Source organism: Medicago sativa, chromosome 5 (genome assembly GCF_051527215.1).
Source record: "Medicago sativa cultivar Bolivia chromosome 5, Bolivia_mono, whole genome shotgun sequence".
Taxonomy (NCBI): Eukaryota; Viridiplantae; Streptophyta; class Magnoliopsida; order Fabales; family Fabaceae; genus Medicago; species Medicago sativa.
In genome coordinates this window covers 26,985,045-27,057,133 of record NC_140753.1, presented here as the reverse complement: position 1 = coordinate 27,057,133, position 72,089 = coordinate 26,985,045, and the positions used below count along the sequence as shown (strand labels likewise).

Genomic DNA, 72,089 nt, shown 5'->3' with positions numbered 1-72,089 from the left:
CTAGTGGAGTCAATACAAAACATTTTTTTTTATATTAGCAGACAAGTATGCCGAAATAAAAATATATATGTAGTGGTGTTAGTGTCCTATGTTTTTTTTATATTAGCAGTGTTGAGTTATTTTTTTAATTTGTATCGTGTCCAGTGTCTGTTCAAGTCCCTGCTTCATTAGCTAAAAACTGTTCAAAACTTTTTTTTTTTTGGATGTGTTGGAATATCAGCCGTTCATTTTCTCATCAACAATTGTTATTACTTTACTCTATTACATGAATTGTCAACTTTTGAAGAGCTAAATCCATTTCAAATGAACTTTTAATGCACATTTGTTGATTGAGAGTTTGTTTATGCTAAGCTTTGAATTTGGTTCTGCATAGTTCATGGTTATTAATATTGTTACTATTTTGAGAATGGGAAAGATCACTATTTTCTTAAATCTAGCCTCTTTCTGCTTTTTGTGCAGAGACATCGCAATGGGAACTTGTATACCTGCTGGAAGGGGTACATTGCATTACAAAGTGACAGACTACAAGAGATTGAGTGCTGGAGGGAGGTCATTCACATAACAGAATCGTTCACGCTGCTGATATGACAGGAAAAGAGATTGAGCGCGCTCTATTGAAGGCAGTTATCAACAATCCTAATATTGATGGCATAAAGTGCTTTGACATCTCAGAAAAATTTGATGAATGTTTTTAATGTTTCAATGCATTTGGTAACTGAAACATGCTGCTGGTGTTGCAGGATGGATCTGATACAACCTGTGTTACTTTCCCCTATCCCTGCTAGTGCAATTGATTGTGTTACTTTTATTGTTGAGCACTGACTAATGAACAATTTAGTCATGTTATTGTGTTAGAACATTGAGCACTTGTATGAATCTAGTTTATATAATTTTGTTTCAGGCAATGGCCATTTGTTTACTCTTGAGTTACTATTTATTTTTATTTGATTTAGTATGTATTATTGAATATAAATTGTGGCAATTCTGTAAAATAAAAAAAAATTATAACCACGTCCGAAAAGCATGGAAATTTTGTAAAGCAAATTAAATCCGTCCGAAATTCGTTGGAAATTTTTTAAATTAAATCCGTCCGAAATCCGTAGGAAATTTAATTAAATTCCGTCCCAAATCCGTTTGAAGTTTAGTCCAACGTGTTTGTGTGAAAACCGTCCGAAATCCGTCTGAAATATATTTCGGACGGAATTTGGGACGAAAATACAATTTGCGACGCGGTTGTTTCGGACAGCGCCCTATCCGTCCGAATTCCGTCCGAAAACGGATTTTCGTCCGAAATCCGTGGCAAGTTTCCGTAAATTCCGTCCCAAAACCGTCTGAAATTCCGTCCGAAAACGACCTTTTTTTAGTAGTGTTCCGTGTTGGGTAAAACCTGCACTTTTAGCCCAAACCCAAGTAGAAACTCTCACAATAAATACTAGCCTTCCTCATTTAGAAATTCTCATTTAGAACTATGGCAGTTCAATAGGAAGGCTACAGAGTTTCTATCTTCTCCATGATTTTCCAAGGTATGTTTTTATCTTTAGTAATTTGTTTTTAGTTACGATGTCTGACTAAATCTTTTTAGGTTAGAGTTCTAAGATGAACCTTTGTTTATTTTTGTTGGATGTTTATTTAATATAATATGTCGTTTATTTTATTTATTCTTTTGTTCGCTATTAAGTTCCTGATTTAGTGATTTATTTCAAAGGAGCGTTACCCTAGATTAGGTACTTAAGTTGTGACAGGGTCTAACATTGTTATTACTATCTTGCTGCTTATATCTTGATATTTATAGCATTATACTAGTAGCTATATGTCTAAGAACTAAGTGATTATTAACTAGCGAAAGATACCGAAAGATAGTTGACCCTAGTAGTAAGTACTTAGGAGGTGACATTACTAAGACTGAGTAGTAACTATGCTGAACCTAGGATGTAACTGGTTAGTAATTAGGGAAACAAGCGTCTCCGGGGAATAAACTTTTATCAAACCATTCTCTTGAAACCTTTAGTAAGGTAGACGTAGATTAGGGTTGCTCGTTTGCAGAACTACTAACAGCGTAGAGAGAGTGTGCTATGAGTGTCCTAAGATTCATAGATGGACAGACCTAATGGAACCTTGGCCTTCATTGCCTTGGGAAAAACTGGAAAGCCAATTTAAGTTTATGTTTCACTTACCTTTGAAGTAGCAAGACCCCGTACGTAAGGATCACCGTGCGATCACCAAGTGCAGTTAGCCATCGGAGGGATGAACCAATTAGGTTAGAAATGTCCCAACGACCTCATCACTTGTATAGTCTACCTAAGATAAATAAACGCGACATTACTGTTATTTAATATCCAACAATATAAACAGAGGGGGATTCGAAGAATCCTAACCGATACTTACTTTTTGGCGAGTTGTTGCAACCAAAACAGGTAAACTTGCTTTGTTGCAAACAAATAAAAATTGCAACTTTTAACCCTTATCTTTTATATCGTCAAAACTAACAAAAATAAGTAACACGAGTTGTTTGGACGAAACGACAATCTTTGTGGATACGATACTCTAATTTTCACTTTATTACATGGTAAATGATTTGGTACACTTGCCATATCTGACCATCAAGTTTTTTGCGCCGCTGCCGGGGATTGTTGATATTTTCGATTAAACAATTTAAATTACTTATTTTTATTTATCTTTATTTTTCTGTCATTTATTTTTCTGCATTTTATTTTTCTGTTTTCAAAAAAAAATAAAAAAATTTAAAAATACCAAAAATATTTAGTCCTAGTTGAGTCATATTTTTTAGAATCTAGTTTATCATTTAGTTTATTTATTTTAATCGTTACTAACACATTTTATTTTTTCTGTTTTGCATTTAGTTATTATTTCCATTTAGTCATTACTAACCATTTTTCTTTTCTTTTTGTTTTTCCCATTTAGGAACTAACCCCATTCGTTTATTTTTATTTTTAGAGTATTAGTTTAGGTTTTTAATTATTTCGCATTGCATTTTAAGGAGTCGTAGTAAAAATAACGGTTGTTATAATATCTATATTAGATCGAGTTTAGTTAGCATAAGGTTAATTAATAATTAGAGTCAGTCATTTGATTTTGCATTAGGATTAGCATCTAATAATAGTCATAGAATCGTATGTTTAATTAGTAATAATATTAGGTATTAACTATAGTAGTAATTTAGATCGAGTCTGCATTTAGGAAATAATAGAGTCAAGTAATCACATAAGAATTAACCCCAAACCTAATTTAAATTTAAAATCAAGCACAAAATTATTCTTGTTAGGAATTTTTCTCGAACTTGCAATTGCTGTGTGAAATAGGTAATCATGGAATCAACCAAAAGCAAATAATCAATGGCAACTAAAGAGGAGACTGAAGAACAAAATTTGGAGCAGTTGATAACATTGTTAAAGAAGGTTAAGGTGACTAGTTCTTTTGTGGAGAAGCTGGAGAAAGAGTCGGGGTACATATTCAAACGACAAGAGTTGCTGAAATCAAAACAAGCTGGAAAGGAAGAACATATTCATTCGGTAGAAGTGGATAAAGAGAGGCCTCAGACGGAAGACAAGCAAAAGGACGAGGACGTGCCACCGGACTACAATGCTTTGCACTACATTCTCAAGCAGTGCAGAGTAATCATGCCGATCAAGAAAATGGCCGAACAAAGTCCATGATGCATCAAGTTTCTTCACGAACTATTGAAGACTAATGCTGATCTATCCGAGGAAGAACTCAATTCACTAACTATCTTTTATAAGGTCAAGCTTCAAGATCATGTACCCCTTACGACCATTCATAGTAGACATAAATGAATATCTTCTTAGCACAAGAATATCATATGGAGTACTACTTCTAATAGGAACAAATTTCTTTTTTGAAATATTACACTTAATTGTAAAAATGTTACCACGTTCATGTTTTAACATGTTTTGCACCGCTGATTTTTGGAGTCGTCTATTTAAAAGGTAACTCAACCCCATATATGATAAAACAAATGTCTCACTCTTAATTCATGGATTAGTTTCATATCAAACTCAAATTACTCAAGTTGTAAGGATATATCATGCATACCAAAAGTCAAAGAACTTGATTGCGATGTGTTACAAGATACAAAATAGTATAGCCATTTATTTTAAGATGGTTGAAAATAAGAAAGAAGTCATAAAACGAGAGAAGACTAGGAAAAATGATTCCATCCCATATACATACACAAAAAAAATAAAACAACAAAAAGAAAGAAAAATCAAGTGTTTAAATTTTTCACAAAAACACCCTTATTATTCCCACTCATTATATTTGTTGCTTAAAGCTTGCCCTCCTCTCCCTTATCCTCTATCATTCATTTCCATTCTCTCTCTACCTATCAATCTCTCTCTCTCTCTCTCTCTCTCTCTGTGCTGCATAGAGAACAACTCAGCTCCAAGAGCTCCCATCTGAAAGGAATTCCATGCTCCACAAAAACACACAATCTCAGAAAAAGATAGACCCACTTGCCCACTAACCGATAGAATTTGTGTGTCACCTCACCTCATCTCTATCACTTCCCCACACACACAACATAGCAAAAAAAGAAAAACATTTCGTCACAGTGAGAAAAAAAAAACGTTTTTTATACAATAAAAATAAACCCCACCATTTTATTATAGAGAGAGAGAGAGAGAGAGAGAGAGAGAGAGATTAGTTATATGAAATAGCACGATCATGGAATTTGAAGGTGCTCATCATCAAAATAATGGAATCCGAAGCAGACCCAATTTCCCTCTTCAGCTTTTAGAGAAAAAAGACGACAACATCCTAGATGTCTCCGAAGAACAACCTTGTTCAACCACCGGAAATGATGGCTGTACTGCTATCATCTCATCAGACCAGCAGAAAAAGCCTCCGCCGAAGCGTGCTTCGACGAAAGACCGGCACACGAAGGTTGACGGACGAGGCCGCCGGATCCGCATGCCGGCGGCCTGTGCTGCCAGAGTGTTCCAGCTCACGCGTGAGCTGGGACATAAATCAGATGGCGAGACTATTGAGTGGCTGCTTCAACAGGCAGAGCCAGCCGTCATCGCTGCGACCGGAACAGGAACAATTCCGGCCAACTTCACTTCACTTAATATATCTCTTAGAAGCTCAGGCTCAACCATGTCTGCGCCGTCTCACTATTTTCGAGGTAACTACTTTAACCCTAGCTCGTTCTCCTCCGCGACGGCTCAGCTTAGAAACCGGGCTGAATGGGACAGAACTATGAACATGAACATGAACATGAACGTTGTAGCTGATGATTCTAGAAGGAGTAGTAACTCTACCATGTTGGAAAATCCTTCTTCTTTATCAGCAATGTTGAATTTCAACAACGTACAAAATGCTATTCTACAAGCAAAACAAGAGCTTCGGGAAGAAAACACCGCCACCGCCTCCGGTGGCGGAGGATTTGAATTGTTAGGTTCAGATTCAGATGGAAGCATAGGGAGAAAAAGAAGGTCAGAGCAAGAATTATTATCACAAAATATGGGAAGTTATTTGTTACAATCAAATGTAGGGTCACTTCCTTCAAGCCATGCTTCGAATACGGCAGCGTTTTGGATGGTAACTGGTAATGGGAACCAAGGTGTTAATGTGAATGGTGGTAATGGAAATGATCCAATTTGGGCAATTCCTTCTGCTGGAAACAATGGTTTATATAGAGGAGCTATGTCATCTCCTAATGGATTTCATTTCATGAATTTTGCTGCATCTCCAATGAATCTTATGCCTGGAAGTCAACTAGGTTCAGGAATCGTCGGCAGTGGAGGAGGAGGAGGTGGTATTTTAGCCGAAAGCAATCTGAGTATGCTTTCGGCTATGAATGCCTATAGGCAGATTTCGACAAACGGTATGTCAGATTCATCTGGACAGCATCACGGCGGAGGTGGAGGAGGAGGAGATGATGGACATGACTCAAGCAGTCAACATTCCTAAGGATTGATCAAGTAATTAAAAGTGTATGATCTGATGCTAGCTTCTTAATTTTTCTTTTGATTATTATAATTACTAGAGTACTATATTAGCTTTGGTAATGGTTACTTAAGTTGCAAAAATATATATTATATATACATATATAAAATATATTATATATGTTATTTGTTATGCTATGTCCATTTGCAAAACACAAGTTTGATAACTTTAGTATATCGAGTTCAATTTTCGATTTTGGAGTTTTTATGGTGTACGTGGTGTGTAATTTTCATAAGATCATGTTAGGGTTTGAGAAGAAGTTTATACCAGCTTATACATTCACATGGATATTTTAATATATCAATTGCTATGCTGTTTTTAAAGCTAGTTTAAATTTAGTTTTTTTTATTAATCTGATCGTGGTTTTATGATTTCAAGTTTTGTTGGCACATCATATGTAATCATTTAGTGCACACTTTAACTTTGCTATGGATCAGTAATTGATTGATTTTTCAATTTAATTAATGGAGTAAGTAACAAAGTTAATCTTTGTTTATATAAACAAATATAAACAATTTAATCAAGTGTTTATTGGGTCAGCATTTTTCATATAATTGTTAGTATATAAGTTATCTATATAACAAAAATAAAATGACAGTCTTCATACATGTGATAAACGGTTTCATAAACTCTCTTAAACATTGTCACTAGTGTTTATGTTCATAGACAAACTCTTAATTATAACTCAAATGAAACATGTTATTATGAGAAAAAGCTAGGGGTAGGTTTAACAAATTCTGATTATAACAGTCAATTATTGCTGAAGACAAAAATTAATATGGTACGAATTACATATATTTTTACTGCAATGAGTTGAAAGGAGAAGATGCTGTGGCTTTCTGGTGAGTACTGCAAAACTGTCACATGCACGATGCATCTCTTATTGCTGCAGTTATGAATTATGTACATGTACTATACTATATAGCTAGCTAGGGACCAATATCTATATATCTACACAATAATATAGATGCTTTATTTATATGAAATTAAGAGCCCACTATCCTGAAAAATCATCAAGTAGGTAGGTATTAAACTCAGGTGAGTGACCAATGAATCAATTGCCTAAAATTGATATAAAATCTTTTTGATGAATAAAGAGCTTCATTCTTTCTCTTGCTATTATAAGCTATTATGATCTAGAGTACATTGAAGGAATTTTTAGTAGTGATTTTAATTCTACCTAGTCTATGAACTTAATATATATCACACATTTGTATACCCTTTTGCATCTATTATTATGAAATGTTGTTTTCAAAAAAATTTAAAAAAAAGCTAGCTATGCCAAAATAGGTTTTTTTTTTTTTTATATATCACAAATTTTTCATGACTCTCATTTTCAGCCCCACCTTTTTGTTTTCATATATAAGAATTAATTCAGACATTAATTTAAATATCTAGACCTATAGCTTTCCTTTGGCAAGTTTTTCTTTAATGATATTTTCACATAAAACATTTCCTTTATAGATAATAAAATATAAATCCACCATAGAAAACCTCTTTAACTTATTTTATTTTTCTTTTCCAATTGAATAAAGTATAAAAATATTATACAATTTTGTGTGTGTATAAATATTTATTTTCCTTTTATCATCTTAGGCTTAAATATATAAATGCTCATGTCGGACTAATGGACTCACTTGATGTATACTTTTATCATTACAACTTGACTTTATTTTGCTTTTTTTTTTCCTTTCAATAAATTAATACCACCTTAGAATAATTTGGAGTGACACTTTACCATTATCTTGGAGTCACATCCCTTTGATTAAAATGTTGATAATTCATGGGAAAAAAGTCATGGTGAATTGCTATACAAATTTTACTGGCTATTTTTTTTGTTGAGTAATTATTGCACAAAAATAATAGATTATTTAAAATCATAACTAAAAAACAAATGCATGCATATCATCAGTCAATTTATGCTGAAAGTAAAATAATTATCGAACCTAATTAAGTACCTTTTCCACTAAACATGACTCAATTAGATGGAGTGATTTGTGCTATAAAAAAAAGGCGTTTGGTTTGTTTCTTACTAGTAACTCTATATATGTGTCCTTGTTGAAATTTATGTCATATCATGATAGTGAAATGAGATTGTGTCTCCTTCTCCAAAACTTACATGTAAGACTATACATTTACTTTAATGGAGCTTCTACAACACATTGACAAATTGAAAAGTTTCGGTACCTTTGTTTTCTCAGCTAATAAATTGAAAAGTAATGACCTTTGGAGCTATAATTTTTTTTACATGAATGAATATTATATATACACATACGAGTCAAGATCCGCTGACATCAATCATTCAAACTAATTAATCTGACGGTTAATATTTCACTTGCATAGAGACCCTTTCTCCTCTTTCACAAATTCTTTGGATCAGCGACATCCCTTTTCAGAATCACTACCATGTTTATGAGTATTAGGTTATCATGTACCTTTTGAGTCGACTGGTAAACATTAAAGTGATTTTTCTTTTCTTTTCTTTTTTTGAGTAAATTTAAAGTGATTCTTCTGTGTCGACTATGAACCATACTTTTGCACAAAATATAAAATGGTAATCGTAAATTATATTAAATGATATTTATTCATTATAATTTTCTAAATACAGTAGAATTTTAGTAAACTCTAAATCCTTTAAAAGTTATTTCACTGAGAATTTTAGTAAATGATATTAAATGATATTTATTCCATATAGTTTTCTAAATAGCATTTAATGGCTTTTATCAAATAATAACTCATCTATTAGAAATTAGTTCAATGACCAACTGTATTGAAATGGAAACATGTCAATTTTGCATATGTACAAAGAAATCTTTTTTACTTTATTTATTTATTTTGGTACAATTAGAAATCTTTCTTACTTTAATGCTTCTCATCGATTCTGCTTATGCTTTAGGTAGGGCGGCTCTGTCGAAAGCAAATTTTCGTATTTATTATCACATCCAACATGTATTGAATTTATTATAATAAATGAAATACAGTAAGTTTGTTCTCGTAAAAAAAAAATTAATAATTATATTAGGTATCACAATGTTTTGTAAAACAAAAGTTTATCACAATGAAATTTTTACTAACGTATTGTTGGGGTACAAAGTTAATGATCGTTATTATGGACAAAGATTTATGTGCACGTCCATGCATTTGTAATCAGTGCATGGCGTAGAATTTAGGGTAGGTAAGAAGCTAGGTAGGGTAAGATAGGGTACCTTGTTAAGTAAACGATGAGTTTCCACCAAAAAAGAAAAAGATGAGTACGAAAAAAGGTAATTAAGCAATGAGTGCTTATGCTCAACTGCTAGTCCGCGTTAGATTATACAATTCATATCAACTACTACAAGAAATGCTCAAATTTTGTCAGATTTGTAAATCAACGATAATAAACAATCATCTCTTAATTTCATACACATTCAACATCTCATTTTCTCTTCATTTCGATCTTTTTTTAATCAAGTAGTCTAAAGACTACAAAAGGTAAATAGGTTAGTGTCCGAAATATGAATCCTGACCCTTACATACATTATACGATATCTCTATCTGCTAAGCTCATGGGAATTCTTCATTTCTTTCTATAACATCACCAAATTACAACATACTAAATCACATCATTCTCTTTATTTCAAAGTGTATACAAGCACGTGAAATATACACACAACATTTCCTTTTTAAGTTTGTTTTGGTACAACTCTTTAATTTAATTTAATTTAATTTGTTGTATTGATATAATATAATATAGAGAGCCGAACGATATTTATTAGATATATCCATTAAGTAGGCCAGCTATATGGAATAGCCAGCTAGAAAAAGAAAGGAAATTGCTAACATCCAACGTAATTGTTAAAGAGTCCCACAACAGTTGCGAGATGACATGAATAAGTGTTTATAAGTAAGGGCAATTCTCGCCTTAATAGTCGGTTTTATGGGGGTTGTGTTAAGCTCAATCACGATTTCTAAGATGGTATTAGAGCCTCCTCAAGGATCCGTTGGGCCACCTGCTATCAGGCCCACCATTTATATCCACACTCCAGATGTCCCGTCCTAGACGTGAAGAGGGTGTGTTAAAGAGTCCCACATTAATTGAGAGATGGCCTGAATAAGTGTTTATAAGTTAGGGCAATCATCACCTCACAAGCCGGTTTTGTGGGGTTGTGTCAGACTCAACCACAATTTCTAAGAGTAACCATAAAATAGTGTGCATAGAATTTAATGGAGCGAAGTTTACAACGGTTGAAGAAATAAAACTTAAAAGTTTTTGAACATTTCAAGGAAAGATTCAAGGCCACAAATATCAACAGGCCCCAAATGTAACACTTTGAATTTAAAAAAATTAGAGAAGAAGACAGCCTAAGGCTGATTGCTGAATTTTCAAAGGAGATAAAAAGAGCGGTGTGGGAATGTGTTAGTTTGAAGAGTCCAAGTACAGACGGAATAAACTTCAGAGGTGATAAAAGGTTATTTCCATTGTTTTCTTACTGAATTTTATGCTAGTGGTAGACTGGTTTGTGTTGCTAATAGTGTGTTCATAGTTTTATTCCCAAAGTGTGATAACTGGATTAGATTAATTGAATATCGGTTGATTTCTCTAATTGGTTGCATGTATAAAGTTCTTTTCAAAATTCTTGCAAACAGACTGAAAGCGATAATCCAAAAGGTAATATCAGCCCCGCAATGTGCTTTTTTGGAAGGTAGGCAGATGGTGGATGGCATCTTAATAGCAAATGAACTTGTGGATGAGGCAAAAAGAATGAAAAGAGAAACAATGTTATTTAAAGTTGATTTTAAAAAGGCGTTCGACTCAATCGATTGGACATATCTCGATAACATGATGGAGAGAATGGGGTTTCATAAGAAATGGAGAGAGTCGAAATTGCAATGCTTACGCACCTGTTAGCTGATGATGGAGCATCATATGACATTTTTGACTATGTTTTTAGTACTTTTCTTTGCATTTGAAGACAAATAGGATGAGAGTTAGAGGAGTTGTCAATGGTTTGAGAAACATATTGTATTGTTTTCACTCGAGTCGTAATTCACTTATATCCTAAATCATGCAACTCTATAAGTGTTTTGTAGTGAGAAATCATATAAATCGACAAACCAAGATATCACGTGAAGGATCAAGGATATGAAAATTGGAGTCAATGGTTCTTAGAAGGTCGTTGAAGGCAATACAAAGTGAATAAAATTCATTTCAAGTTCCTACGAGTTTCCAGACGGAAGAACGATTTCAAACGCGATGAAAATGCAAGATTTCGTGCCACAGGGGCAGTCTCGTGCGCCATTTGTGCACGGTCGTGGATAGAAATTGCATGTAACTTGTTTTTCAAGTCAAAACGGTGGAAAATGCTCAATTTTCTTCTCTTAAATCATAAGAAATTATTTGCTATCAATAGAGATCATTGCACTTATTATTATTTATTCAGAAAGCTAGCGGTGCAAGGCAAGGGTCAAACATCAGAGTTTCAAGGTATAATCTCCATCCTCATCTTGTTCTCTCTAGGGTAAGTTTTTTTTATTGTTTTGTTATGTTGTATGTTGTCATGAGCAACTAAACCTCTTGATTAGGATTTTAGGATAAACCCTTTCTTATTTGTTGGATTCAATTAATAAAGTTTTCATTGAGTTATGTTTTTCTTGTGTCTAATTTTAATTAGGCCTTGCCTGTTCTTAATGCCTTTTCAAAAGAGAGATCTGTATCGTAATCTTGTAAATTGATCCATAGATGAAAAGTAGGATTGACAACCCAAAATTTACTATCCGTTCATGGTTGTTCTAATTACTTATTTCATAATTATGTTAATGAAATTCAAGTTTGAAACCTAACGTTTTCTACTCTCTTCTTTGGGGAACTATAAGGAAAAATAATACAAATAACTTAAAAAACGAATGCAAACAAATATAAAGGAAAACACATGATTTTTTTGAAAGAATTTCAAATTCTTCAACTAAATGTTAAAATGTTGTGAGGAATGTTGATAGTTTGAAGTAATATTTATAGTAAAAAAATTCAACGCATGGTGAAAACTGAAAATCAATACAGATCCAAAATTTGCTCCTAAAAACATATGCAATAAATCAACTTTAATTGTGTATCAAATCAAATAAAAGTTATAATTTCTTTATGACGAAAAATGAAAGTTGTAATAAGACCGTTAAAATGTGATCAATGAATATTAAATTTGTTTCCATGATAAAAGTTAAAGAAAATGTACATAATAGTTTTTTAAAGGATATCCTTAAATCATACAATTGTCTCTAGCAGCAATATCAGAAGCATTTCACAGAAAATGTATAATTATAGTTGGAAAAAAAAAATTAGTTATGTAAAATTGAAATTTTGAATTTTCTGTTATGTATTTTTTCGTAAATTAAAACAATTCAAAACATATTATAATTTTTTTTTTTTTTTTGCTAAGCAAGGAGAGTGGACATGCATCAAGAGTAAACACCGACATATTATAATTTATTTTCAGTTATATGATTTTTAATATGAATATTTTAAATACACGTGCAAATATTAGCTACATAATTTTTTTCAAATACCCGTGATATGTTTGAATTTTAGCTATGTTTATTTTGTGTAATGAATAAGGTAAAATTAAAAACAAAAATTAAAGAAGCAAATCAATAGAGATTTTCTTGCAACATATGGACATGATTACATTTCGGTGTGTATATGAAATAAAACATTAAATTCACATTTCAACATAAGGTTGCCACGTGTACTATCAAAATAAAATAAGGGAAATGTTTATAATAGAGATATAGATTTCAAAACCACCATAATTGATCAAATTAATAATCAATTGAAAATTATTTCCGATTATCTCACACTGTCAAAATAGCAAACAAAATCTTATATCTATATATAATGTCTAAGCTTTCTTTTATCTATATATATAATGTAAGTTAAAATCCTCTCCATTCATGTCTTTCTCCATTTGTTCCATTTGGAGAGATAAATACACATAAAAAGTATAAAAAAAATATTAATAATGATATAATGCAAGATGATGTGTTATTAGTATATAAATTAAATGCTAAAATTTAATGTCTATAAGATCCTCTCTATTTATTAGTCTCTCAATTTCTCACATTTGGAGAGATAAAACACCAAAAATTTGAAAATAATTAATAGTAGTTACATATTTTTTGTATTTATCTCTCACCAAATGACAATATTCATTTATTTTGAGCAAATAGAAAAGATCTTTACTCACTTATGCGAGGTGGTGTTATTATTTTTTTTTTCAGAAAGAGGCAGCAAGCACTACTGACCTCCAAACTTCATTAAAGAAAAGCAAAGAGCAAAATACAAAAAGAGGGGGGACTAAGCCAAAAAACCCTCAAAAGGAAGTAAACCTAAAGCTCGGCATACCAAGCTTTTCTTTGACAACTTGACTAGAAATGGAAGGATGAACTGTTTCCCAAACAAACAATCCTTGTAAATACAAACCTATGTTTGCGAGGGAATCGGCACATTGATTCCCTTCTCTATAGATGTGGGAAATCACAAAAGACATGTCAGACAATAAGTTTTTACAATTAAACCATCTATTTCTAAGGTTCCAAGGAACAATAGTTTCATTCGAAAAAGCCAACACCAGAAGCTTTGAATCAATCTCTATCCATAAATTACGCCAATTCTTCTGATGTGCTATCTCTATTGCTCTCAAAGCAGCACAGATCTCAGCCTGAAATGCATCAGCCGAACCAATATTCTCAGCAGCACATAAAATATGGCCAACAAATTTACAATAATATATCTTAATTGAAAATGATAATTTCATGTTAATTATTTTACATATTAATATTAATTCCATTTTTAATAATATACTTTCAACCAAATAAAGCGTAATATTTTAATACACATTGGTGAAGTGAGGTTCTTTCACTTCACGTGGCCGTACTTTGCTTTCTATCCAAAATGGTACTTTGCTATGTAACAATGGTACTTTGACACCTTCACACGCAACATGGACTTAATATACCTAACAATTATTTACCACAATCTGCACATCAGTAACAACTGTTGCAAATAATTCAAACTTCCAATATGACAGGTTCTACACTAAAGCAAATATAATCTCTCCTACTGTGTTGTTTTCTTGCATTGCTTCTATCACATCATTCAAAAGATGGTCTCATTATTATTAATTCCATCAATGTGTATAATGTGTCTGTTAAGAAAAACAGTGCAATATTCTAAGGTCACTATGAAATACAAATATTGAAATATATAGAGATGGTGGAGAGGTTATACAGAGGTACCGCGTAATTTGTAGAGACGAAACGTCATTGTTAATTTCCACACGGATTCAACAACACTCCCTCACGTGTTACTGCGGACTAACTTTAAGTTCTTAATTCCTCTCTCCTTGTTCTTATTTCACTCCAGTCACTCATCCAAAATGCAAGGTGAGATTTCTTCTCCTGTCTTCTGTCAACTTCTTGGGTGAGTATAGCCACACCAAATTCAATCAATTAACCTCATAGAAAATATATCACATTCGATTGGGCTTAGTCATTAATGGTTCATGGTGTGGATTTGGTGTGGTGAACCATGATAAGATTTGGTGGGATGATCTAGGGTGTGTTTGTTTTAGCTTTAAAAAAATAGATTTTATATTAGAAAAATTTAGAGATTTTTTCTAAAGATTTTTTAAAAAAAATTTGAAGCTATTTGTGTTTGTTTACTATAAAAAAAAACTTTTTAAAAAAATGATTTTTAACTAGTTCATGTCTTAATTCCTTATGGGTCCGTTTGTTTTGGATTTTTTTGAAAAAAAAAATTATTTTTTGATCTAAAAAAATCACTTTTTTATATTAGTAGTGTTTGTTTTAGATTTTTGAAAAATCCATTTTGTTAAAAAAAAATCATTTTTAGCCTCAATGAGACGTTATTTAAAGGCACTATAAGGAAAATAATGCAAATAACTTAAAAAACGAATGCAAACAAATATAAATGAAAACACATGATTTTTTTGAAAGAATTTCAAATTCTGCAACTAAATGTTGAAATGTTGTGAGGAATGTTGATAGTTTGAAGTAATATTTATAGTAAAAAAATTCAACGCATGGTGAAAACTGAAAATCAATACAGATCCAAAATTTGCTCCTAAAAACATATGCAATAAATCAACTTTAATTGTGTATCAAATCAAATGTGTGTAATGCGTCTGTTAAGAAAAACAATGCAATATTCTAAATGAAGCGTCTAAAAATCATAAACAAACACTTAAAAATGATAAAATAGATTTTTTTACTAAAAAAATAGATTTTTTCATGAAAAAATCCAAAACAAACCCACCCCTAATCAAATGTAGATTTATTTTTAAAAAAACTTTAATTCTACTTAAGCTACTTTCAAGATTATAAAATTCTATGTTTTGTAGGAACATCAGAGGGAGAGTATAACGTGGATCTTGAGCGCTCCGGATTTTTTGGTACGATAAGAAACCAGGGCAATATTTCGTGAGTATTAATTAGTTAGTATTCATGTGTATGTATGATAGTTATTATTCATGAATGTCGGTATTTCATGTGTGTGTGTATGATAGTTATTATTTATGAAAGTGATTATTCAGTTTGTTCGTGTATAATTCAGATTTAATGATATTTGTTTGCAACTAAATAAAGTAAGCGTGTGCGGTGAGTAAAATTAATTTTGATAGAATTGAGTTTGAGTGCATTGATTTTTGTTAGAAGTGAGTTATGTTAAAGTGGTTTATGTTTGGATACTTTCATAGTAAATGTGGTTTATATCAAAGGTGTTGTTTGGATAGCTTGAATCAAAATTGCTTTTTGATATATAATTATTAAAATGGGTTATTAGTAAATGCGTGTTAAACTATATCTCTTTTTGATTTAAGATGAGTATTTAAATACTTATTAACTTAATAAATTAAAATATAATTGTATTGAATTTGATTTATATTGATTTTTTTAAGATACAATTTTCTTTTTAATTTATCTTCAGAAAGCAGCGTAGTTAAAAAAAATGAAAAGTCTTGAGAAAAAAAAAGTATATTTGAACATGAAAAAAAAAAGTAATGTCGACTAAAAAAAATTATGTTGGCGTATTATTCCAGATTTACAAAAAAAAAAGTGTATTATTTAGAGCCACATTAAATGTAGAAAAAAAGTCTCCGGTAAAACTAAAAAGGTACAAAATTGTAATTGTAGTTATTAATATTGATAAAAAAGTACTAGCCACATTACTACATCACATAATTGATTCCTATTAACGCAAAAGCTACTCTTACCTGCTTCAATGAAACGCAAGTTTGGAGTCAAAATCACATCAAAAAATGGACAGTCAAACATGTTGGTTTGGTTGTAAAATTGAGTCTGGCACTTTTAACTCACGTTTGATGGTTTCAAACACCAAACCAAACATAGACTTAGTTAAGTTGTTATTTGATGGTGGTTAAAGTAGTTAGAGAAGTTAGTTAATAACTATAACTAGAGTTAGCTATTACTAGCTAGTTAACTAGAGATTCAAGCGTATAGTTAATCCTTTAAATAGAAGCTATGTGAAGTTTAAATATGATCATATATCTCATGCATCACACAAGTTGAATCCATTTCAATATACAAAGTTTATCTTCATTTATTCTCTCCCCTCTCTATGTGACTATCAATTGAGTTCTAACACAATTATTTTGGATTCCAGCAGCTGCTATGCTTTCGCCGTGTGCGACACTATAGAGTTCTTATATGCAAAGATAAGAAATGGCATGCAAAAGGTGAGACTCTCATCCCAAGATGTCCTTGACCACTTGTCGTCAACAGAAGTGGTGCCGAGGAGCCTAACTAAGACATTGTGTTCCATCGCAACCAATGGATGTATTTTGGAGCAAAATTGCCCCTATACAGGACTACCTCGGCCCCCAATACCAAGTCGCCAGGTAACATATTAGATTCTTCTTCACTAATTTATAAATTCTTCTCATTAGATGTATTTGTTATATCAAATAGGTTTTATTCTGTAACTAAATGTTGAAATATTGTGAGGAATGTTGATAGTTTGAAGTAATTTTACTTCAAACTACAGTTTTTTTCTATTGAAAAGGTTTAATGCAAATTGTTCTTTATGTACCAAACCAAACATAACTTAGCTTCTGCTTTTTTGTTATATCAAATAGGTTTTATTTCAACATTTAGCTGCAGAATAAAACCTATTTGAAAAAAATCTGAAGCTATTTGATATAAAACCTAAATGCAAGAATAAGGAATTGTTGGTTTTCTACCTATGAAGACAAACATGGACATTGTACATGACACTCACATTCACATGTTGATGCCGGCAATATTTTGTAATAACGAGAGTTAAATGTAATCACATGTGTGTATTTGTTGTTTCTTTGACATGTGCTTGTCACTGGACGAGCACACACATTTGATTAGAAGTGTTGGTGCTACAAAGTTCATTATTTTTGTTATTTTAATCATATGTTGAAGATTTTATTATTATTAAATATAACAAGAGTAGTTTAATTGCGGTGATGAGCGATGACTGTCCAACTTTAAAGTGAATTCTTAGAATATTTTGTTACGGTATCGGCTTTTGGTGCTAAAATTAACTTATGTAGGTGTAAACTCAAAATTTTTGTATGCTCGTGCCTTGAATCATTAATTTGTTGATGATTGAACAAGAGTAGACACTATAACATTCATAATGACTATTTTAATGACTGTTAATTTCCTAGATGATTGAAGTTGGTAAATAATTCTTTAAAAACCCAGAATGCAATAGCTTAGTCACACTATCATAAAACACACTATGTAAAATATATTGAATTCTGATCTGATGAGCTTTGATCATTATCAGTTTTTAATTTTTTTTTTTTTTGTGATTTAGGAAAAGAAGAAATCTCGTTCAAGATCAAATAGGCAAGTTTTTAATTGTGAGAGTTATTCTTCAACATTGTTGAGATATCATCAAATACATGTTGAATTGATAGATTTTATAATGTTTTTTTTGGTGTTTAATGCTGTTTTTATGCACAACAGTATTATGTTCGAGTTCTCATTTATCAGTCTCATTTCTTAGCATTATAGTTTTTTTGATTTTAAAGAAAAATATTGTTCATTATTGAACTATTCCACATGTTTGCATATACTACAATGATAAGAATGCCTCATTATTAAATTTCACTTTTTATATGTTTGCACACATGGTTTCAAGGGAATTCTAAATTTGTGTATGATATATTTTCTTTTAATATTTAGGGGGAGACTGATGATTACCATTTCATTTGTAAAATTATTGAGATGTTTGAAACAATTGATGGAGGACTGTATTTTACAGCACAATGGTACTATAGATCAAATGACAGAGTAAGTTATCTCTTTTGTGGTCTTTTTACACATACATGTTTCAACCACAATTATATCTTACGCACTTAATTGATGTTTTTTGTTTTGGAAATGAACTGTTATTCATTTAGTTATAATTCATTCTAATTCAACATTGCTGGTCATCAAACAACTAGGAAATCTCATTGAGCCAAAACAAGTGTTTTTCTCAGAAATCTAGGATGACAATCCATTGGATTGTCTTGTTAAGAAGTTAACCATTCTCATATTAGAGCTCAAGGTATGTTGGCAAGTTATCTTTTTATTTTGTTGTTTTCTTTAAGGTTTTTCTTGTAATTATTTTTCTTAGGATTAATTATCCTAGTGTTGTCTAAATTATTTAGTAATATTAAACAGGTAGGTAAACTAAAAAATTTGTATGTGAAACATAGTTTGTAAAAAATTTGTATATAGCTTTTTACATTAAAAAGTTGTAAATTAATTTACATCCTTTGATGTTTGAATAGTTTTTAAATATGTAATTATAAACTGGTACAAATACCTAATTACAAATTATTGAGTCATATCTAAATACTCTCTCGACACTATTACAAGTGAAAAAACACTTTATATGTTTAGTAAGTAATTAATGTATGTGGTCTCTTAAAAAACGTTTTTGTCTTGTAATATTGACACCCTTTGTCTGTAGTGATTATGCATCATGTCGATATTTATGAATAACTTAAGACAGTGAGGAGGAAGATGAGACGAGGGAATATGAATCGTCCATAACTTATTGAAATTGGGGAAACATCCAGCACAGCGAGTCAATAAAACAAGGGTTTTAATATGATCCATTTATTTTAATCTAACGGTCTATAATTGTTCTCATCATTCTCACATAAGATATTCATTAGGGGTGTTCAAAACCAAACCAATCCAGTCAAAAAACCGCAAACCGAACCAATCCAAAAACACAATTTGCCTAATATCAAGCCATGGCAGCGCCATGGAGGATTGCCTTGGCAGATTTTTTTTGGCAACCGTGAGGCCAATTTGTGAAGGATAGTGGCGCCATGGCTGATGTTTTGTTAACCTCCATATGGGATTGATAACACAAATATTCACAAAATATGAAAAGAGAAGAGAGAGAGAGCCCAAATATCAAACCACAAAGGCAAGATCTAATACACGGTTTCAGCGTTAAACAATCAATGAATAAAACGAGACATGAATTTAGCAATGGAAATAATAATTGACTGTGACATAACAACTTACATACCAACATTTGTCATTCAAATAAAAATTAAAGTGCATATTCAATAATCATAACAGCATATTTAAAGCAACCACACTATCATAGGCGTGCATTGATTCTCGATTAACTTTCATCAGAAAATAACCTTTCAAATACAATCTTTTATTATGATTAGCACTCGTTATAATCACATATCATTATTATAATCATATAAACATATTCATTTCATAAATTTCTTAATAAAACCTCATGTCAACTTCTTCTAAAATTAAACAGAACTATCCTATTTAAAAATAATAAAATTTCTCAAATGTCAGAAAGTGATTCCAAAATATGAATACTGTTAATATATATATCATGCACCAAATATACACATCAATAATGTCTATGGAATTTCATGGACAAAGGTTTTCATGTAAATCAAGCTAAATTTGCCATAAATAATAATTGTCAAAGCTAAATTCACCGTAAATAATAATAATAATTACAATTCAATTTTGTTCACTGCCGGCAGATAAGTATAAATGATGTTCTATTCACATCATAATGGAGGGCGGATCAAATTATAAAAGAAATGAAACTCTAAAGGATTCAAGATTTATATATGTTCATACCAGATGGAGGGAGATATCATCCAATTATACAGATACCATCTACATAAAGTCATAAACACCATTAAAATTAACTACACGTAGAAGACAGTCTGGTCCGGAGGCTTGCTTTAAGCTCCCAATGAATGTTTCTTTCGAAAACAACGATATGGATAGATTCCTGCAAAAGGAGTACAAAGGTAGATTTACATGTTACATGTATCAATCACTACAAGCATGAGTAACTACTACACCAATAAAAACAAAGATTGCAATTTATTTTAATGACTATATATGATGTATATGTATGTAACAAGAAAAACAAAAACAAATACAAAATCAAAGGAAATGACAGATTAAACATTATTACCATTCATGATGGAGTGTATTATTAGAGTTTAATGTGACACCCTATGACCTGAGGTGGTTCATCTTGATCATGATAAGATTCAGTTACTGTGGCCAGGAAAGTTGTTATGTTGGAAGAAACTTCTACTGTCCGTGCTTGAAAGGTAATTTTATACACACGAACAGGAGTAGTAGAAGCATAGGTACACTCGACAAGGTCATGAAACACAAAAGTTGGACCCTAATAATTAAGGAGAAGAAGATTAGTTTATTTAATTGAACTAATAAACATAACATACATAGATACACATAACATACATAGATACATTCATGGATACATAGACATACATAGAGTATTGTATACCTACCTGATTTTTTTATGATTGTAATCATTCAATGCAAGATGGCAATGGGAAATGAGAGTCGGACGATTATTATCGGTTATGAGAAGGGGTAGCATCCCGCCGCAGGGATGTACCTCTGGTAAAGGGGTGTACACCTAAGAATGAATCAAAAGTAAGAGCCGATGAAATTGAAAACAAACTTGACATGCATAGATATATGGATAGATGCGTACACTTTTGTGAGAGCTGCTAGCACCATTTTTTTTTTGTCCCAGGCCTTATTCTTATACAGAATACCACCAAGCATACACATAAAAGGTTTATCGTCATCCTCAAACATCTTACTTATGTTCACCAGCTCATCCAGAGACGATTTCAGCAGATTCGGTTTCCCTCTCGAAAGTTCCAATTCCAAGTCTGATTCAAATTTCAGTCGTTTCCATGATTTCAGCTATTCCTGTTCTTGATCCTGATTCGGCCGTTTCCCTTTCGATCCCCGCGGTTCCGATTTCAGCTGTTCCTGTTCTTGATCATGATTCAGCCGTTTCCCTTTCGATCCCCGCGGTTCTGATTTCAACCGTTCCTGTTTTTGATCCTGATTCAATCGCGACCGTCGTATGACTTCGCTCGACATTCTGCAACACGGAAGGAAGGAAGGAAGGAATCACAATTCACGTATACCTAACCCTAAATGGAAAAGGAAATTGCTCTTTATGCACTTATTCTTTGCTCTTAAACACCCTAAACTAACTAGATGAAAAATATAAGATAACATTTATATTATATTTGTTATTGTCATTAACAAAATAACATTTGTATTATACTTCAATAAAATATATTATTATAATAATTTGTTACAATATGAAACTTTAAAGCACAAATTAATTGTAAATTTTTGATAGTTCCTTAATAGAGACTCCTTAAATGGACCTCACGTTACACGTTACTTATTTATAATATTTTAATAAAAGTATCTATTAAAGACCCAATGACTCCAATGAGAGTACACTAATAAGGATTCCAATAAAAAGTACTTAAATAGACTCCACTAACTTTACATCATTAAACAAAATAATTTATTACTTCTTTTGCAAGTGGGATCAAGTAGTACATATTTTATTACTTCTTTTAAATGTGGGACCCGTTAGTTGCCAAGAGAGAGAGGGTCCTTATATAGTTAATCAATCCTTAATGGGGACTCATTTTTTCTTCCTCCAATGGGGGGTTCTTAACCGGGAGGGGTCCTTGTTAAGTAAGGACCTCCCGGAGATGCTTTTAAACACCCTAAACTAACTAGATGAAAAATATAAGATAACACAAATGTAATCACATGTGCCTATTTGTTATCATTTTTTTTATAATCAATTAGTGTTGTATTGAAATTGAATCTATCTTAAGAGATATTTTAAAAATAAAATAGATTTTGCATAGTTTTTCTTTTGACAGAAAGATTTTGTTTAGTTAAAAGTTAATTTGATATAAAACCTAAATGCAAAAATAAAGAATTGTTGGTTTTCTATCTATGAAGACAAACATGGACATTGTACACGACACTCACATTCACATGTTAATGACTGCAATATTTTGTAATAATGAGAGTTAAATGTAATCACATGTGTGTATTTGTTGTTTCTTTGACATGTGCTTGACACTGGACGAGCACACACATTTGATTAGAAGTGTTGGTGCTACAAAGTTCATTATTTTTGTTATTTTAATCATATGTTGAAGATTTTATTATTATTAAATATAACAAGAGTAGTTTAATTGCGGTGATGAGCGATGACTGTCCAACTTTAAAGTGAATTCTTAGAATATTTTGTTACTGTATCGGCTTTTGGTTTTAAAATTAACTTATGTAGGTGTAAACTCAAAATTTTTGTATGCTCCTGCCTTGAATCATTAATTTGTTGATGATTGAACAAGAGTAGACACTATAACATTCATAATGACTATTTTAATGACTGTTAATTTCCTAGATGATTGAAGTTGGTAAATAATTCTTTAAAAACCCAGAATGCAATAGCTTAGTCACACTATCATAAAGCACACTATGTAAAATCTATTGAATTCTGATCTGATGAGCTTTGATCATTATCAGTTTTTAATTTTTTATTTTATTTTGTGATTTAGGAAAAGAAGAAATCTCGTTCAAGATCAAATAGGTAAGTTTTTAATTGTGAGAGTTATTCTTCAACATTGTTGAGATATCAGCAAATACATGTTGAATTGATAGATTTTATAATGTTTTGTTGGTGTTTAATGCTGTTTTTATGCACAACAGTATTATGTTTGAGTTCTCATTTATCAGTCTCATTTCTTAGCATTATAGTTTTTTTGATTTTAAAGAAAAATATTGTTCATTATTGAACTATTCCACATGTTTGCATATACTACAATGATAAGAATGCCTAATTATTAAATTTCACTTTTTATATGTTTGCAAACATGGTTTCAAGGGAATTCTAAATTTATGTATGATATATTTTCTTTTAATATTTAGGGGAAGACTGATGATTACCATTTCATTTGTAAAATTATTGAGATGTTTGAAGCAATTGATGGAGGACTGTATTTTACAGTACAGTGGTACTATATATCAAATGACAGAGTAAGTTATCTCTTTTGTGGTCTTTTTACACATACATGTTTCAACCACAATTATATCTTACGCACTTAATTGATTTTTTTTTTGTTTTGGAAATGAACTGTTATTCATTAAGTTATAATTCATTCTAATTCAACATTGCTGGTCATCAAACAACTAGGAAATCCCATTGAGCCAAAACGAGTGTTTTTCTCAGAAATCTAGGATGACAATCCATTGGATTGTCTTGTTAAGAAGTTAACCATTCTCATATTAGAGCTCAAGGTATGTTGGCAAGTTATCTTTTTATTTTGTTGTTTTCTTTAAGGTTTTCCTTGTAATTATTTTTCTTAAGATTAATTATCCTAGTGTTGTCTGAATTATTTAGTAATATTAAACAGGTAGGTAAACTAAAAAATTTGTATGTGAAACATAGTTTGTAAAAAATTTGTATATAGCTTTTTACGTTAAAAAGTTGTAAATTAATTTACATCCTTTGATGTTTGAATAGTTTTTAAATACGTAATTATAAACTGGTACAAATACCTAATTACAAATTATTGAGTCATATCTAAATACTCTCTAGACACTATTACAAGTAAAAAAACACTTTTTATGTTTAGTAAGTAATAATGTATGTGGTCTCTTAAAAAACGTTTTTGTCTTGTAATATTGACACCCTTTGTCTATAGTGATTATGCATCATGTCGATATTTATGAATAACTTAAGACAGTGAGGAGGAAGATGAGACGAGGGAATATGAATCGTCCAGAACTTAATGAAATTGGGGAAACATCCAGCACAACGAGTCAATAAAACAAGGGTTTTAATCTGATCCATTTATTTTAATCTAACGGTCTATAATTGTTCTCATCATTCTCACATAAGATATTCATTAGGGGTGTTCAAAACCGAACCAATCCAGTCAAAAAACCGCAAACCAAACCAATACAAACCGAAACTGCTAAAAACCGCATTTGGTTTGGATGTATTCGGATCACTTTTTTACTTAACCGCATGGTTTGGTTTGGTTTGCGGTTTTCATTTTACCAACTGAACCAAACCAAATCAAACCGCAACATAAGAAAAATACTAGTTAAATATATGTCACCTAGACCAATATTCATAGAAACTCAATGAAAACTTTTATAAAATGACATTTTTTCCCTTGTTAAGTTTCTTCTTTGCTTTTATTTCAAAAATGTATTTGTATGCTACTTGAACTTTTAGAGAATGATAAAATCTCAGATTTTACATTTCTTACATAATAAAATTAATTTTTGTCCACGTTTTTAATTTTGTTTATGTTGTTTGGTGAAAATGAAAATGTAATGTGGAATGAAATTAAAAACATTGTCAGAATCATTGCTGGAAATATGTTGTGTTTTACCTTTTTAACTTGATTTTAATGTTGGAAACAAAAAATTGTATTGTCTCGAAAAAAATCGTACCAACCAATCCAACCCAAACCGCATTGGTTTGGTTAGGTTTGGTTTGGATTGTATTTTAAAAGTCACCCGAACCAAACCAAACCGCATGCTTTTTTATCTTACGGTTCGGATGACTTTTAGCCTCAAAACCGAACCAAACCGCACCGCGAACACCCCTTACCCATTCTCATGTGATATGCCCTATATATATATCCTTTATATCTAATCCTACTAAACATGCAAACCCTAATTGCATAACCCTAAACCCTAAAAAATTGGAGCCAAAATTTGATTTCAGGCACCAACTAATGCTAGCCGTTGATTTCAATTTAAACATATCTGCACACATCTCAACTGTTGATCTCTAAGCATAATGGTCTCCACACTTCATGTAACACCCAATTTCTATTAAGCGGTAAAACGCGCGAATACATCAGAAATATTCTAGAAATAGATGCTACGTCTCAAAACAAACCCAACAATATCATGCATATATATAATATTTCAACGGTCACAGCGGAATTCAAATCATAAACTTCAACATATACATGCCATGGTCAAATAAATCCTCATATGAAAATACTCCAAGTCCGACAAGTGGACAATAACAACAACATAGCAACAGAATCCAAAACAACAAACAGACGCTAACCCTAATCAGAGCCTATATACTATGACACTGACACGACAACGGAGAAAGCTCTCGTCGTCCAAACATCCAACAAGCAAACTCACCAAGCGTCTAGTCCTGCACAACGTCTACCCATCCATACAGACAGGTAGGCGGTCGAAACCACTGGGGGTAAGCATTACATTAATCATAATCCACATATAAAAACATGGTATTCAAGAATTTATACATATCACATATACATAACCACCCCTCCTAGAATACTAGCATCATATGATTAACATCCCCCATTACTTGCATCTCAAGCTATCACATTATTATCATAGCATAGCATGCATAATCAACCTCTAATCAAGTCATCATTAAAAGCTCATCATTTATCAACATCAATCAATGATCACATCACTTACCTCATTACTCATTTAGCATGCTTAATTCAACAAGTACAATTCATCATTTCAAGTTACAAGCAATCAATCATCATCATCAAAGAAATCACCACATCTTATGTATATACATATACAATTCTCACCTCATCATTATCATCCAATCAATTATCATCAAATAGATTCACCAAGTGTATAAGTACAAACAAGTAAGACATGCAATTAGAACATTTATTTCACAACCATCAACAAAATCCACCAATATACATCCAATACACAACATCATCAAGTCACATATTCAATTATGTCACAACTCATCAACCATTCAATTCCAAATATCACAAGTATGTATTCATCAAACACACTTATCATCAACATTCACCATTCACATGCAACAACAAGATAACATTTCATTATGCAATGCGCCTATACTCGACACATATATGCATGTGGTACCAAATCAACAACAGTCATTAGATGCCAACTGAACATCTATGTAAGAGTACACCTCCTCTTACATGTAAGAGTACACCTCCTCTTACAACAACTATGTAAAAGTACACCTCCTTTTACATTTCAACATATGACTCAACATGATCATGATGCATGGACATACAACAACGACCCGATAATGCACAACTTCAACATAACAACGACAATGTAAAAGTACACCTCCAATTACATTGACTACCTCAACAACAACTGCATTATCAAGTATACGTGTCCACACATTCAACAATCACAATCAAATAAGAGTCATCAACATACATCAACATCATCAACTTAATCATCATTATATACATCAACAACCAACAACATCAACATCGGCTCACAATTCATTTCCATTTACATCACATAAATCAAGTAAAATAGAATAACACAACAGTTTATGATAAACATCATTCTCATCCTTCCACAATCATTCAAACACAATTATCTAGTCATATGTGACCATTCACAAAAGATTCATAAGATTTTAGTTCATCAAGGTTCATTTCTACTAAGTTCGTCTCCAAAAGTCACCATTTAAAAATAATAGAAGTTATGAACCAAAACCAACTCTACAAGCTCAATTGCCTATGCCATGCACTCTCACAAGTCACTTATAGGTGCAGTAGAGGTTACAAAAGCATTTCATCGGCCACACATGAAGAATTCCCAAAAATCACGAAGTTCGTCTCTTGGCATCATTTTGCAAAACCAATTCAATTCCCAAAACAAAACCAAGTTAGACCCAAGCTATGATACTCTTAGAAGCTTAATTATAAACTGATTGAATAAGGTTAGGTGTTTGGAATCCATTGGTATGCTTAAAAGTACGCAAAAATACAAAAAAACAAGGTTTTGGGATTCTGCAGAACTGACACGGTCGCGTGGTCAGGACACACGGTCGTGTGATCCCTTACAGGGGACTCTGACACGGTCGTGTCATCCAGACACACGGTCGTGTCATTCCACCAGTACAGCAAAAATGCAATTTTACGTTTTCGGGCATAAAATCTTGTTTTCGAATCCGATTTCAGTTCCGTTTTCGCCAATGTATTCCTAACACTTAGACCATACAAACCACACTTGAAAACTTGACATTTCAACATTAAAACAACTTAATCAAACTCATCCCAAAATGACTTATTTTGTAAAAGCTCTTAAAATGACTTTTAACCAAAAACTCATTTTCTTTCCAAAATGATTTCTCTCCAAAGCCAAGTGATTAAAACAGAAAATCATACCATCCTAACCATTCTAACAATCTTCCTTAACTCATTCAACATCATCAAAATCAAACTTCTTCATTTTCAACCCATTTTCACAAAAGTTGTAAAATCACTACAATTCAATCACAACAATACTTTCACCAACACCCAAAACATAAATTGATGAGAACATCATAGCACAACAACAACTACATCATATAATCATGATTTCACCATCATTCAACAACAACAACCAATCATAAATTCATCAATAATTCATCAACAACAACATCTCTCAACAACAACAACAACAATCAATCATGGGTTCATCACAATTCATCAACAACAACATCTCATGTCATCAATTTTTGGGCAAAACACAAAGCATACATATGTACATGGTTTAAGCTTGCAATTTCATCATCAACAACTCAATTAACATTCAATTTACATACCCAAACATTGCATCACAACTTAAGCACGAATTTACCAATTAATTCCACCATAATCAATTATTCAAATAAGCACTTAAGTAAAGAATTAAGGTAGAAACTACAACTAAGTGATTATGAGTAAAGACTAACCCCCTTACCTCTAACACCAAGAATCCTTAATTCAAGCTTCAATTTAGCTCCTAGATGGTGAATCTCCCTCTTGCCTTTAACCCTTGTTCTTGCTCCTCTCTCTAGTTTCTATCTCTTCTCCTCTCCAATGAAATGAAATGAAAATGTTGTAACCCTATCTCTTCTCACCAACATTAGTTTATAAAGGCTCACTTAATGGGCTCATCTCACAAATCTTAATGGGCCTAACCCATTTCTAATTCAACCTCAAAAATGTTACTACTCACTTACCGATAAAATACAACACTAACGGTCACTTAACGATAATTAAAATAATTACTACACCCTCTCTAGTAACTAGGTAAAATAATAACTTCCACTAAACACTAAAAAAAATAACTTTCTGCAAAATTACAAAATTGCCACTGCCCTCAAAATGACCAAAATGCCCCTAAGTCCAAAATGACTAAAATACCCTTCTACACCGAATTCTACGAATCCCGACCAAAAATACACACAGAGGCAAATAATCACATAAGAGCACATATAACACACATAATAAATAATAAAATAAAACTAGCGAAAATCGGGCTGTTACAACTCTCCCCCCCTAAAAAGAATTTTCGCCCTCGAAAATTACCTGAAGGAAACAACTCCGGGTACGCCACCCTCATCCTACTCTCCGATTCCCAAGTGGCACTCTCACCGGTCGGTCCAACCCAAATCACTTTAACCAAAACGATCTCCTTGCCACGCAGACGCTTCACTTCACGATCCTCAATCCTAACTGGCCAAGTCTCAACAGTCAAATTATCTCTAACTTCCAAATCATCCACTTGAATCACATGAGACGCATCATACACATATTTCCGCAACTGAGATACATGAAACACATCATGAAGATTCGATAAAGATGGCGGTAACGCAATCCGCTACGCTACAACCCCAACCTTTTCAACAATCTCAAAAGGTCCAATAAAACGAGGAGTTAACTTCCGACACTTCAAAGCACGTCCAACACCGGTTACAGGATTCACTCTCAAGAACACATGATCACCAACCTGAAACTCAATATCCTCCCTCCTCTTATCATGATAACTCTTCTGCCTACTCTGAGACGCTCTCATCTTCTCTTGAATCATCTTAACCTTCTTGGTCGTCTCTTGCACAACTTCCGGACCTAACAAGGTACTTTCTCCTGACTCATACCAACACAAAGGAGTTCTACACCTCCGACCATACAAAGCCTCAAATGGTGCCATTCCGATACTAGAATGAAAACTGTTGTTGTAAGTAAACTCAATCAACGGTAAACATTCAGCCCAACTGACACCTTGTTCCAAAACACAAGCCCTCAACAAATCTTCTAAACTCTGAATAGTCCTCTCCGTCTGACCATCAGTCTGGGGATGATACGCAGAACTCAACCTCAACTTAGTTCCCAAAGCATCTTGCAAACTCTCCCAAAACTTAGAAGTAAACCTCGGATCCCGATCCGACACAATACTAGAAGGAATACCATGCAATCTAACAATCTGCTCAATGTAGACCTCAGCCAACTTAGCCACAGACATACCGGTCTTAATAGGAATAAAATGTGCCGACTTCGTCAACCGATCAACAATCACCCAAATTGAATCAAAACCCTTAACAGTCTTCGGCAACGCTCCAACAAAGTCCATTGATATACTATCCCACTTCCACTCTGGCACAAACAACGGTTGCATCAAACCTGACGGCTTCTGATGTTCAATCTTAGACTTCTGACACACCAAACAAGCATACACAAACTCTGCGATCTCTTTCTTCATTCCAGGCCACCAAAACAACCTCTTCAAATCCTGATACATCTTAGTCGCTCCTGGGTGAATACTCAAACTACTTCTGTGACCTTCTTCCAAAATCTGCCTCTTAAGCTCAAGAACTCTCGGTACACAAACACGATCACGAAACATCAAAACACCGTTCTCACCCAATCTGAAGTCCCCACCTTTACCTTGATTAACCAACACTACACGATCTACAAGTTCCAAATCTTCCTTCTGACCGTCCTTAATCTCTTCCAAAATATTACTTGTCAACTTCAACATTCCCAACCTCACACCATCCGGTGTCAATTCACTAACCAAACTCAAATCTCGGAACTGCTCAATCAACTCCAACTCTTTTACCATCAAAGCAGACATATGCAACGACTTCCTACTCAAAGCATCAGCAACAACATTGGCCTTTCCAGGATGATAGCTCAACTGGAAATCAAAATCCTTAAGATACTCCAACCATCTCCTCTGCCTCATATTCAACTCCTTCTGGTCAAACAAATACTTCAAACTCTTATGATCACTGAACACTTCAAACTTAGAACCATACAGATAATGCCTCCAAATTTTCAACACATACACAACGGCCGCCAATTCCAAATCATGAGTCGGATAATTCTTCTCATGCACTTTCAACTGCCTTGAAGCATAAGCCACCACCTGACGATTCTGCATAAGCACACCACCAAGCCCCATCTTAGAAGCATCACAATACACAACAAAAGATTCCTTCAGATTCGGCAAAATCAACACTGGAGCTGAAGTCAACCTCTTCTTCAACTCTTGGAAACTCTTCTCACACTTAGCATTCCAAACATAAGCTTATCCTTTCCGAGTCAACTGCGTCAATGGCAACGCCAACTTAGAGAATCCCTCAATGAACCTCCGATAATAACCTGCCAATCCAAGAAAACTTCTAACTTCAAAAACAGACTTAGGTGATTCCCACTGCAACACTGCATCAACCTTCGACGGATCTACGGCAATACCACCTTTAGAAATCACATGACCAAGGAAACTCACTTCCCGCAACCAATACTCACACTTTGACAACTTAGCAAACAACTTTTTCTCCTTCAAAACTCCCAACACAACCCTCAAATGCTCGGCATGCTCTTCCTCAGACTTCGAATACACCAAAATATCATCTATAAACACCACCACAAAATGGTCCAGAAAAGGATGAAATATTCTATTCATATACTCCATGAAGACACCTGGCGCATTAGACACTCCAAATGGCATCACAGAATACTCATAGTGTCTATACCTCGTTCTGAACGCAGTTTTGGATATATCTTCCGCCTTTACTCTAATCTGATGATATCCTGACCTCAAATCAATCTTACTGAACACTTCTGCACGAACCAACTGATCCATCAAATCATCAATCCTCGGAAGCGGATACCGATTCTTGATTGTCACCATGTTCAACTGCCGATAATCCACACACAACCTCATGCTTCCATCTTTCTTCTTAACCAACAACACAGGAGCTCCCCACGGCGAAACACTTGGCCTGATAAACTGTTTCTCCAACAACTCTTCCAACTGCTTCTTCAACTCTCCCAACTCTGATGCAGACATCCGATACGGCGCAATCGAAATAGGACTCGTTCCAGGCACCAAATCAATTACAAACTCAACTTCCCTCTCCGGCGGTAACTCGGTAATGTCGTCCGGAAAAACTTCTGGAAACTCTTGCACTACCGGCAAATCACCAACTCCTTTCTCACTACTCTCCTTCAAGGAAGCAAACATCATGAATACACAAGCTTCACCATCCAAAGACTTCTTCACTTGCTCCGCGGTCAAGAACCTTCTACCTTCCTCAGCTACCGACTTAGAAAACGTCACACTCTTGGTCAAACAATTAATGTTAACACCAAAAGTCAACATCCAATCCATACCAAAAATAACGTCCATATGCTTCAACGGAAGACACACAAGATCCAACTCAAAGTCAACAGGAACCTTAACACAAACCACAACCAACTGAGCCTTCGCAGCCAAAGATACCTTCCCTTGCCAGACCCAACAAACCTGAAACAACCTGCTACTCCCCCACTACGCTCAACCCACCTAAAAGAACGAAACAACACAACAAGTACCGAAGGTAACTCAATACCATTCGCATACAACAGGAAAATCAACGGGTTTTGGTCTGGACAAGACCAACCAGGCTCTGATACCAACTTGTAACACCCAATTTCTATTAAGCGGTAAAACGCGCGAATACATCAGAAATATTCTAGAAATAGATGCTACGTCTCAAAACAAACCCAACAATATCATGCATATATATAATATTTCAACGGTCACAGCGGAATTCAAATCATAAACTTCAACATATACATGCCATGGTCAAATAAATCCTCATATGAAAATACTCCAAGTCCGACAAGTGGACAATAACAACAACATAGCAACAGAATCCAAAACAACAAACAGACGCTAACCCTAATCAGAGCCTATATACTATGACACTGACACGACAACGGAGAAAGCTCTCGTCGTCCAAACATCCAACAAGCAAACTCACCAAGCGTCTAGTCCTGCACAACGTCTACCCATCCATACAGACAGGTAGGCGGTCGAAACCACTGGGGGTAAGCATTACATTAATCATAATCCACATATAAAAACATGGTATTCAAGAATTTATACATATCACATATACATAACCACCCCTCCTAGAATACTAGCATCATATGATTAACATCCCCCATTACTTGCATCTCAAGCTATCACATTATTATCATAGCATAGCATGCATAATCAACCTCTAATCAAGTCATCATTAAAAGCTCATCATTTATCAACATCAATCAATGATCACATCACTTACCTCATTACTCATTTAGCATGCTTAATTCAACAAGTACAATTCATCATTTCAAGTTACAAGCAATCAATCATCATCATCAAAGAAATCACCACATCTTATGTATATACATATACAATTCTCACCTCATCATTATCATCCAATCAATTATCATCAAATAGATTCACCAAGTGTATAAGTACAAACAAGTAAGACATGCAATTAGAACATTTATTTCACAACCATCAACAAAATCCACCAATATACATCCAATACACAACATCATCAAGTCACATATTCAATTATGTCACAACTCATCAACCATTCAATTCCAAATATCACAAGTATGTATTCATCAAACACACTTATCATCAACATTCACCATTCACATGCAACAACAAGATAACATTTCATTATGCAATGCGCCTATACTCGACACATATATGCATGTGGTACCAAATCAACAACAGTCATTAGATGCCAACTGAACATCTATGTAAGAGTACACCTCCTCTTACATGTAAGAGTACACCTCCTCTTACAACAACTATGTAAAAGTACACCTCCTTTTACATTTCAACATATGACTCAACATGATCATGATGCATGGACATACAACAACGACCCGATAATGCACAACTTCAACATAACAACGACAATGTAAAAGTACACCTCCAATTACATTGACTACCTCAACAACAACTGCATTATCAAGTATACGTGTCCACACATTCAACAATCACAATCAAATAAGAGTCATCAACATACATCAACATCATCAACTTAATCATCATTATATACATCAACAACCAACAACATCAACATCGGCTCACAATTCATTTCCATTTACATCACATAAATCAAGTAAAATGGAATAACACAACAGTTTATGATAAACATCATTCTCATCCTTCCACAATCATTCAAACACAATTATCTAGTCATATGTGACCATTCACAAAAGATTCATAAGACTTTAGTTCATCAAGGTTCATTTCTACTAAGTTCGTCTCCAAAAGTCACCATTTAAAAATAATAGAAGTTATGAACCAAAACCAACTCTACAAGCTCAATTGCCTATGCCATGCACTCTCACAAGTCACTTATAGGTGCAGTAGAGGTTACAAAAGCATTTCATCGGCCACACATGAAGAATTCCCAAAAATCACGAAGTTCGTCTCTTGGCATCATTTTGCAAAACCAATTCAATTCCCAAAACAAAACCAAGTTAGACCCAAGCTATGATACTCTTAGAAGCTTAATTATAAACTGATTGAATAAGGTTAGGTGTTTGGAATCCATTGGTATGCTTAAAAGTACGCAAAAATACAAAAAAACAAGGTTTTGGGATTCTGCAGAACTGACACGGTCGCGTGGTCAGGACACACGGTCGTGTGATCCCTTACAGGGGACTCTGACACGGTCGTGTCATCCAGACACACGGTCGTGTCATTCCACCAGTACAGCAAAAATGCAATTTTACGTTTTCGGGCATAAAATCTTGTTTTCGAATCCGATTTCAGTTCCGTTTTCGCCAATGTATTCCTAACACTTAGACCATACAAACCACACTTGAAAACTTGACATTTCAACATTAAAACAACTTAATCAAACTCATCCCAAAATGACTTATTTTGTAAAAGCTCTTAAAATGACTTTTAACCAAAAACTCATTTTCTTTCCAAAATGATTTCTCTCCAAAGCCAAGTGATTAAAACAGAAAATCATACCATCCTAACCATTCTAACAATCTTCCTTAACTCATTCAACATCATCAAAATCAAACTTCTTCATTTTCAACCCATTTTCACAAAAGTTGTAAAATCACTACAATTCAATCACAACAATACTTTCACCAACACCCAAAGCATAAATTGATGAGAACATCATAGCACAACAACAACTACATCATATAATCATGATTTCACCATCATTCAACAACAACAACCAATCATAAATTCATCAATAATTCATCAACAACAACATCTCTCAACAACAACAACAACAATCAATCATGGGTTCATCACAATTCATCAACAACAACATCTCATGTCATCAATTTTTGGGCAAAACACAAAGCATACATATGTACATGGTTTAAGCTTGCAATTTCATCATCAACAACTCAATTAACATTCAATTTACATACCCAAACATTGCATCACAACTTAAGCACGAATTTACCAATTAATTCCACCATAATCAATTATTCAAATAAGCACTTAAGTAAAGAATTAGGGTAGAAACTACAACTAAGTGATTATGAGTAAAGACTAACCCCCTTACCTCTAACACCAAGAATCCTTAATTCAAGCTTCAATTTAGCTCCTAGATGGTGAATCTCCCTCTTGCCTTTAACCCTTGTTCTTGCTCCTCTCTCTAGTTTCTATCTCTTCTCCTCTCCAATGAAATGAAATGAAAATGTTGTAACCCTATCTCTTCTCACCAACATTAGTTTATAAAGGCTCACTTAATGGGCTCATCTCACAAATCTTAATGGGCCTAACCCATTTCTAATTCAACCTCAAAAATGTTACTACTCACTTACCGATAAAATACAACACTAACGGTCACTTAACGATAATTAAAATAATTACTACACCCTCTCTAGTAACTAGGTAAAATAATAACTTCCACTAAACACTAAAAAAAATAACTTTCTGCAAAATTACAAAATTGCCACTGCCCTCAAAATGACCAAAATGCCCCTAAGTCCAAAATGACTAAAATACCCTTCTACACCGAATTCTACGAATCCCGACCAAAAATACACACAGAGGCAAATAATCACATAAGAGCACATATAACACACATAATAAATAATAAAATAAAACTAGCGAAAATCGGGCTGTTACACTTCACAATACTCATTTCAAATTGAAAATATAGCCAATTATGCTTTAATTGTGGCCCACAACAATTTTTAACAAAACACGCGTTACTTTAAATATATTGCTTTGAAACTTACCAACTTTAACTCTCCTTCAGCTTCCAATGAATTTTCATATGCCTTGCTAACCCATAGTCTTTGTTTTTTCAAGCCAATAGCCAATTGTATTTGCTTTCTTCCTTAGTATTGTATTTCACTCATGAATCAACTCTTTGTGCTCTTCATAATTAAAAGCAAACACAAATCACATTTATATTTGCTATATCCTCAGATTTCAAACGTCTCTTGCCCCATCAACATTTCAACATCTCAACCGTCAACAATTTCTACGACAAGAACGAACCCAAGCTTCAATTCAATTATATTGTTTCCAATTTTTCGTCGGTTTTCTTTCTCTACCAAGTTTCACACTTTTTGTTTGTGATATAATTGATTGTTTTGTGGTTTTCTGTGTGGGGTTGGATGGAGCCGAGCCCATAGGGAGGATTTTGACGGTGATTGGGTTTATGCTGTGCATTCAAGGTATTTATAATGAGAATAATATTTTACGGTTTTTATTTCAGAGTTTTTCCATTTTCTATTCTTTTTTTTTATCTGGCAAACAAACAAATTTTTGTAACAGTTTATGGATTTTTGTGGTTTTGATTGTGATTTCTTTTTTAACGTTTTTGCAAGTTTTTTATGGTGAAATTCAGATTGGTACTCATTTGGTAAGTTGGTTTTGCAGGATATTAACTTGATTTTGCAAGTTTTTCTTATTTGTGATGAAGCCAAAAACAATGGGTGATTGAGATTATGTTGTTTTTATATAATTTTTCATGATTTAGCAATTTGTTATTAGAGTTGATTTTTCAATTGGATTTCTCTTTACTTTTCATTGTTTGCCTCAGTAAACACAAATGAAGCAAAAATGCAACCAGCTTATTCAGTTTTTCCATAACATACAGTAAATGTTGTAGTAGCTTGGTGTAGCTTGGTCTCTTTTGGTTTAGCCTCATTTGTATTTAGAGGTGTTGGTTGATAATTTAGCATCTGTTTTTGTTTTAGTTAGTTTGGGTCTCCGGCAGTGCATTTTTGTTAGTAATTGGAGTATGTTTGTGTTGCATTGGGGCCTCTTATTGTTTACCTATGTGTGGTTCTGGTTTGATTCATTCCAGTTTTGTACTTAACATGAGATCAGATGTGTGATGTTTCTTCTGGTTTTTTCTGCTGTTTTTTTTAGTATAGGGGACGTGGTTGGTCCTTTCCAGTTTGCTTCATCATTTGAATAGGCCTGTTGTAAAGAACTCCCAAGTTTGAGAAGTATGATTTAACAAGTAACATCTTTAAATATGCATTGATACTCATTAATCAATTGTTGTATAATTTTGTTATACTATACATCACTTTACGGTAAATCTTTTGTTCAACATATTTTTATCATTTTCTTCTCTAAACCTACATGTAAGCATGCATCTACTTATTGTGTAATAGAAATTTTGCAAAGGGTAGCTTGATACATTTGTTGTTGATTTTCTTTTGCAATGGCAGGTTGTAATTCATGGTTTGGGTAGAAAGTTGAAAAATTCTACACAACCACATGATTTAGCAAAGATGGTGAAGCGGTTAAGGTGGATCAAAGCAATTTAATTTTTTTGATTTATAGCTCAGAGCAACGGAAGATGTAGGATGTGTTAGTGTGCTGGCCAACGTGTTGGCCAACACAAGCATCTTCATGTAGGAAGACATGCAGATAGTTTAGTTGATTGTTTATCATCAAATGTTTTTAAAATACAAAGTGTACTGCACAAACATAGTTTTAATTAATCAAGCTAATTATTAACCTTATATTCTTTTTCTAACAATGGATAGTTATGAAAGATTTTGTGGTATAGCTACTAATTCATTTCTCTCTTTGTTAATAGTTATCAATTATGGTATAGTAACTTTCGCCAAATTTTGATCTAAGTGAGTCATCCTTCTAAAATATCCTTGCTATATATAATGATTAGCTTCAAACATAGAATGACCACCGAAGATTTGATCGAATTTATTCATGCAAATTTTGTACATAGGGGTTATTTGACCAAGTTATTTTTTATATAATTTTGAAGGAACCAAATTGTGGTAATCTTATATATTATTATGCCAAGTTATTTTTTGTTGGCAGAAATGCTTTAGTTAATTCCTTGCAAGGGTCGTGAAATTAAACTTAGTTAGGATGATTTTATAAGATGTTGTTACATTTTTTTTTAGACAAGATGCAGTGTGCAAAGTGCTTTGTCTTTGTCACTCAAATATTTTCTATTATATTTATATATTATGTGTTTAAATGTATATGACCCGTGCGGTAGCACGGGTGGACGATCTAGTGTATGTGTGTGTGTGTGTGTGTATATATATATATATATATATATATATATATATATATATATATATATAGGGGACATATCACATGAAATTGGATTCTTTATGTGAGAATGATGAGAATGAATTGCAACCATTAGATTAAAATAAATGGTTAAGATTAAAAACCCCAATTTGAACAACACCTGTTCCTCTCCCTATTCAATCAATTCTCATCAACACTTTCATCTTCCCCAAACAACGACAGTGGCATATGAGAATTCCGAAAGAGAATCGAAATCTTCAGACTAAGAAAGTTGCCATTCAAGTCTACCACATCATCACTCTATAAAATAAAAATTGAATCTTTAGTCAAAACCCAACACACGACAACAGTATATTGATAATTTTCTGCTTATTAAAAATTAATGGGTTTTTAGCATTGGGGTTGTTGTTAGTTTTTCTTGAGATTAAATAATAATTAAATTGAACTGAAATTATATTAAGACACTATGAGATTATATTCTTTTGGTAATTGACAGAAAGCTTGAAATTGGATCTGGGATGATTTCTGTTATGGGGTTTTCGACCACAAACGGTACAGATAGGCGGCGACGGCGGATTTCCGGTCACAAACCGGTGGTGAAGGAGTGATGGAAGAAGAAGAAGAAGAAGAGTTAACGCAGAGACAGAGAGAAGGAATTGAGTGAGATTCATTGACACCTGTTGACTTAAGTTGTGGTTTAATCACAACCCTTAATATTAATCTAATGGCTGCAATTCATTCTCATCATTCTCACATAAAGAAGTCATTCTCATGTGATATGTCCCCTACACACACACACACACACACACACACACACACACACACACACACACACATATATATATATATATATATATATATATATATACATATATGTATACTTATGTATGTGTGTACATATGTATACATATCTGTATTCTGTATACACATATATGTATACATATGTATGTGTATATATATATATATGTGTGTGTGTGTGTATATATATATATATATGTGTACACACACACACATATATATGGTCCTGTTAACCGGTGCCCCTGGACACTGGTTAAGGAATCCAAAAAAGAAAAACTTGAATTAAAAGTAACACTTTTTTGACTTTTGAGAAATTGATTACACAACTTCCAATACAAAAGTTACTATATTTGTTCCCTTAACCAGTGCCTAACATTTTCCATATATACACACACACAAACCGCGTTAGTGGGTCAACATACGGTCCACGAGGTAGGAAAATAACATCATAAAAATTTCGGTGCCTCTTTTAATGTGCCCGAAATCTCTGTTCTTTTTTACTTTCTTTGTTTTCTTGCTAGTGTCACATTCTCACTCGCTCACTCACTCCCTTTTCTCTTCTCATTAGTCCCATCTTCAAACCCTTTTTCCCACTCTTCAACAAAAAATTCTGCCAAACATGGGTGCTTCTGGCAACAATTTGCTTCAAGTTCTCGCCAAAAACTTTGATGTTCTTGCTCTGTATGTTTTCTCCTTTGTATCTATGTTAAATAGCATTGATGATTTTTTTTTTTCTTTTCAAACTTTTCTATGAGTTGATTATCTTGTGTTTTTTTTTGCAGGCCTTTGGTAACCCTTGTTTATCCTTTGTAAGTATGTTATAATTTTTTTTTTAATTTTGTAGCATTATTTAATTTATGTGTGAGTTTTTTTTTGATCTATTGGTGTATTTTGTGTCAGATATGCTTCAATCAAGGCCATAGAGACCAAGAATATTGTTGATGACCAACAATGGCTCACTTATTGGGTTCTTTACTCTTTGATCACACTCTTCGAGCTCACATTTGCCAAAATTCTTGAAGTGTAAGTTTTTTATGACTAAATCTGGACTTTTTATGCTATATTGTTGCTATAATGTCTATTTGAGTGTTTTTCTTGTAGCAATTTGAGTTGGTTTTTTTAATTAACATAAAGTCTATTTTAAGGGTTTGTGGAAAAGTTAGAAAGTTTTTTTATTTTTTTTATATAGTGAAAAGTTATAAACTTTGATTTCAACACACGTGAGAAGTAATTATAATTTAAAAGATCTAGTTTTATTATAATGATATCTTTTCAAATAGGCCCAATGCCTTTTGTTTTCGTGGAAACATAGCACCGTTGACCGAAAATTAACAATTACTTCCTCCGGCTCTTATTATAAGAAGAATTTCACTTCTTGGATTAATTCAGTAATTGATGTATCTGATCTATAATATAAACCAAATAAATTAGTTATTTAACAAACCTAGAATGTGAAATTTTCGTTATAGTAGGGATCAGAGGGAGTATGTATGGCTGCTTTTAGTTTTCAAGGAAGTTTTTTTTTTTTTTTTTGTATGATAGTATTCAAGGATTTTCCTTTCATAGAGTACAGCCACTTCATATTTTGTCTGCCTGATACTAGTCTCAAACAGAACCTGCAAACTCTCAACCAAGAGAAGAATTAAAGGATAAGCCAAACAGAAGTAGCAAGAAACCTGTTTAAATGAGTGATTATGTTTAAGCCCAAATTAGTAGCCTTCACAATTGCATTAACATATCTAGTAGGTTTTGGCTAGGATAATTATGTTATTTTTTTCCATTGTTCTGCAATTGTTCCACGACCTTCAGTTATGATTAGTTTTTTTAACTTGTCATTGTACCCACAATTCATATCATAAACAAGTATTTGTACTAGTCTTCTAGGTTGGACTTTCCTAATGGGGTTAAGTCCTATCACTGGTGTTTTTGTTGAGAGTTGGATTGAGGTACTCGAATGAATACCAATAGGTGAGTGAAGTCCAAAGAGAAAAAACGTTACCTTTGCCTCCAATATCATAAAATCATTTGATTTTGCGATCTATATCACAACCTTATAGTGATCTCACCATAGTGCGATTCTTTATGTGATCTGACTTGTTCCAAGGGAGCAAGATTGCATAATCGTAAGATAACCCATTATCACATTTTTAATTCATGGCCTAAAACCATGTTCACATGGATAATCCATGACCCCAATGACTTGATCACATAGTTAACCCATCACCCAGATGCCAGGACCATCTGGATAACCCAAACCCTGTGGCTATGTTCACATAGTTTATGTATGACCTGATTCCATGATAACATAGTTCACCCATGACACGAAGTCACAATCACATAATTTACGTATTATCCTGTTACCATGATCATATGGTTTAGCCATTCCTCAATGCCATGATCACATGGTTTTGCTTTTGTCTTAAAAGGGAAAAAAGCTCTAGTAATTTGGAGTTCAGTTCAGATGACAAGTAAAGTTTGAAAAAGAATTGTTCCAGGCAGGGTTTGAACTCAAGAACTCTTAATTGATTCAACTAAAGGTCATCAACCACCTGGGTAAAGGTTACCCTAACACAATGATCACATGGGTAACATTTGACTTCAAAGATATGATCACATGCTCAGCCCTTGCTAACCCTGATCACATGGTTAATCCATGACTTTGAAACCTTGATCACATGGGTAATCCATGAACCTAATTCCATAATCGCACTGTTAACACACAGCCCTGATATCATAATCAAATGGCTAACCCAAGATTTCAATGCTATGATATGATCACATCACAGTTTACCAATTGGCTAACGCGTACTCAAGATATGTGCAAGACTTTAACTTCATTGATTCCTTACTTCATAGTTCAAGATTTGTTTTTTATTTGTGTAGATTTTAACATTTTCTTGTACATAACACCACTGCTCTTTTTTGTTGTTATTTGATACTATCTTAGCATGATTTGCGTGCTTTATTTAGTGGGAAAGAGAAATTATAAGTTAGTTTTTGTAGTACACAATTAAGTTGCTAATTTCTAGCTTCCAAGACTTTTTTGAAGTTGATAATTGCAATTTTCAGGCTTCCAATTTGGCCTTATGCAAAGTTGATACTGAGTTGTTGGTTGGTTCTTCCTCACTTTAATGGAGCAGCACATGTTTATAAACGCTATCTTAGACCATTCTACATGAACCCACAATTACCACAAATGCCGCTAATGCCAGGTACTTCGCAAATGTGGCATGTTCCACGGAAGAACATATTCAGTAAGCAAGATGATGTTCTTAGTGCTGCAGAGAGATACATGCAAGAAAATGGAACAGAAGCATTTGAAAGACTCATCACAAAGGTACACAAACATATCACCTAAATTTTTTGGTGAAGAGTATTTATTATAGTTCCGAAGTTTAAATTACTAAATTTGAAAAACTAGGATTATGCTGTTGTTTTTTTAGAAAATTGGACATAGCATATCATTAAATTATGATGTTTAATCATGTAATGTAACACTTACCTATTGTTGTTGATGTGCAGACTGACAGAGAATCTAAAGCAAGGAGGAATGGAAACTACATGATCTTTGACGATGATTATAGATATTAGTTGTTTTAACCAAGAGACATTTTATGATGTTTGTCACCTTAATTTAGTCACTTTAATAGTTCTATAATGGCTTAACTTATGAATTGACTGTAATTTCTTGAATTTTTTCAATAGACAGTGTGCGAGTTTGTTTGATGGGTCGGTTAAAATTGTACTCTGTCCAACTTAACATAGATATGCTGCAGGGTCTGCTGGTCTTTTTGACTAATCTTCTCAGCAAGTAGAATATGCTTATAAAAATTTCTCAACATGCCACAGAATGGTTACACATCAATATTACAACTTGCAGTAATGTGCATTTTTCCAACTCATGAGAAGATTAGAAGCTCTATCACAAAACACTAGACTTGGTTTTGATACATTGTTCCACACTTTGTTGTTCTTTTGTTTCCAAAGCATGACACTAATTAATTCTTGTTCCTCCTTTCCAACATTATGCATTATGGAAAACAAATTGTGACAGTATTGTTGATATCGAACATCTTGTGAATTTTGGTCTACAATTCCTTTCTTTTCCGAATGTCTTGATAGAATTATATGACGTTTTGTGCATTTTACGTGTCATATACTCCTTTTCAAGGAAAGTGCCACATCAACAAAAATCTGGCGTGTCTATCACTAATGTCTTGGGAAACATATACTCCACTCTATGCTTCACATTCTTATTACAAAAGTAAAAACTCATTTCTTGATTTAAAAAAAACTCATTTGTTATTTGGCTGTTACTCTTGCTCACACTTATACAGCCTATTAATTATTTCTTAAATGTGTAACAGCACATAAATATTTACTTTTCATTCCATTGCAGGAACCACCGCATTTACCCCCTTATACCAAAAGAAACATCTCTTTAAGTTTAAAATGCATTGAAGTTTCAGAAAAGTTTCAAGTTTAGTCTAGTTACATAATCCATGAATCCTGACACTACATCTAATGGATATAAACATGATAGCATAATGAAAGTTATATACACTTCAAATTGTATAAACTTTCTAATTTGTGTACTTTTTTACTTCCACCACCTTTTCATCTAGCTATTAGCTTATAGTTACCCTCCTTATAAATGATTTCTATTCTAGGGAGGAGAAAGACTTGTGTGGACCAGGACCACACAATTGAGTTTGATCACACATAGTTTTTTCTTTCTTTCTTTACTTTTTCCATTTTCTCTCTCTTCTCTCTTCTCTCTTCTCTCTCTTTTCTCCCATTTCTTTGGTTGTGACCACACAATGAGGTTTGGTCCCTGGTCCACACAAGTATTTTCCTACTTCTTAACTGATTGTTTAATGAAATTTCCATGTCACCCACAATGTTATATATAGAAAGTATACAATGCAACTTATAATATACGATTTGCACATTGGTGCAATAGTTGTATGTATCTTTTTATATTTTGGCCCCTCATAAAACTATGACAAACTCTATCACTAATTCCGGTTCAAATCTAAATTACCCGGTTATCAAAGAAAATTTTGTCATGTTATAAAATTAACGGCTGACGTGCTGCTTTAGTTTTATGGCCAAACGAGGTGTCTATTTTTTTTTTTTTTTTTTATCTTAGTGACATTCTTACGGTTTTAACATTCATATATTTCTTACTTTTTTTTGAGAGGATGATAATTCTTGCAGTTTTAATTATTAATTAAAAGTTTAACAAAAGCTGCAAAAATAATTCATCACCCTCACGTTGCGCGGGTCTGATTCTAGCTTTCATTATGACAGGACATCACATGGTCACCCTATGAAGGATGGAATCAGAAACTACCACCTCCGTTGCAGTTGGATGTCCATTGCGTGAATAGAGTCGGTTCAATCTTTTGCAACAATCATGTGGTCCATCATAATCCACATCTTGTTGCAAAACAATTTGGGTGTGATGATTTAAAATTTGAGAAGATGTTTGAATTCATGAAGCACATATTAAAAACTAAGGATAATCGAGGAGTATCAGGTCATAGATATCGCGAAATATACCAGAAAGAGCTCCAACTTTAGGATAACTGCAAATGTCTTGATGACTATTTTCCAATAGAGAATTTGAAATCTCAATTAAGAGTAACTCAACACACTACTGTAACTCCATAAAAAGTTTGGATTCTGAAAACCATGAAGATACCAACACTTCTGAAATGATTAATAAAAAGAAAAGATCGAGGCAAGAGAACAATGATACCGATACTTTTGAGATATTGAGGTACTACTAACTGATAATAATACTCTTTGTTTTTTTAGGTTATGAAATTAGAACTTATTGTTATTCCCTATGTTTTTTTATCAAAGAGAATAACAATAAGGAGGAGAAGTCATGACAAAAAAAATCAAAGGGAATAACAATAAGTTCTAATTTTATAACCTAAAAAAACAATAATAGTATTATTATCAGCTAGTAGTACCTCAATATTTCATGAGTTTCGGTATCGTCGTCCTCTTACCTTGGTCTTTTCTTTTTATTAGTCATTTCAGAAGTGTTGGCATCTTCATGGTTTTCACAATCCAAACTTTTTGTGGAAGTACAATAATGTTGACTTTCTCTTAATTGAGATTTCAAATTTTCTATTGGCAAATAGTTATAAAGACATTCGCAATCATCCAAAAGTTGGAGCTCTTTCTAGTATATTTCGTGATATTTACGACCTGATGCTCCGTGATTATCCTTTGTTTTTAACGTGTATTCTATGAAGTCAAACACCTCAAATTTAAAATCATCACACACAAATTGTTTTGCAACAAGATGTGGTTTATGGTGAACCACATGATTGTTGCAAAAGATTGGACTGACCCTTCTAATGCAATGGACGTCCAACTAGAGTTGAAGTAGTAATTTTTTATTCCGCCCTTCATAGGGTGACCATGTGATGTCCTGTCATAATGAAAATTAGAAAAGGATGAGTACACTGTTTCCTTCATTTTTCTATTCTCTTTGTATCTTGTGATTTTCGTGAAGAAATTGTTGTTCCAAATTGCTCGACAAATACTCTTTTTGTCGGGATGAAACTAGAAGGGGACCAACAGAGGACACAATCTCCTTAAACTTTAAAATAAATTATACCTATGTAAATATTTTTTGTGAACTTTAAATGTAATTGTATAATAGTCTTTATTTTACTCAATATATTGGGTTTAAACACCTACATTTATAGGCTTAATTGCACTAATATTTAACCAAATTCCTTAACAAAAACGAAAAAGAAAATGAGATTTTGTCTAAAAGTTACAAAAAAACCTTAAGTGAATTCCACTTTCATTAATTATTTTTTACTTTTTACGTGTCTTATTCTTTCTAAATAGAAAAAAAATCAAGAAAGATATAAATGAAGATGATAACTCTGTAGTACTTTGTTATTTCCCTTTTATGTACTCTCTGACCTCACTTTGGCTCACCTCTCCATCTTCTTCACATAGTCTCCCTTGACTGCTGCGCTTTTTACTCTCTCTCTCCATGTACTCTGTACTCTTCCTGTTAAACCACTACCTCACTTATCAATCATAGTTCATAACCCTCTCTTTTTTTCTTCAATCTAAACCCAAAATATAACCCTTTACCACAAATCTTCTTTTCTCTTAACCAAACGAACCCTTCACTCTCATTACATCAAAAATAACCTTTTAACTCTCTTAGCCACCCACAATGTCTGAGGATGAGGCTCCACTGAAAGTACCTATTGGAGGTGGAAGAAAGAAAATGAGAGCAAACAAAAATTTTGACAACTACAAGTTCAGATCACTTGAACACTTTAGTAGGTTCATTCCAATCCAAAACAAACGTATGAGAAAAGAAAAATGTTTTGATTTGAGTTTATTTTGTTTCTCTTTCATCCAAGAAGAATTACAAAAGAGAGGTTGGGAAAAATTTCACTCCAGCATCAAGTATACCAATGAATATATGGCAAGAGATTTCTACACAAATGCTTCTTCAAAGAGTAAAGATTTTCCTGAATATGAGTCTTGGGTAAGAGGGGTAAGTTTGAAATTTTCTGGGGATGCTATTAATTCTGCGTTAGGCTTGACCGCGCCACCGGAGTGTTGGGTCGAGAAAATGAGAGCTAAACCGCTGAGTGCAGAGACCTACTGTTGTAATTTTTTATTTCAAAAGTATTTTGTGTTAAGTGATTAAATTACTTACTTGGTCAAAGTGTTATGTGGCATCTCTTAACAACTATAATATTTTATGCACATGTCTTTCATGCTTAAAAGTAGCAACTGCCACTAACTCACCAAGTAACATGTCATCCTTATTTTTCTCTTTGGAAAATACAGCCATGGCTATATATTCATTCTATCAGTAACACAAGAGACAGAACAAGAAAATACAACATGTACTCCCCAAAACAGAAAATAGAAAACTTCCTTTTCTTCTCCTCCAATTTTTCTAATTCCTGAGATAAACATCTGCCTGATCAAATTATCATTCTTGCTGTTCTGTAACCTCCATAACTAGGAGAAGGACCTGTTGAATCCTGGGGAATTTGCGCACATTGAGGCGGATAAATTCCAAGGACAGTCCTCGTGACGCCTCAGGTTAATACTAACTTATTCAATTTTGTAGGTTTACTTTCTATTTGTTTTGCAGAATCTGGTTCGTTGTTATTTGAAGTTGCGGTGGCTGCGTTGTTATTTGAAGTTGCGGTTGCCGGTTATTATTTGAAGTTGCAGTGTTGCGGTTACAGTCTATGCTTCAGGTCCAACAATCTTGGAATTTATCCTTAAAATTGTGACCGCAAGTTAAGATTTGGAAAATTGGTGGAGTCTTTCTACAAGGGAGATGCAATTATATTTTGTATTGCTTGCGAATTCGATGGCTGGATACTAAGTTTTTGATTGCGAGAGATACATGTGATGGGGTGCAAGTTTCAGGATCAATAATGCAAACTGGCGAAGATGCTAAATGATTCCTCGAAACAGGTTCCTTTTGTTTGTTTTAAGTTGTTAAATATTTTTAAGTGCCATTTCATTGTTATTATTACGATAGTTTGGTAGTAATGAAGATGGACTTTTGTATGGATTTTAAATCTGTTTTCTACCATCAAAATTGCACTCTTGATCTCTTAAACTATTACTTTGAGCAAAATACGTTTGAAACAAATTATAGTGAAATAAACAGATTGAAATATTTTATTAGATGTGGAATACTTACTATATAATCTTTTGATAAAGTTTAATTTAGTGAACTATTATTTTAATCTTGGTTCTCATGAATATGTGATATTTATAGTAGGAGAATTCCTTTTTAACAATTTTTTTTTTTTTTTGTGTGTGTGTAAATGAGAACTATAATTTGAGGAATTTTGCTTTGTTGTAAAATATGAGAGTTCCTTGCATTTTATGAATTGCATTGATATAAGGCATTCTTGAAAATTTTATGATGAGTATATGATTGTAATAGATGTTTACAATTTAAACTTGGGTACTCTATTGTGCTTATTGGAAATCGGTGTTTGTTTAAAAATTCTGAAAACATTATGAACCATTTATTGAGTTATTAATCTGGTGCTTGAGCAAATTTTATTATAGATAACTTTCAGAACTCTGATTATTATAAATATGATCTCAATGTCTGTATATTTAGGAAAATGATATGTGTCATCTGATCATATTAATGTCTGCATGCATCCGTTAGTTTATAATAGCCTGTTTGATTATCAGCTAGTTTTAATTTTAACTGGAAATTAAGTGCATGCAAAAGAAAGATATGTGTGAGTCATTTTCAGTTGACATATATATGGTTTTGTAAGTGGAAAACTAATTATATATGAAGCATATTTTGCAATGATCTTGGTGGATATACTCTTAAATAAAATAACAATTGCACGAGTAGCAATGGCATCATAGAATTTACCTTCAGAATGAAGGAGCATGTCCCTGATACCCATGGTGTAGCTAATGAAAAAGCCAAGTAAGTCTTTTAAATATGCATACTACTCTTTAAAATTAAGAACGTGGTGTCTGTGTTCTAGTAGTGGAAATAGTAGCACAAATTATTATTTATCTTGTGCAAATTTTAAGATATTTTTGATATTGTTGTCACTTGAAAATCATTCAAGCAGACCTGAATAGAAATCTACCTATCCTACTCAATGTGGGGGGGTATTGTCACTTGAAAATTGTTCAAGTAGACCTGTTTGATAAATTCACACGTGGATTTAATTTCCCCTTTGTGAAAATGTTGTCGCTTAGTATTATCTAAGTAGACCTGACGAAGTATATTATGGAAGATAGTTTGATGATATATAAGATATTGGTTATATAGTGAATAAACCTTTGTATTAAAATAATACAAAGATGCCAGATTAATAGAAATCAATCCAATGAGTAAATTTATAAGTAGATTTATCTCATTGATGAAAATGTTGTCGCTTAGTGGAGAGCTAAGTATACTTGTATTAGTTTATTGTGGAATCCAAGTTTATTTTTATAAACTTGATGAAATATGAGGTTAATTGACTTAGAGACGTCTTAGTCAATATTTGTGAATTTAACGGATCCGTATATAAAACCCCTTGGGAAGAAATTTAGGGAAATGAGACTTTGCCACTCGAAAACGACAAGTAATGGGAACCCAACCTTTGTGATTGGAGATCCCATGAAGAAGGTTCAATGGGTAAAAACAAGTTACTTGTTAGTTCTGTTAGCACTAAAATAACGTTGTCTCTTTCCTATAGTGTATGATAATGGATGAGATGTGCTAAATAATATAAAATTGATGGATAAGTTGTAAAGACTTTTAATGATTACCATAAGCCCTTATGGGTGGTGTATGGTCGTAGCATACACTAGATGGAATCACCTATATGAGTGTCAAGTGGGGCCGCTTGCATGAGACCGTGGCGGGTCTCTAGAGCACTCATGAATACCAGGCACGCGCATGGCCTATTCGCGCACAACCGCGTAACAGCAAGAATTGTGGGGGTGTAGTGTGATTATAAGACCTCTAACATACAACAAATGTCTTGGGTTCCATAGCTTGCTAAACCAATTCACTGTGTGTTAAGTCTTATTAGTCTAGGACAGGTTCCATAGCTTGCTATACTGTTCCGATGCATTACATCTACTAATGTTTACTCAGGAAAATTCTTTTATTCATTCGTTTTAACTTTTGAAATATGTGGGGGATTGTTGTAATTTTTTATTTCAAAAGTATTTTGTGTTAAGTGATTAAATTACTTACTTGGTCAAAGTGTTATGTGGCATCTCTTAACAACTATAATATTTTATGCACATGTCTTTCATGCTTAAAAGTAGCAACTGCCACTAACTCACCAAGTAACATGTCATCCTTATTTTTCTCTTTGGAAAATACAGCCATGGCTATATATTCATTCTATCAGTAACACAAGAGACAGAACAAGAAAATACAACATGTACTCCCCAAAACAGAAAATAGAAAACTTCCTTTTCTTCTCCTCCAATTTTTCTAATTCCTGAGATAAACATCTGCCTGATCAAATTATCATTCTTGCTGTTCTGTAACCTCCATAACTAGGAGAAGGACCTGTTGAATCCTGGGGAATTTGCGCACATTGAGGCGGATAAATTCCAAGGACAGTCCTCGTGACGCCTCAGGTTAATACTAACTTATTCAATTTTGTAGGTTTACTTTCTATTTGTTTTGCAGAATCTGGTTCGTTGTTATTTGAAGTTGCGGTGGCTGCGTTGTTATTTGAAGTTGCGGTTGCCGGTTATTATTTGAAGTTGCAGTGTTGCGGTTACAGTCTATGCTTCAGGTCCAACACCTACGACATGCTGATAAGTTCTTTGTGTAAACCGGGGGCAATGTGGGTATCTGAAAAGGAAAATGATACACCGAAGTTTTTACGCTTTAGGGATCTTGAATTAAGAGCTAAGGCGTGGCATTGTTTTTACCATGCTAGTATAGAAGTGTGTTCAACAAATTATCCGAGACAATTGTTGGTGAAAAATGCGTTCGTTGTGTATGCTTTGTTGAATGAAAAACCGATTAATTTAGGACAACTTATTGCTGATAGCATTACTAATATTATAAATGAAGATTTGTGGTTAGGGCATTCTTCTATTATTAACTTACTTTGTGAGACAAATGGAGTATGCGACGAGGAATCTAGTGACTGCTTTATTAGTCCTGAAGTCATCAACCAATCATGGTATGATAGTGAGTGGAGGATAGATGTTAGTAGTTCAAGGCCCCAACCAGACGTGCAACCAGAATCGCCTCCATCAGACGTGCGAACAGAATCGTTTGATTTTGAAACTAATAGTTTTAAGTTTCAACAGTTTCAACCTCAACCGACTCAGCAGGCTCCCCCTCGACAAAATGTCCAACTTTTCACGATGGTGGATGAGAGCACGAGAGAACATGAGTTTCGGATGTTGCAGTTATGTGATATGCAGACTCGACATGGGTCATCAGGACAGCTCCCGAATTGGATGCATAATAGTCATGAATGGATGGGGTATCTGCAAAATTACCACAATAGAAACAAAAAGAGGATTTCGAGAGAGCAATTTTTCGACGAAAGATATGGAATTCTTCCACCAAAGCAGATGCCTCCGTTGACTTATTTTCCTCCTCCTTGTCCACAACTACCAGAACAAGACACGCAACCACCACATCAAGAGGGAGATCAAACTAGTGATTCAGGAACTGGTTTAGGAGCTTCCCAAGAGTTGAATATCAATCACAGCAGTTTCGCAGGTCCTAATCGAAGTCCTTTTTTCCCAAATAAATGAGGCTGGCGCCTCAGCTTAAAATGTTATCTTTTGTTAAAATTTTAGTTTTAATTTAGTTGCCTCTATTTTTTTATTATAGTTATAGATTATGTTGTCTTGACTTTAAAATTCTACGGTTGAATGAAATGTTCACATCCTTGATTTAATCTATGTGAAATTATAATTTTTCTATGTGGTTTGATTTTGAGCATTTGGTTTGATTGGACTATTAGTTTGTCTCCACCTCTAAGAAACTGTTACCTTGTGTTACTGATTGTTGTTTGGTTATATAGTTTACTAATAATTTTTTGTGGAATAATTTATTTTGTTTAGCATGATTGCAAAAACCTTTTATTTCTCTTTGTTAACCCAATTATGAGCTTTTGAGCGTAAACACTTGGAATTTTCTTTTTTATGTATGAACTGTCCAGACATGTGTTTTTTCTTCAGAACCTGCATTTATTCTTAACATCATTGTAGTATATGATTTTTGCCATCATATTCTTCATGTTACAATCACATAATTTACCTATTATCTTGATACCGTAATCATATGGTTTAGCCATGACGTCAATGCGATGATCACAGGATTTTCATCTGTCACGATCACTTAGTTAATCGATGACCCTGGCACCATGGTTTTGTTTTTGTCTTAACCCTTTGATTCGTAGGGACATTAATGGCCAGAGTAATCCGTAGTTTGGTTCACATGACAAATAAAGTTTGACCAAGGATTGTTCCAGGATTCGAACTCGAGATCTCTTAATTGATTCGTCTTTAATTGAAGGTCATCACCCACTTGGTTATGCTAACACCATGATCACATGCATAACATTTGACTTCAAAGATATGATCACATGCTCAGCCCTTGCAATACCATGATCACATGGTTAATCCTTGACTTTGAAACCTTGATCACATGAATAATCCTTGAACCCAATTCCACAATCACATTGTTAACACACAACCCTGATATCGTAATCATATGGCTAACCCAAGATTTCAATGGTATGATATGATCACCATTTACCAATTGGCGTCCAATTTGGCCTTATGCAAAGCTGATACTGAGTTGTTGGTAGGTTCTTCCTCACTGAAATGGAGCAGCACATGTTTATAGACACTATTTTAGACCATTCACTTTAATGGAACTTCGCAAATGTGGTATGTTCCACGGAAGAATATATTTAGTAAGAAAAATGATGTTATTAGTGCTGCAGAGAGATGCATGCAAGAACATGGAACAGAAGCATTCGAAAGACTCACCAGCAAGGTGCACAAACATCGCCTATTTTTTTTGGCAGACTGACAGAGAAGCTAATGCAAGGAGGAATGGAAACTACATGATCTTTGATGATGATTATAGATATTAACTGTTTTAACCAAGAGACATTTTATGATGTTTTTTCACCTTAATTTAGTCACTTTAATGGTTCTATAATGCTTAACTTATTAAAATTGTACTCTTTTCAATTTAACAAACATAAATATGCTGCAGGGTCTGCTGGACTTTTTGACTAATTTTTTGAATATTGGAAATACAAAAGACTAGAATGTTAGGTGATGTTAAGTGAGTGTTTGTTTGGTTGAATACTTGAATATAATCTTCTCAGCAAGTCGAATATGCTTATAAAAAAGTACCAACATGCCACAAAGAATGGTTACACATCAATACTTGTACTTGGTATTCGCACTAAGGTAACAGATGGCGGGTATCGATGTATAAACTGGTGATCATCAGGGACTCATAGACGATGTTGTAGGAATCCTAGGCCTAGTGACCATTGGAGTCGCTCCAGATGTGTTAACAATCGTGTGTTCAAACGCAACTGCGACAATGGATGGGTTTGCGTTGAAACGGGGAAAACCACGGATCTGTGTTGGGTGGTGATGGTTGCGGAGGTGGTTACGGGTGCTGATGGTTGCGGTGGTGGTTACCGGTGGCAGGAAGTTCTTTCTCTACTCTTTATTGAAATCTTATATGGGAAACAAATGCTTGATGGCCTGAGTCAAATTCATGACTGGATGAATGTATTTGTTTCAAAGTGAAGAGGAGTACTTGTTTGCGAAGAGAAGTAGTTGTTTGTGAGGTAGGAGTAGTTGTCAACCCTTGTAACCTAAAACTAAACCAAATACATATTATTATGAGAAATGATGATATGTGGACAAACATTTTGTGACATTACTTTTTCTTTCTTTTTCTCTCTATTATTTTCGACCAATAAAAAAGAGAAAAATAAGGTTGTGATAATAGTTGTCATCAAATCGTTGTACATATATCATTACTCTATTGTTATTGTTACAAAACATAAAGAAAAAACTAAATACACCAATGCTAGTTATAGCGAAAATGTGAACAGGAAGAAATCACGATACTATTTTAACAAAAGTCATGGCCCATCTCTATGTATCATACAACCCACGTATTACATCAGGCGGAACATTCAACATTCAACAGATTGAAACAATTTGTGATGATTTCGGGACGTTTTTTCTTGGGATAAATAACACCCATCAACTAAATATTATATCTGGAATGCTCACAGCTCACGCCTTACCTTCACAGTACCACGCACCATACTATACTACGAGAAGTACTTGTCTGCGAGCAATTCTTGTGTGGTCACAACCACAAATATATTTGGTTTAGACACACATACAATGTAAATAAGTAAAAAGAGAAAAAAAAATTAATTTATTGTTATTATTATTGAAAACATTGGTTAATGTGTATGGTTGTGTGTACCTAAATGATTTGGATTTGTGTTCGTGACTATATTAGAATTTCCCCTTGCTTGCTTGGAGAAAAAACCCAAATTTTAAAGGTTTAGGCACAAGAATATAATTGATGTTTTTTTAAAGATAAAATAGTTTAATGATGTTAAATTATGTGACTAATTTAAGAGAAATAATATTTGAACAATCATTTCTTGACAACTTTTGTGATATCTTTCTCTCTCATACTCACATTATGTTTTTATTTGATCTCTCTATTGCTTTGGTTTTTGTGTCAATACTTCATTTTCTTTATAAAATTTTGATTGTCTAAAAAATTATCATATAAATATAAATAGATGTTCAAATAACCCAACTCCTAGTTTAATTATCAATAAAATTTCTTGTATGCTCATGTAATTTTATTTGTATACTCCCTCCGTTCCGGAATATCTGAGCCAGTTTGGTTTTTCACACAGATTAAGAAAAATGTATAAATAAAGGGGAAAGTGGAATATATTGAATTGAGAATGATGAAAGTAGTATTAATTAGAGTTATATTGTAGTGGGAATGATGAAAGTTGTATTGAAAATTGAAATGACTCAGTTATTTTTGGACACTTTTTTTTAGTAAATGGGTCAGATATTCCGAGACGGAAACGGTATATGTTTATACAAGACTACATCACTGTACTACTATACTAAACTTGACTTTCTCTTGAATGCCGCGCTTTTTACTTTCTCTTTCTCACCAGACAGACTCTCACCAAACCTCATCCACACAATTTGATAACCCTCTTTTATTCCATCTAAATCACACGAACCAAAAACAAAAAACCTTTACCACAAAACTTCAACTTCTTCTTCTCCTCCTCTCTAAAGCCAAACTAACCCTTCACTCACATTACCTCAAAAAATAACCTTTTCACTCCTTTACCCACCCACAATGTCTAATGAGGAGTTACCAACTAGTGAAGAAAGAAAGAAAACGAAGTTAAACGAAATTTTTGACAGTAACAGATTCATATCAGAGGCACACGAGAAGAAATACTACCGTTCAATCCTCAAACGACGCATTACCTCAGAAAAACATTTTGATTTGAAAGACTCGTCTTTCTCATGTTTCACTTTCATCGAAAAAGAATTACAAAACCGGAATTGGGAGAACTTTCACTCATGCATCAAGGATGCCAATAAAACTTGGGTAAGAGAATTCTACAGCAATGCTTTTTCAACTGATCTTGAATTTGAGTCTATGGTAAGAGGGGTAAGTTTGAAACTTTCTGGGGATGTTATTAATTCTATGTTAGGCTTGACCGCACCACCGGAGTGTTGGGTCGAGAAAATGAGAGCTGAACAGCTGACTGCAGAGACTTATAACATGCTGTTAAATGCTTTATGTAAACCGGGAGCGGGAACGCAGTGGGTACTCGAAAAGGAAAATGGCAAACCGAAGTTTTTACGCCTGAAGGATTTGAACATGATATCTCAGGCGTGGAGTTGTTTTTACCATGCTAGTATAGAAGTGTGTTCTACAAACTATCCGAAACAATTGTTAGTGAAAAACGCGTTTGTTGTGTATGCTTTGTTGAAGGGGAAACCGATAAATTTAGGACGATTGATTGCTGATAGTATTAGTTATATTTCGAATAAAGATTTGTGGTTGGGGCATTCTTCTATCATCCACTTACTTTGTGTGACAAAAGGAGTAAGTGAGGAACCGAGTAACTGCATTGTTCGTCCTGCTGTCATTGACAAATCTTGGTTCGATAGTGAGGTGATAAGAGATGACAGTACAAGGCCCCAACCAGACCAGCAGCCAGAATCGTTTGATTTTTTTGAAGAAGCAGAATCGTTTGATTTTACACCTTCTACGTATAAGTTTCAACCTGAACCGACTCAACCGGTTCCCCATCAACCAGACCAGCAATCAGAACCGTTTGATTTTACACCTTATCGGTTTAAGTTTCAACCTCAACCGACTCCCTCTCAACAAAATGTCCAACTTTTCACGATGGTGGATGAGAGCACGAGAGAACATGAGTTTCGGATGTTGCAGTTATGTGATATGCAGATTCAACATGGGTCATCAGGACAACTACCAAATTGGATGCATAATAGTCATGAATGGATGGGGTACCTGCAAAATTACCACAATAGAAACAAAAAGAGGATTTCAAGAGAGCAATTTTTCGACGAAAGATATGGAATCCCTCCACCAGAGAAGATGCCCCCGCTGACTTATTTTCCTCCTCCTTATCCACAACCAGACCCCGAACCACCACATCAAGAGGGAGATCAACATAGTGGTTTAAGAGCTGCCCAAGAGTTGAATTTCAACCACAGCAGTTTCGCAGGTCCTAATCGAAGTCCATTTTTCCTGTAAAATTGAGGCAGGTGCCTCTGCCTAAAATGCTATCTTCTTTTGTTTGCATTTTTATTTTTAATTTAGTTGCATCTCTTTTTATTATTGTAGTTGTAGATTATTGTGTCTCGACGTTAAAATTCCGCTGTCTAATGTAATGTTCACATCCTTGACTTAATCTATGTGAAATATCAATTTTCCTATGTGGTTTGATTTTGAGCATTTTGGCTTGACTGGACTATTAGTTTGTCTCCACCTTAGAAGAAACTGTTACTTGTGTTATTGATGGTTATTTGATTATATTAGTTTGTTGATAATTTTGGTAGAGATTTTTTCTCGATTCTCTTCCATTCGAACGAGTCTTTCGTTCTGCTGCTGGAGTAGGTTGAAGATAATCATCAGCAAATCATTCGGAGTAGGGGGGTCTGAACGGTGTTGATGAGTGTTGAAAAAATTGCACCTGGATATTCTTAGGCTGCACATATTGTGGAATGAACGGCAGTTGAATCATCATGGGACGAACATGAGACTGACCGTTCTGTGGAGCGAACAGTGGAGGAACCAAAGGAGGACAAATTGTGGACATTTGAGGAATTTCTTGAGTGCCGAGAGGAGGAAGAGCTTCACCTTGGTGAACTGGAGAAAGGACGGTGTTGGTGCTACCTTCAAGCGCACAAGAGAGAACAAGATCGGCGCGATCCTACAAGATTTCCACCCCGAAACGGAGAGCCACAAGACAGCGCTGGAAGTACCTATGACGGTGTTTTTTGAGTGAGCTGATCGAGTTCCGGCCATTGGAAAGTGTAATAGAAAACGGTTACGGTGGAAAGTGAAGGAATCAATGAAACAATTTCCCTCCTTCTATGCAGTGGAGGATGTTCTACGGCGGGGAAGAGAAATCTGCAAAAGAGGTTAGCACTCCAACACTAAGTTAGTACATGATATCGGAGAGGGAAAAATGTGCGAAAAGTGGCAAAATCTGATCGTACCTTGAATGTGGCGCGAAGCCACACTTATATTGTAGAATTCAGTTGTAAGTAACGGACTCTGTGACACCCGACATGAGGCGAAGGAGACTGTTAAGAGATTAGCTCAACGGTCCAGATCAAACGTGGTGTACTTCTGTGCGGTGAGGCACAGAGGAGGTCTTCTATGTTGCCTTGAGCGGCAAAGATTTTGAGAGTTGAGACGGTATGGATTGTGACCCAGTCCAAAACAGCTATCATTGATATCAACAAACAAATTTTTGGACAGTGTCAAACTCAACAGCAAAAAGATGATTATAGATATTAAATTCCAACATTACTTGAATTGAGAAGAACAATATACTAAGTATGTATAGCTTTGAGATTCTTTGTAATTACTACTGTGAAGGTTATACCATGACTACCTACTTTACAACACTCGGGCAACATCACGAGCAAAAGGAGAAAGCATTACCTGTTATTAAGTTCTTTAGCTGAAAAGGTATTTCTTCAACAAAATATTAAATAAATTTGAATTGCTGTTGAACATGAAAAGCATTACCTGTTTTATTCATTACTGTATGCAATTTTTTGTTTCTTCATACTTCAAGTTATTGCCAAGGGTGCAAATTTACACATCTCACTACTTAAAACTACCATGAGCTTCTGAGTATACCCAACCCTTAATTTCAATGCGATACCTACCTTCTGGCAGTTCACTCAATTAACTAAAAGGGGGTTCTCTTTTGGATTCTATATATTTTTCATGGCTCATTTTTGCTGGATGACACAGAACTTTGTAGGTGAGGAAACTGCAGCTCCAAACTTCAGCAAAAGATTAAATTTGAGGATGCACATTTGGGTGATAAGAATTGCAAATGATCTCATTTCAATCTTCATTTCAAAGGAAGGTTTTGTACATGTAACCATAGTTGACATGCTTATTTCATTTCATTACATTTTTGTAGACTATGAGGCAACTGCTTCTGTTGAAAACTTGGAACCGCAACAGAAACATGTTTTTTTTTTTAAACAACCACATTTTTTAAACTCACCAGCCTGTATGCTTTTGAATATGCTTAAACCCCTTAAATGAAGATCATCTTGAAATATCGAAAGCTAGAAACCCAACTCCAAAACACAAGAACAACTTGAAGAGATCTCCTCAATCTGTTTTGCTTTGTATTTCAATTTTAGATGATTTCATGTAAAAATGTATACTTTGTAAGAAACATATTTTCTCTTTCAATGAAAAGATGATAGTTACGGCAATATGTAGCACCGATACATCACATAAAAACCGTGTACGGTATTCGTTGCCGACATGACACTAGTACATGCGGTTTCATTCAATTGTTTTATTTCGTCAAATTCTTACCGGCTATGAAGCACGGATACGCACATAGACATAGACACGGAACAGGACACATACATTGACACATAGACACCGCCAATAATTTGAGAAAGCTGCATAATCATATGTGTCGGTGGTGGACATTGACGCGTGTCCGACACCGGGACACTCCTAATCCGAGGAGTGTTCGTGCTTCATAGGCTACCGGTGTCAACGTGTCCTTGTCGTGCTTCATAGGCTACCGAGACCATATTTTTTTTTTTTTTATGGTCTCTTTTGGATTCTATATATTTTTCTTGACTCATTCTTGCTGGATGACACAGATAACTTTGTAGGCGAGGAAACAGCAGCTTCAATCTTTAGTAATGGTCAATCTCTATACTGAAAGATTAAATTTGAGAATGCACATAACCATAGTTGACATGCTTATTTCATTTCATTACATTTTTGTGGCCATGTTCCCTTTGGTGGATCTTTCAGCCTATGAGGCAACAACTGTTGAAAACTAGGAACTGCAACAGAAACACATGTTTTTTTAAACAGCCACATTTTTTAATCTCACCAGCCTGTATGCTTTTGAATATGCTTAAACCCCTTAAATGAGGATCATCTTGAAATATCAAAAGCTAGAAACCCAATTCCAAAACACAAGAACAACTTGAAGAGATCTACTCAATCTGTTTTGCTTTGTATTTCAATTTTAGATGATTTCATGTAAAAATGTATACTTTGTCAGAAACATATTTTCTCTTTCAAACCGATACATCACATAAAGATCGTGCTCGGTATTCATTGCCGACATGACACTAGTACATGCGGTTTCATCCAATTGTTTTATTTCGTCAAATTCTTACCGGCTATGAAGCACGGATACACACATAGACATAGACACGGAACAGGACACATACATTGACACATAGACACGGCCAATAATTTGAGGAAACCGCATAATCATTTGTCGGTGATGGACACTGACGCGTGTCCGACACCGAGACACTCCTAATCCAAGGAGTGTTCGTGCTTCATAGGCTACCGGTGTCAACGTGTGCTTGTCGTGTTCGGGTCCGTATAAGTGCTTCATAGTTATTGAGTTATCTTTACCCAACGAAGAATAGATGGAAGTTGCAAAAACATTTTAACTAAAATTAGGTCAACACATAAGATATGTGAAATTAAATTTTGTTTGAGTTCACTATATTTCATTGTTTGAGTTCACTATATTTCATTTTGTTTGAGTTCACTATTTTGTTTGGTTATAAGGAGAAGAAAATCAAAGGTTGGTAACAAAACGGATAGAAAAAGATCCATGCTATAACAGCAAAGGATGCTTGGGAAATTATTTTCAATACAAAGGAGTAGATCCAATTTAACAGACAAGGTAGCATGGCGTATCATGAAAATTGAGTTAACAAAACAATGCAAAGATGAAAGTATTGGCAGACCATTGATTTGCATAAACCTATATTGTTCAAACCATCAAATTCAGTAGTAGTAAATATTGAAACCAACAAAAACACAGAGCATCTACGAACTGCTGAGATTCAGCTTACATGTGGGAGAGATCCTTGGACAGGAGGATAAATTTTCTAAAAATTGAGGGTTCTTCATTGGGTATGAGTGAAGAGCATGGCAAATGGTCATAACCTGCAAAAGTCTAGCATTCTGCAAAATATATTTTGCGAATCGAAAATCAGCTTCGCAAGCTTCATAGTCTTTAACTTCAAATTTTGTTAGATGAGATGAAACACATTCTGGAACATGATCTGGATATTCCCAATGCTCTATGGTTGTTGAAAATTTCTCCTGTCAATCCGAGACAAAATAGGATTTGTAAAAATACTCAATAGTAGAGAAGAACTGGTGAAATTTAGTAACTATATTAAACAAACCTTTGCAATGTTAAGAGTTTGAAGTTTGGGACAATTCTGTAGCATTTTCACTACCACCTCCCAATCATGAAAGCCTCCAGACCAAACTAGTTTAAGTTCGGTTATGTTTTCAAACATGGGAAGGCTTTTGTCGAATAAATTGAATTCAATATTGGGAAGACTTTGCCCAATCTGCATAGCCACATCACAAAAAAGAAAATACATCTTATAAATACAGATATCAAACATCACATATAATATAATATAATATAATATAATATTGATTATAAAAGAAGATTCATCATCATCATATATCATACCCCATGTACAGTTAGATACTTGACATTATAAACTGCTTTGAACGGCATATTGAACAATTCGATACAAGCCCATTTCAACTCGGACAAGTGTTTAAAGTACCCTCCCTCTGGAACACCGACATTAGCATTTACACGACATATAGTCAAAGATTTCAATTTGGGACACCCAAAAAGAAGTTTCATGAAATCCTTCTTATCTTCCAAAGAAATGTCAAACAGAAATAACGTTTCGAGCAAAGGAAGATCAACAGAACAGTGAAGCATAGAGCCTACACTTATGCTAGTCAAATACAGATGCACAAGTGTTTTACAGATGAAAATGGTAGGTGCCAATGGAACATTTAACAAGAGTAGGAAGAGATCCTCCACGCCACGTTGTTTTGCTGCTTCGAGCCAATTGTCAAAACTCAAACAGTCATTAGCCTCGTCCTCCCAGAGTTCAGACTGACACTTAAGAGAAAGAGATTTGAGGGTAAGGCATTGAGTGCGTGGAGACAACAAAACTTTGTCCATAAATCGACAGAAGTAAATCCAGTCCTTTGAGTCGTTCACACCTTCATCATCAATGTGGAGACGGGGGAGTGAGTAGCACAATGAGACCCACCTCTTTGAAAGAACGGTAGTTCTAAAAGCATCTTTGCATGGAAGCAAAGAGAGAATGTGAGTTAGTATCTCATCAGGGAAGTTGTTGATAGTATCATCAACCTTCGCCGACATTTTTTTCCTCTTACTCTTTTTGTTTTCCATTGAATGGCTTCTTAGGATAACAAGCAGTCTATTGAGGTGAGGTAGAATAGGTTAAAATTGTGGATGCTGTGAAGAAGGTTTTTGAAGAGAAAATCAAATAAGAGCGTTGCAGAATAAGAAGGATAGAAAAACGCTATTTCTGTTGGTAGGTTTTGAAATTCTGCGAGATATGCTAAGTTTTAGTTCCGTCCAGTCAGCCTTACAAAATGGGAAAAGCTTTTTCCTAACCCTATAATAATTAGGAAGTTAGTTAGGGGTGTCACTGTTATTTTTTCTATAAATTGTGTTTCTCTTTTTTCTGTTTTTGTTTTTGTTTTTCTATTGTTATATAACATAAACGTTAGAGATCGAACTCATGTTCTCCTTTTAAAGGGCGAAAATCTCTTACCACTAGAATCAATTCATCTTTATCTTTATATATCTAAATGTTAAACAGTGTTTCAACCTTGATTGACCCTAGTTCGGCCCTTTTTTATTAGCTTGATTAAAAAAGCTTTATGAGAAAAATTCCTTGGTGGGAGTTGAACAACCATGTTACAAATGGTCATCCTTCATAGTTTTAGCCATTAAGCCACAAAAGTTATTATTATTGAATTAATTTCACTTTCAAATTCTAAAACTGCCTCCCACTTCTTATCCCACATTTTCCACTTCCCATAAATTGTTATTTTCTCTCCCTCCTATCACGCGCATCATTTTTTTTATCTCAAATAGTTATTTTGGTGTGTTAATTGATCTTTTTTTTTTTCTCTTTTTCTTTTATTGTTTCTTTCTATGCATGTAAAATTATTCACAATAATAGTGATCACAGTTTAATATGTTACTGAATTTCAAATGCATATGAAATAACAAAAAACCCGTGCATCGCACGGGTTATAGTCTAGTTGTTGAGTGTGTTATACTGCAGTACATAAGGGTTTTAGAAGACTATTTTAGTAAAATAAAATTTACAGATTTTAAAAGAAGATTGTATTGACTTTTAATAAGACTTTTTTTAGAAGATTGTTTACAATTAGAATTTTAAAGATTGATGTTTGGAGTTAGGTTTGTGTTTTTTAAAAGAAAAAAAAATGCAGACTCTAGAATTTATAATAAAATCAACACATTTTTTGGATAAAATAATAAAATACAAACATAAAAAATATTCACACAAAATATTATTATAAAAGTTATTTTTCTATATTAAGCAAGAGCTATATAGCTTCCAACCGAGGATATTAACATATGAAAATAATGTTATCAATGAATCAGTGACAATAATGTTATCAATGAATCAGTAACAAGTCCTTGTATAATGTTATCAATGAATCAGTGACAAGTTTTTATCAATGAAAATAATGCCGTGAGAAGTTTCTTTATTCACCCTTTCGCTAATTCTTACATTGATCACTGCTACCTTCCTCCATTGAAGAGATCGAAATGCAGATAGACGAAAACCAAGCAGCTGCTGATATTTCTCTAGAGGGTTCCTATGCTCTGGTTGAATGGTTCCTCGCGGATGATCATATTCGATTCTACAAGTTGAAAGAAAAGATGACTGAATTCATGAAACCGGTCTGCCAAATGTCCATTAAGGAGGTTGATACCAATCTCCATCTCTTCCAGTTCTTTCATCCTCGCGACATGGAACTAGTTCTCAAAAAAGGACCGGGCACTTTTGACGGGCACACTCTGGTTCTAGGGCTTCTGCAACAAGGGAACACACCCAAATTTGTTCCTCTTAATCACATACCTTTTCGGGTACAAGTCCACGATGTCTTCATTGGTTGTATGTCAATTACTGCAGGTAAACAACATGGAAATTTTGTTGGAGAGTGTATGGAGTACAATGAGAAAAATAATTCCAATTTTCTTGATTCCTATGTGCATATTTGAGTACTGATCGATGTCCGTCATTTCAAATATGAGAGGCTTGGGTCCTTTTGTTAATATTGTGGTTTGCTAGGTCATACCGATTAATTTTCCAGTAGCCTTTATGCAAGTCCTACTCATGATGGTACACGCTTATGAATATCTGAATTACGTGTCCCAACGAAGAGGAATGGCAGTGCATGTTCTGGATCCAACTGGTGGGAGGATGGTGGTCTCATTCGGGCAGATGCATCATCACAGAAGGCAGGAACCGTTACAGTTGACTAATCTTATCTTAGAGGCTGGTACCTGTTACATCCGCGACTGTTACTGATGGGAGTAATAAACAACATTCAAATGCGCCAATAGTTGTTAATAGATTAGGGGCACATATATCCATGGCTGAGGCGTTCTCAAATCCTTCAACTTTATTCCCTCAATTGCCCGTTAAAGTAAATTCGACAGTTTTAACCCCTGCGTGAATGACTCTGAATTAACTCAGGAAGAATTAGACGGCGCTTTAAAGAAAAGATCAAGGACAGTAATGATTCTGGAATTGTATCGGCAGAAGCTACAAATCTAAATACTTCATATGTCACGATAACCATGGAAGGAGAGCAACATATTGTTCAGCAACAAAACACAGTGGATAAGAAGCATTTTTTTTATCGGCAGAGTCTGGTTCCAAGGCCTTCCGGACGAAATGAGTATTTTATGTTGGAACTGCCGAGGTCTGGGACATTCTAAGGGAGTTCTTAGCCTTAAAACCTTATCCGTGCCTATAACCCGGATATTTTTTTTCCTTATTGAAAACTTTGTCACATTCTAATAAAATAAGAGATGTTTGTTATTAGCTTGGTTACGATTCTTCAGAAGTCATCATTCCAATGTAATTTTATTAATTATTCATCTAATTTCATTAATATACAAGTCCATGATTCAGTTAGAGGCAATGGGCGGCCAAGATTATGAGATAATGGGTGTTGTATTGGGAGGACGATATGGACTGCGGCCCAGGCCGGAACACTTATCATTAATATCACCAAACTCGGTTTTGGACAGTGTCAAACTCAACAGCAAAAGGATATGGTTATAGATATTAATTACCAACATTACCTGAATTGAGGAGAACAATATACGAAGTATGAAAAGCTTTGAGATCCTTTGTAGTTGCTGTTGTGAAAGTCATACCATGACCACCTACTTTACAACACTCAGGGGTAACCTCAAGAGCAAAAGGAGCTTCAGGTATTTCTTTCAAATGCCTTAATACATGCTTATGTAAAAGATTAAATTTGAGAATGCACATTTGACTGATAAGAACTGCAAATGATCTCGTTTTAATCTTCATTTCAAAGGAAGGTTTTGTGCATGTAATACCATAGATGACATGGTCATTTCATTACAATTTTGTAGCCATGTTCCCTTTGGCGGGTCTTTAAGGCAACAACTTCTCTTGAAAACTTGGAACCGCAACAACAACATGTTTTTTTGAACAGCCTCTATTTTTAAACTCACCGGAATGTACGCTTTTGAATATGCTTAAACCCAATATGATGAGGACCATCTTGAAATATCAAAAGCAAGAAACTCAGTTGAAACTCGATCTGCTTTCATGTAAAAATGTGTAATTTGAAAGAAATGTATTTTCTGTTGTGTAGAATTCGTTTTATTTTCATGGAATATGACAATATCAGATCCTTCCTCTGTTTAGAAAGTAGGAACACTTAAATCAATAGGATTTTGTTGCTTGCTTCATCTTTAGTAAAGGTAAATTCATCTTTATATATCAATTTTTTAGTGATTATTGGATTTGGTTCAATCATTTATACCTAAATTTTACTTTTACTTTGTTTTTGTTCTCACATTCCTTCTAAATACTTGCAGCTAGAAGATTTTTGTTGCTTCAAGTGAAGCTATGAAAGATGGTGTTGCAAGCCAAGAAGATTTTTGCTGCAGTAGCTTGCTTAGATCCCCTCATGGCTAGTTTTTTTTTTTATAGATTTTGGTGGAAAAATTGATTACTAGGTTTAGTTAGGATATCTTATTTCATTGTAATGTTTTCCAAAATTGTGGATCAACATGTTGATCCAAATATAGTATTGTGGATTATGTAAAGACACTTATTATGTGATTTCTAGATTTAAAATGGTGGATTGAGTACAAAAACTCTTATAGATAATCCACATTTTTTAGTATATTAACAATTTTTTAGCCTAGATTTTGCGACACTTGTTACAAATTCTCAAAAAATGATAAATGCAGCATTTTTTTTTATTGTTACTAGTGATACAAAAAGTGTTACAATAATGTAACATTTGCGACACTTTTTGATTGTTACAGGTAGTACTATAAAATGTAACTAAAACTCTTTAGTAACACGGACTTTATCTAACAATTGTTCAAGTGTTACTAAATTTAATTATTAACATTTTTCTTGATTTAGTTACAATTTTCAAGTGTTACTAAATGTCATTTTGGAAAATTAGTGCTCACGCAACTAAAAAAATGTGGTCACACAGACCATATATTTGGTTAGCTGAAATTTTTAGAGTGATACAAATGAGTGTACACATTAAGGGTGTCTACCTAGCATTGTTCAAAAAAAAAAATTCATACTTGCAAATGTTGATGGCTATTGAGATTTTTAATTTTTCCACTAATTAGCTTGACTATCTTTGTTTAACAAAAACAGATAATTAACCTCTTTGTTTGAGTTTACTATATTTCATTAAATGCTCTATATTATTATACCCACGTTTGTTAAATTTAAATGCCACCAAATGGTATCAAGAGCCATGAGTAACCCAATTTCGGTGGGTACAATAAAAGATTTACAGGTTTGAAGGAAAGACGTTTAAATCCAACGGTTAGAGAGATTTTAGAGAAAGGTTTCGTGAAACCCTAAGAACATAAGAAGAAGAAAAACAGATAGAAAAGGATCATCTACTCAATTAAAAAGTTTTGTTTTAGCAAGTCAGAATGTAGAACTGCTTGATCTTGAAAAAAAATTCCATGCTATAACAGCAAAGGATGCTTGGGAAATTATGCTCAATACAAAGGAGTAGATCCAATTCAACAGACAAGGTAGCATGGCTCATCACAAAAATTGAGTTAACAAAACAATGTAAAGATGAAAGTATTGGCAGACCATTGACTTGTATAACCCTATATTGTTCAAACCATCAAGTTCAGTAGTAGTAAATATTGAAACTAACAAAAACGCCAGCTACACATCTAGCAACTGCTGACCTTCAGCTTACATGTGGGAGAGATCCTTGGACATGAGAATAAATTTTCTAAAAATTGAGGGTTCTCCATTGGATTTGGGGGAAGAGTATGGCAAATGGTCATAGCCTGTAAAAGTCTGGCATTCTGCAAAATATAGTTTGCGAATCGAAAATCAGCTTCGCAAGCTTCATAGTCTACAACTCCAAATTCTGTTAGATGAGACGAAACACATTCTGGAACATGATCTGGATATTCCCAATGCTCTATGGTTGTTAAATTCTTCTCCTGTCAATCCGAGACAAAATAGGACATGTAAAAATACTTGACAGAAGAGAAGAATGGATAAAAATTAGTAACTATAATAAACAAACCTTTACAATGTTAATAGTTTGAAGTTTGGGACAATTCTGTAGCATTTTCACTACCACCTCCCAGTCATGAATGCCTCGAGACCAAAATAGTCGAAGTTCGGTTAAGTTTTGAAACACGGGAAGGCTTTTGTTAAATGAATTGATTTCATTATTAGAAAGACTTTGCCCAATCTGCATAGCCACATCACAAGAAAGAAAATACATATATCTTATAAATACAGATATCAAACATCACATATAATACAATATAATAATGATTATAAAAGAAGATGCATCATCATATATCATACCCCATGTACAGTTAGATACTTGACATTATAAACCGCTTTGAACGGCACATTGAACAAGTTGATATTAGCCGATTTCAACTTGGACAAGTGTTTAAAGTACTCTCCCTCTGGAACATCGACATTAGCATTTACATGACATATAGTCAAAGATTCCAATTTGGGACACCCGAAAAGAAGTTTCATGAAATCGTTGGTATCTTTGAAAAAAATGTCAAACATAGATAAAGTTTCGAGCAAAGGAAGATCAACGGAACAGTGAAGCATAGAGCCTACCCTTACGCTAGTCAAATACAGATGCACAAGTGTTTTACAGCAGAAAATGCTAGGTGCCAATGGAACATTTAACAAGAGTATGTAGAGATCCTCCACGCCACGTTGTTTTGCTGCTTCGAGCCAATTGTCAAAACTCAAACAGCTGTCAGCCTCATCCTCCCAGAGTTGAGACCGACACCTAAGAGAAAGAGATTTGAGGGTAAGGCGTTGAGCAAGTGGAGACAACATAAATTTGTCCATAAATCGACGGAAGTAAATCCAGTCCTCAGAATTGTTGACACCTTCATCATTGATGTTGAGACTGGAGAGTGAGTGGCATAATGAGATCCATCTTTTCGAAAGAACGGTGGTTCTAAAAGCGTCTTTGCATGGAAGCAAAGAGAGAATGCGAGTTAGTATATCATCGGGGAAGTCACTGAGAGTATCAACAGTCACTGACTGTGACGGAAACGTTTTTTTTCCTCTTAGTATTTTCGTTTTCCATCGAATGGCTTCTTCAGATAACAAGCGATCTATTGAGGTGAGGTAGAATTGGTTAATATTGTGGATGCTGTGAAGAAGGTTTTTGAAGAGAAAATCAAATAACAGCGTTTCAGAATAAGAAGGAGAGGAAAACGCTGTTTTTGTTAGTAAGTTTTGAAATTCTGCGAGATATGCTAAGCTTTAGTTCCATCCAATCAGCCTTACAAAATGGGAAAAGCTTATTCCTCACCCTATACTTACAACGTACAGACCCAGTCAGATTTTAAACACTCAAATTGATGGAATTGTCATTAACCCTATATCATTAGACACATATAACAGTTAGAGATCAAATTCAAGTTCGCCTTTTAAAGGGCGAAAATCTCTTACCACTATAAACAATCCATTGTTGCTTGTGTTTCTATCCTGCACTAGATTAGGGTTTTAGAAGACTATTTTAGTAAAATAAAATTTAAATATTTTAAAAGAAGATCACTAGATTAGGGTTTTAGAAGACTATTTTAGTAAAATAAAATTTAAATATTTTAAAAGAAGATTATATTGATTACCTCAAAAAAAAAAAAAAGATTATATTTACTTTTTTAGAAGATTGTTTACAATTAGAATTTTAAAGATTGATGTTTGGAGTTAGGTTTGTGTATTTAGGCCCCGTTTGGATAAACAGCTTATATTGATGCTAATAGCATTAGAGCTTATGGCACTAGAGCTTACATCATAAGCTCTTATACTCAATAAGCTATTTACGTTTGGATATGTATACTAAAAAGTACTTACATAAATTGAAGTGTTTGGATGTGACATTACATAAGCAATTATTGAAATTTTAAATATTTTTAATTTAACAAAAAAATCAAAGAATCGAACCACAATTATCAAAAAAAAAATTGATAAAATTAATCAAGTTGTAAAAAACAATATTATAATATATTAATTTTTTTTGAGGGAATAATATAATTAATATAATATATTAATTATATATATATATAGTATAATCAATATTCGTCCTTAAAAAAATATATAGATATTAAAATACAGTTTGTTACCAAAAAAGATAAGTTAAGTTTGTTTTTTTTATTCAGTTTCATTTTGTTACGTAACAAAAAAATAATAAAAATCTTCCTTAAAAAAAAAAAAAACTTAGTTACGTGTGTTACTTTAGTAAGATAAGTATATAACAATTTTGTTACTCATGCACCGCCAAAGATAATAACATTATAATTAAAATATATGTTTTGAAAAAGTGATTCCAGAGAGAATCGAAGGAGGTTACATAAATTCATAAGCTCCTTGTTAAGTCGGAGGGTAAGCTGAAAATTTAGGCTTATTAAAATATGGCATAAGCAGCTTATGAAACTACGATAAGCTATTTTTATTTATTTACCCAAACACCTTTAAAAAGGCTTATGGGAGTAGATAAGCCCACATAAGCTCAAAATAAGCCAATCCAAACGGGACCTTAAGGAGAAAAAAAAAATTCAGACTCTAGAATTTATAATAAGATCAACACATTTTTTGCACACATAAAATTATTATGAAGTTATTTTTCTCTCTTAACCAATAGCTATAGTTTCCAACTGGGGATTTATGTAGTGATCAATCAAGCTGATGAGTTTGTCCAAGTAATGCTTTAACATATGAAAATAATGTTAGCAACGAATCAGTGACAAGTTTTTGACCAATATTTTTCTCTCTGCCGCTGCCGTGATAAGTTTCCTTATTCACCCTTTCACTAATTCATTACATTGGTCACTACTACCTTCCTCCATTGAAGAGATCGAAATCCAGATAGACGAAAACCAAGCAGCCTCTGATATTTCTCTTGAGGGTTCCTATGCTCTGGTTGAATGGTTCCTCATGGATGATCATATTCGATTCTACAAAATGAAAGAACAGATGACAGAATTCATGAAACCGGTCTGCCAAATGTCCATTAAGGAGGTTGATACCAATCTCTATCTCTTCCAGTTCTTTCATACTCGTGACATGGAACTAGTTCTCAAAAAAGGACCTGGCTCTTTTGACTGGCACACTCTTGTTCTAGGGCTTCTGCAACAAGGGAACACACCCAAATTTGTTCCTCTTAATCACATACCTTTTCGGGTCCAAGTCCACGACGTCCCGATCGGTTGTATCTCATTTACTGCAGGTAAACAACTTGGAAACTTTGTTGGAGAGTATATGGAGTACGATGAGAAAAATAATTCCAATTTCCTTGCTTCCTATGTGCGTATTCGAGTACTGATCGATGTCAGTCAACCCTTGGTGAGATTTAAGAAGATCAAGACTAACGCTGGATCACATGAAGTTCATTTTAAATATGAGAGGCTTAGGTCTTTTGTTATTACTGTGGTTTGCTAGGTCATACCGATGAATTTTCCAGAAGTCTTTATGCAAGTCCTACTCATGATAGTACACGCTTATGGAGTTCTGAATTATGTGTCCCAACGAAGAGGAATGGCAGTGCAGATTCTGAATCCAACTGGTTGTGGGAGGATGGTGGTCTCATTAGGGCTGATGCATCATCATAGAAGGCAGGAACTGTTACAGTTGGTTCATCTTAGAGGCTGGTACCTGTTACATCCGGGACTGTTAATGATCGATGGGAGTAATAAACAACATTCAAATCTGCCAATAGTTGTAATACATTAGGGGTGCATATATCCATGGCTGAGGCGTTCTCAAATCCTTCAACTTTATTCCCTCAATTGCCCGTTAAAGTAAATTCAACAGTCTTAACCCCTGCTGTGAATGACTCTGAATTTTTTTTGAGGGGGTGAATGAATCTGAATTAACTCAGGAAGAATTAGACGGCGCATTAAAGAAAAGATCAAGGACAGTAATGATTCGGGAATTGTATCAGCAGAAGCTAAAAATCTGAATACTTCATCTGACACAATAACTATGGAAGGAGAGCAACATATTGTTCAGCAACAAAACACAGTGGATAAGAAGCATTTTTTTTATCGGCAGAGTCTGGTTCCCAAGCCTGCTGGACGAAATGAGTATTTTATGTTGGAACTGCTGAGGTCTGGGACATCCTAAGGCAGTTCCTAGCCTTAAAACCTTATCCGTGCCTATAAATCGGATATTTTTTTTCCTTATTGAAACTTTGTCGCATTCTAATTATTCATCTAATTTCATTAATCTACAAGTCCATGGTTCAGTTAGAGGTAATGGGCGGCGAAGATTATGAGTGACATTGTCGTGTCTGGGTCCATTTAAGTGTTTCATATTTATTGAGTTATCTTTCCTCAACGAAGAATAGATGTTAAATTGAAACATAAGATGGAAGTTGCCAAAACATTTTAACTGAAATTAGGCCAACGGATAATTGAAACATAACCTATTAAAACTATTTTGGCAAAGCTTAACTATAGCAAAACAGAACTATTGCATGTTAGGGGAAGCAACAACTCGTGCGAGGCTATTCTGTCATATAAAAATATGTTTTGTTAAATATAGGACCAATTGTATAAATAGAACATTGTGTTTCACGTTGTGTTTGAACTTTGGAAGATTGCATATGCAACAAGCAAGCTGTGCTAATCTGGCTAATATTATAGCTTAGTTTAAATAAACGATAGTTAGGTCATTAATATAATCACATTATTCTTACTTGCTAAGTATGTAGTTTTCAAAATCCTTTTCTTAACAGTTTGTCACTGTCTTCATCATCATTGCCACAAATTTCTTGGCCATTCGATTGAGTCCTTGATTAGTACTATATGTGCTTTTCCAATTCTTGCGAGAAACGAGTCAACAAAAAAAAAAAATCATACTTCCAATTGTTGATACTATTAAGATTTTACTTTTTTGCACTACCTAGGCTGACTATCATTGCTTAACAGAAAAAGATAATTAGCCTCAATTAAAAAGAAGAAAATCAAAGGTTGGTAAGAAAACAAATAGAAAAAGATCATCTACTCGATTAAAAAGCTTTGTTTTTAGCAAGTCAATATGTGAAGCTGCCTGATCTTGAAAAAAATTCCATGCTATAACAGCAAAGGAAGCTTGGTAAATTATGCTCAATACATACAAAGGAGTAGATCCAATTTAACACACAAAGTTGTGTGGCTTAAAACGAAAATTTGAGCTAATTGAACTATGCAAAGATGAAAGTATTTGTGATTATTTTTCACTAATGGATAAGTTGGCTGAGATATGAA

General features: G+C 33.9%; 5 protein-coding genes and 1 long non-coding RNA gene across 6 annotated transcripts in view; 3 read left to right on the top strand and 3 right to left on the bottom strand.

The window, feature by feature from the left end:
• LOC146921432 (uncharacterized) overlaps nucleotides 1-919 on the top strand; it is a 3,341-nt gene extending 2,422 nt beyond the window's left edge. The window contains exon 4 of the long non-coding RNA XR_015012144.1: nucleotides 460-919. This is a non-coding gene — a long non-coding RNA (uncharacterized LOC146921432). The remainder of the gene's footprint in view (nucleotides 1-459) is intronic.
• A 3,361-nt stretch (nucleotides 920-4,280) lies between these two features.
• On the top strand, nucleotides 4,281-6,185 carry TCP15 (TCP family transcription factor). Its single transcript, XM_085714855.1, has one exon. The coding sequence runs from the start codon at nucleotides 4,702-4,704 to the stop codon at nucleotides 5,947-5,949; it is 1,248 nt and encodes a 415-aa protein (XP_085570981.1). The 5' UTR covers nucleotides 4,281-4,701; the 3' UTR covers nucleotides 5,950-6,185.
• A 7,143-nt stretch (nucleotides 6,186-13,328) lies between these two features.
• On the bottom strand, nucleotides 13,329-13,772 carry LOC146921430 (uncharacterized). The gene has a single exon (XM_085711309.1). It carries the CDS (start codon nucleotides 13,770-13,772, stop codon nucleotides 13,329-13,331), a length of 444 nt encoding a protein of 147 aa, XP_085567435.1.
• A 25,490-nt stretch (nucleotides 13,773-39,262) lies between these two features.
• Nucleotides 39,263-42,543, top strand: HVA22C (HVA22 homolog C). The gene is made up of 5 exons (XM_085714854.1): nucleotides 39,263-39,498; nucleotides 39,600-39,626; nucleotides 39,718-39,840; nucleotides 41,887-42,154; nucleotides 42,340-42,543. Exons 1-5 carry the CDS (start codon nucleotides 39,437-39,439, stop codon nucleotides 42,406-42,408), a joined length of 549 nt encoding a protein of 182 aa, XP_085570980.1. The 5' UTR covers nucleotides 39,263-39,436; the 3' UTR covers nucleotides 42,409-42,543.
• A 17,427-nt stretch (nucleotides 42,544-59,970) lies between these two features.
• Nucleotides 59,971-61,424, bottom strand: LOC146921428 (putative FBD-associated F-box protein At3g50710). The gene is made up of 3 exons (XM_085714853.1): nucleotides 60,678-61,424; nucleotides 60,379-60,549; nucleotides 59,971-60,292 (listed from the first exon to the last, which is right to left on the bottom strand). Exons 1-3 carry the CDS (start codon nucleotides 61,422-61,424, stop codon nucleotides 60,014-60,016), a joined length of 1,197 nt encoding a protein of 398 aa, XP_085570979.1. The 3' UTR covers nucleotides 59,971-60,013.
• Nucleotides 61,425-66,512: 5,088 nt separating this feature from the next.
• LOC146921427 (FBD-associated F-box protein At3g52670-like) lies at nucleotides 66,513-69,789 on the bottom strand. The gene is made up of 5 exons (XM_085711308.1): nucleotides 69,680-69,789; nucleotides 67,491-67,990; nucleotides 67,168-67,436; nucleotides 66,878-67,048; nucleotides 66,513-66,791 (listed from the first exon to the last, which is right to left on the bottom strand). The coding sequence occupies exons 1-5, from the start codon at nucleotides 69,787-69,789 to the stop codon at nucleotides 66,513-66,515; spliced, it is 1,329 nt and encodes a 442-aa protein (XP_085567434.1).
• Between the last annotated feature and the right edge of the window lie 2,300 nt (nucleotides 69,790-72,089).

Coding starts and splice junctions, on each gene's coding strand:
- TCP15 (XM_085714855.1), top strand. CDS start 4,702: ATGGAATTTGAAGGTGCTCATCATCAAAATAATGGAATCCGAAGCAGA.
- LOC146921430 (XM_085711309.1), bottom strand. CDS start 13,772: ATGAAATTATCATTTTCAATTAAGATATATTATTGTAAATTTGTTGGC.
- HVA22C (XM_085714854.1), top strand. CDS start 39,437: ATGGGTGCTTCTGGCAACAATTTGCTTCAAGTTCTCGCCAAAAACTTT. Junction 39,499..39,599: donor AACTTTGATGTTCTTGCTCT/GTATGTTTTCTC, acceptor TTTTTTTTGCAG/GCCTTTGGTAACCCTTGTTT. Junction 39,841..41,886: donor TTTGCCAAAATTCTTGAAGT/GTAAGTTTTTTA, acceptor TGCAATTTTCAG/GCTTCCAATTTGGCCTTATG.
- LOC146921428 (XM_085714853.1), bottom strand. CDS start 61,424: ATGGAAAACAAAAAGAGTAAGAGGAAAAAAATGTCGGCGAAGGTTGAT. Junction 60,550..60,677: donor AGTATCTAACTGTACATGGG/GTATGATATATG, acceptor GTGGCTATGCAG/ATTGGGCAAAGTCTTCCCAA. Junction 60,293..60,378: donor AAACTCTTAACATTGCAAAG/GTTTGTTTAATA, acceptor TCGGATTGACAG/GAGAAATTTTCAACAACCAT.
- LOC146921427 (XM_085711308.1), bottom strand. CDS start 69,789: ATGATCATCCATGAGGAACCATTCAACCAGAGCATAGGAACCCTCAAG. Junction 67,991..69,679: donor GATCTCTTCAATGGAGGAAG/GTAGTAGTGACC, acceptor CCTTCTTCACAG/CATCCACAATATTAACCAAT. Junction 67,437..67,490: donor AAATGTTCCATTGGCACCTA/GCATTTTCTGCT, acceptor GCGTAAGGGTAG/GCTCTATGCTTCACTGTTCC.